The sequence below is a fragment of the Salminus brasiliensis genome, chromosome 10 (assembly GCF_030463535.1).
Source record: "Salminus brasiliensis chromosome 10, fSalBra1.hap2, whole genome shotgun sequence".
In the NCBI taxonomy this organism is placed as follows: domain Eukaryota; kingdom Metazoa; phylum Chordata; class Actinopteri; order Characiformes; family Bryconidae; genus Salminus; species Salminus brasiliensis.
Window position 1 is genome coordinate 28453326 of NC_132887.1, and position 72089 is coordinate 28525414.

A 72089-nucleotide genomic window follows, 5' to 3' on the forward strand; every position below is an offset into this window, starting at 1 on the left:
TACAGGTCAAATATCATACCTGCAGCAGCAACTCCAGTCACAGACTGAGAAGAAGCCAAGGAGCATTTCCTCACTTATTAATGAGGCTAACTGTCTCATCACATTAAATATGTAAATATTACCATTGTTATTATTATTATTATTATTATTATTAATAAATTATGACAACCACAATAATCATTTCCTCTATTTATTACAGATGTGATGTTTTCATGATGCAGTTGTTTTCAAAAATAATATAACAATAATAATAATAATAAATAATAATTGATAAGTTCCTGTCATGCCTGGTCAGACGTGGCAGTGAACACAAGGAAACACTTGCAGGGATGGCCGATGTAAGACTTTAATGTAAACTGGGCAAAAGTAAACAGAAACAATAAAGCAAAGCACAACCGGGGGTACAGCTATCCAAGGGCCTGACAGTTACAATTATTACTCTGTATTTACACAATTTATTTATATCATTTATTTTACTATTAATAATAACGGTTATATTTACAGTTTTACATATTTGAATATATTTATATTGCCATTATTGTTAATTAAGAATGAACAACAACAACAGTAATAATAATGATGTTCTTTATTCATTACTTGAAAGTCCTTGTACTGGTCCTTGGCGAATAAAGAATTCTGATGGAGCTGGTTAACAACGGTAACTAAGGGGAGGGGCAGGTCGACTGTGCCATCACTAGGTTCCAGTACTTTTTTCAGTGTGGAGAGCGTGAGAGACAGACGTCACCTCGTTAGTTAGACTGGAAATGGAGGAGAAGAAGGAGAAAGATGAGAGTGGAGCTCATTAACACAACACTACTGATCAACATGTGTAATTAAGATCATCATTAAGCTAATTATAATATACAGTGTTTACCATCAATACATTTATTGATCGTTAACAAGAGAGTGATTGTGACTCAGTAATGTTGCTGTAATATGTGTTTGTTGCTAAGGGGTTGCTAGGGCATATAGTTGGTACATTAGCTCATTCAAAATGTCTGGCTAATAGATCTCTGTCCACAAACTTTTGTCCAATTGATGCTTGGTCCAGAAGCTCCTCCATGCACAGACAGGACTGGCGAGCAGTGGAGATAAAGGACACCGCTCCCGTTCTCTCAGCTGTGTGTGGGAGAGCTGCCCATTGTGACATCATCTCTGAACATTCCGCCATTAATTTCTATGGGGAGAAAATGTAGGATCCTTTTAGGAGAACTGTCAGTCGGATCAGTTCTACGATGGGAGGGTTTTGGCCACAGTCATTTCTTTGGACGCTCCTGTTGCTCCATGGACGCTCCATGGTGACAATCACACTAATTAACATATTTATCATTTATTTACATAGTTAGAAATATATAGGTTATCATTTATAACTGCATTCCTAATTCCTAATTAAGTAATTAGTAAATGAGAGGAGGTTGTTAAACTGTGTGAACGTAATGTGAAGGGAATGTTAAGAGTGAAGAGCTCAGCAGGTGAGAAATGCATTAGACTGAGTTCAGTAGAACAGACTGGTGGAACCGTGTTAAGCAAGAGTCCTGCTGTAGCTGTAATCCTGAGCTCTGCTCTACACTTTGAGAAATGAGAGGAATCCTGCAGGAATAGTTACAATGCTGGTAGCTTGTCTTTGCTTTGTAAATATAATAACATTGGAGGAACATCAGAGGAACATTAGAGAGATGTTCAGGCAGGTTGAAGACAAGGTTGAGTCCAACATGCCAGCAGTGCTGCTTTCTTCAACAGCTGGAGCACTTTCCAGGTTGACAGCGCTACAGTTTCTAGGTCTTGTTCTGAACTGTGATGATGGTTAGATGTAGATCTGGACTGGCTTGTTTGCTACTTAACACACAACCCATGTGTTGGTAGAGTAACGCTGTAGATGCTGTGTATTAAATGGACTGTGTGAACTGTTCCCACAGCTCGTTCAGAAAACACCAGGGTCGGACAGGTCGACCCTGGTGTTTTCTGAACGAGCTGTGGGAACAGTTCACACTGTAAGGTAACGTCAAAAATGATAAACTTAAAAAATCAAGCACACCAAACGTATTTAAGTGTGTTGAGGAAAATACGATTTTTAAATTCTCAGTAATCAAGTAATAGTTTACTTAGTTTCAAGTTTATAATCAATTCCAGTAATCTACAGTGTCAAGAAAAACTATCTGAACAGAATTTGATGGTGTTCTGCATTAATTTCAAGTCAAACATATTGCCAAATATAATGTGCCTAAAATAATAACATAAAAAAACATGATCTTGCAGGTCTTGATTGAACACACTCATTCAACATTCCCATGGTAGTGGGAAAGTAAGTAAACCCTTGGAATTAATAGCTAGTTGAAATAGCTGTTGTGGAGTGTCAGAGAGCTCTTTCACAAACTTTAGCCATGCAGCAATGTTCTTTTTAGTAAGCAGTGGCTTCCTTCGTGGTGTCCTGCCATAGACACCCTGCTTGTTCAAGGTTTTACGGACTGTGGACTCATGAACACAGATGTTAGTCTGTACCAATAATGCCTTCAAATCTTGGGCTCTCACTCAGGGTTGTTTCTTAACCTCATTGATGAGTCTCCATTGTGCTTTTGGGGTCATTTTGACTGGGTGCCCACTTCTTGGCAGAGTAGCCACAGTTCCAAATTGTCTCCATTTGTAGATTGTGTGCCTCACTGTAGACTGGTGGATTTCTAAAGTCTTTGAAATCACTTTGTAACCTTTTCCAGCTTTATGTAAATCAACAATTTCTGATCGTAGATCCTCTGAAAGCTCTTTTTGGCGAGACATGTCTCACATACATATTCTTCTTGTGCAGAGCATACTCAAAATGTTTGAGTGTGTTTTATCAGTCAGAGTAGCTCTAGTCCACACCTCCAAACTCATTTTCTTATGAGGACTCCTTCAGTCACCTTTTTTGAGATCATTAACTCAAGGGTTCACAAACTTTCTCCACTAGCACTGAGGTTTTTATACTTGTTCTGAATGAAGACATAAATGATCAGAATATTTGTGTTATTATATTAGGCACATTATATTTGTTAATATGCTTGACTTGGATTAGGATCAGATCACATTTTATGACAAATTAAATGAATGCAGAAAACCATAAAATTCCAAAGAGTTTACATACTTTTCTAGCTACTGTAATCTCACACAGACTTCAGAATTCAAGTTCACTGAACTCATTTAATTGTGTTGCAGAAAACATTTTACTGTACTATAATATCTGTTGATTGAAGTTGACTTTACTTATTATTTCAATAATACAAACTCAGGCCAGTTAAAAAATGTAATTCTTATGTTGCAGCAAATCATGTTTTTAATCCTAAATATTTAAAACTGATGACACACACACACACACATACACAACCAAATGCTATATAAAATCACTCTACAAGAAAGGCCAGAGCAGACTCTACCTGCTGAGGAGATTGAGGTCCTTTGGAGTGCAGGGAGCTCTCCTGAGGACGTTCTTCGACTTCACAGTGGTGGCATCTGCCATCTTTTATGGAGTGGTCTGCTGGGGCAGTAGCATCTTGACGGCAGATAAGAAGAGACTGGACAAACTCATAAAGAGGGCCGGCTCTGTCCTGGGGTGCTTCTTAGACCCAGTGCAGGTGGTGTGAGACAGGAGGATGACAGCCAAGCTGGCATCCATGCTGGAGAACAGCTCCCACCCCATGCATGAGACTCTGGCAGCACTGGGCAGCTCCTTTAGCGACAGGCTGCTTCACCCCAAGTGTGTGAAGGAGCGGTATCGCAGGTCCTTCCTTCCTGCTGCCGTCAGACTGCACAACCAGCACTGCTCCCAGCGGACCACATACACACACACTTAACTACACACACATGTTCATGTTCAGGGAATACTATGTGCAATATCCCCCCCCCCCATGTGCAATTAAGAGTCTTTTGCTGTAAATAATATTGTTATTGCTTTTTTAATTCTTATTTATATTGTGTATATAGTGTAAATTATTTATCTAAATTTTTGTAGTGTCTTGCTATCCCTTTCTGCTGTTACACTGGGAATTTCCCCACTGCGGGACTAATAAAGGACTATCTTATCTTATCTTATCTTATAATCCAATGAATTAACCTTTGCACTATTGATTAAAGTATATTGTGGCAGATCCTCAATCATGTGGATATGACTTTACAAAATGAAAAAAGTACATGAAGCCACACTGAACAGTACATTGTAATACTGCTTCCTGCATTGTGATACTGCATTCCTGCATTTTATTTAGAACAGGCGGGCATGACTACCTGCACATCAAGTAAATGAGGTAGAATAACTAAAATAATAATCTGCGAATGGTCTACCAGCAGTGGTAAAAATCCCAGTCCCAGGAAATTCTCTGACAGGGACCGCCAGCATTTATCAAAGCTCGTGACTGAAAATCACTTTGCTTCCAGACAAGAATTGCTTTTTAAAGTCAACGCAGGCCCTTTAAAACCCACTTCTGGAAGAACACTCTGAAAGGACCTTTGCTCACTTGTGCTCAACAATGGTGAGAATTTCCTGTTGACTGGGATTTAACGACTGCTGGTAGACTCGTACGGCCATCCGCTTTCATACACCTGCAAATTTTACTTTATCCTTCACACTATGGCCTTCGGTACACCCATATGCAATCACTCTTTTTAGCCAATCATCCTGTTGCACACCCCCAGATATTTATAGCCCAATCATCCTAATGAAACTCAATCTGCAGAAACTTAAAATTACCACCATCTTAAACACACAAAGTATTTTTTTCATAAAGAAAACTTCAAAACAATCCAACTGCACTTAAAGTAAAGTTTATTTTACTTGTATCTTTAATCAGTGTTTAATATACTTCTTTACCTTTTTAACATAAATGTTAATATTGGCAGATTATTATTCATTTTCAAGAGCAATGTTTTTTATTAATTTATTAATTGGGCCATATTTTACATTCTCAACAGCTATAAACAATATTTTTGTGAGAAAGCAGGCCCATATTTACAGACATGTGGAAGCGGTTTAAGAGTCAGGACACTGACAGATCAGGCTCAACAGATCAGGAGAGAGTTTGTTTGTGAAAGACAGGACCCTTGCTGAGAAACTGGTTCCAAGCCCTGAAAAGACTTTTTGGATTCCAGAAAGAGAGACACATTAAATTCTGTTAGTAAGAATGACCAACTCTCGTATCACTCATCTCAACTCACACCAAGTAACAATACGATTTGAAATAACACCCCAGAATAAAATGGCAACTGTGATAAAAGCAAAGCCAGGCCACTACTAGCTTATGTTATTTAGCTGGCTACTTGGCCCTTTGTGGCCACTACTGTCAAAATAATTAATATTAAATTAACAAAACACAACGTCATATTCACATCAAATAATTTATGACATTTCGATACTTACTTCTGTCTTGAGCCAAACAATCCAAACGACATCTCCGGTTCAAATTCAAACCAGGGCAAACAAAACCGTCCTTCACTTGTTCTGATAAAACTTTGAATATTATTAGAATGCAAAATAAACAGCAATACATTGAAAAACACTATATAAGAACAGTTATTTTTTGCAAACACAAATAAAGTAAAAGAAACTGTGTATGATATTAGAATGCAAAACTTTTAGAATAACAGCAAATAAAGTAAAAACATTGGATGTTATTAGAACACAAATACAGTAAAAACAGTGTAAAATATATGAATGCAAAATAAACACAAATACAATGCCACTCTATTAGAATAACTGTAAAGAGAAATACATTAAATGCATTAAAACATTAAAAACACTATATTATTAGAATGCATTAGAATGAGTGTACTATTAAACTGCAAAATAACAAAACACTGAAAAAATGATGTATTAGAACAATTAAAACCACTCTAATGCAGGCAGCTTTCTGGAGATGTCAAGTCACCGCGCAGTGTGAGATGAGATCCAAAGTCTGCAAATAACACCATACATTAAATACCAGAGGACCCCGCATTTAGCGCCTTCAATTCCAGACCTTATACAGAGTTATTTGTCTCTCTTGTGCTATTTTAACATGTTTTCTACATGTATTCGCGACTGTCTACGTATGTGTGGCGCGTATCTGCCTGCGGCCAAAGTGCTTCCTCTTTTGCTTACCCCCAAACTGCGAGCTATATTCTGCAAACCCAGTTCCTCCATCTGACTCCAGTGTGTTAACCTGTCATATGAACTTATGTCTCTTTGTTAGTTTCATGCTCTTAATGCTTAATGCTTACTCTTACTGCTTAGTACTCACTATCTTAATGCTTAATGCTTTCTCTTAATGCTTAATGTTTAATATTTCATATTATTATATATATATATATATATATTATTATTATATTATTATTATTCATGTAGGGGCCAACAATATTCGTCTACTGCAGTCAGAAGTAAGTAAGCTTAACATTAAAGAGGTGGTTAAACTGGCCCAGATGATGTCCGATGCCGTAATTTGCTCTGGCCCCATCCCAATGAGTCACAGCCGACTCATATCGCTAAATCACTGGATGTCGAAGGGGTGTTCGGAAAATCATGTGGGCTTCATAGATAATTGGTTAAAGGGCAAGCCTAGTTTTTTAGGTAGGGATGGCGTCCACCCCACGCGGGAGGGTGCTGCCCTACTTTCGTGCAGCATAGCGCATAGTCTGCTAGTTAGTTGGCAGAGTAGTGTAAAGTTCCTAGTTAATTAATAAGTTAGTTCCTAGTTCCCAAAGTTAGTGTAGAGTTCCTAGTTGTGAATTCCGAGTTCTAAGTTCCGAGTTCTAAGTTCCGAATTTCGAGTGCCTAATTCCGAGTTCCAAATTTCGAGTTCCGAGTTCTAAATTCCGAGTTCTAAATTCCGAATTCCTGGTTCCAAATTCCGAGTTCCAAATTCTGAGTTCTACATTGCGAGTTCCGAGTTCTACATTGCGAGTTCCGAGTTCTACATTGCGAGTTCCGAATTCTGAATTCCGAGTTCAGAGTTTTAAATTCTAAGTTCCGAGTTCTGAATTCTAAGTTCCAAGTTCTGAATTCTAAGTTCCGAGGTCTGAATTCTAAGTTCCGAGTTCTGAATTCGGAGTTCTGAATTCGGAGTTCTGAATTCCAAGTTTCAAATTCCGAATTCCGAGTTCCGCGTTCTGAATTCTGAGTTCTAAATTTCGGAATTTAGAACTCAGAACTACGGAATTTAGAACTTGGAACTGTCTCTTTTTCAACAACAGCTACGTTCTTTTAGAAACATCTCCTACAGAAATGGTACTTTTATCTTCTGATGTGTATTTTTATTAAATTAGACTAATTATTGTAACTGTACATAATTTATATATATTCATATTTTAGTTTCAGGATACGAGGAATCGTTCCTCTGCAGGTCAGTACAGCCTCAGGAGGAAACTAGTACCTACTAGACGGCTGAGAGAGTACTTGGAGGAAGCGTCTGCAGCTAAAAGTAGAGCTTCTAAGCCCGAAGCTCCAGAGATTTCAATACAGGTGTTGAGCTCCAGGCTGGATCACACTTACAGCTGCATCTCCAAGTCTATCAGTACTCCTCAGCAGGTAATTCACACACCAGCACAACCTAGAACCCCTTCAACCATGATCCTCCCTCATTTAATAGACTCCTCTTTCAGATCAGAGGTAGTAAAGCTCCTCTGTAGATGTAGATTTATTTCCTAAAACAACCAGTTTAAGAAACAGATCAGGAACATTCATACATGACTCAACTGAAGAGGTTTTCAGAAATCAGGTTCTGAATCTTCTTATTGTGCTTTCTGCTCTTGATTTAGACTGTCGTCAGTCTACCCACTGCTCCTGAGTCAGTCCCAAAGACGAGCTGCTGGTCCATGGCCTTAATATGAGGGACTACCATAGTGTGGATCACTCAGGACATTACAGGTATGTGTTCTGTTACTAGGCAAGTTTCTGGTTGTAAAATCTCTAATCTGAAAATAAACAAAATCTTGTGGTTTTCAGTTTTTCTTTGATGCATTTTGATGATGATTGCAAGCAATGTGCAACATTTCAGTCAAATTAACTTTAATTGGAGCAAACCGATCATTTAATAATGAGCTACACTGAACACATTAGTCTTAGGACTCATTTGTACTTAATGACAATTTTGACTGAATATTAAATAAGTCTGCTCTCTGATTTTGATGCATTACTGTAGGGCTGTATATCACAACAATAACTATTATTGTGTTTTAGATCAAGGATGGAAAGACAGGCAATGAGTTGCAAGAAGCTGTGACTGCAGAACCATGTCTGGTAAGTCTCGCAGGATGCAGCTGTAAGACAGCGCTGACCCCAAAACTGGAAGAATGGTGTGTGCTTCAGAGGACAGTTAAGCATACAGACATTACTTACAAGCTTTCTTAGACATGGTATGGTATAAACATGTTAATTAATGCCCACAAGTTTAATCTTTTGTCTCTTTTATTAACTTAACTGTGTGTTCGTTAAGTGTGAGTTTTGTTTGTGTTTTTTTCCCCTCTTTTTCTCCCCAAATGAAATAGTGTTTTTATAATGTAATTCACCTTCATTTTATCCTACATTTCCCTTAAATATCCTAATGTTAAAATCTGACTATTTTCTGTGATGCAAAGTATTATATATACGCATATATACATATATTTGTTGTTGTTTTTTTACTAGAGGCAGTCATCTTGGAAGAAATCCTCATCTTCACAACTGGCTGTGACTCCATTCCTCCTCTGGGCTGCTCCCCTTGACCCTCTTGAGAGTTTAAAGAAAACTACATATCCACCCTACATAACGACTTTACATTAGCCATGGACTTCGGAATGCAATGGTGCAGGGTTTGGAAAAGCATGAATAGGTTTGTGTCCTCCAACACAATAGCTGCAAATTCTCAGTTATGTATTCTATCTTGGAGTTTCTATTTTTATGCTTTTCCTAAAATTAAAACTCACTGAAGAACTTACAACTGGTTAGTGATTTTCATGTTCAGAGCAGACTGAAAATTATTGTAACAAGAAAAACAAAAAAAAATCAAATGTTGGTGTGCTAGTATAAGAATGAGGATGGTAATGCATCTAAAATATTTTTCATTTTACAATGGATTATTAATACATTGAATTTTTAGATTTTCTATTTCTGATTGTTTTATTAGTATATTCAGAATTTCAAAATTGATATCAATAGTTAATTGTAATAATGACATTTTGAGGCATTATTTGGTACTTTGTTTTAGTCATAGCAGAATTGTTTTTTAAATGTTAAATAATATATTTTATATGGTTAATACATCTGAGGCATTTTTAAGTTTTCATTAGATTATTCATATGTTGTATGTTTCAACTAAAGGTTGTGAAATTAGCTGGTTGTTGATTGTATGTACTAATTCACAATCACAGCTGAATGTGTTATTGAGGTGTGGCTGACAGGGGGCGCGTGGTGGGCCCAAAAGACAGGCAGAAAAAAGGCTTACAAAAGAGTAAACTTAATCCACCCCGAAGAGGAATTTATTCATAACAGCAAGCTAATGAACTGAAGCTAGCACAATGGGGAACCAGCGGGACACTTTCAGTCAGCAAAAGGGCTAGACAGTGTGGCCATAGGACCTGGGAGACAGCCGCAGGTTGGCCCGGGCAGCTGGGGTCAGTGGAGGTCGGCTGTGAGGTAGCGATTGCGAAGGGAGCCAGAAAAAAATCCAGATAAAAAGGAACAGAGCTGGAGAGAGAAAACTTTCCAGCATTGAGCAAATGAGCATTGTGCTCATCCGACTGTTGAGAAGGCAGTAGTTTTAGGAGGTTGCTGCCGCAGCCGGGAATGGAGGACAGGTGCTGTCCTTAGCGGTTTGAAACCTTTGAGAGCTGAATGGAGCATTTTGCTTTATTTTCTGTGCACAGAAGCTTCAAATGTTGTAAATAAGTTCAATTAATAGTTCATACTGTGTATAAGTGCAGTTAATTGTGGTTGGAGTTGGTATTTGTGTTCATAGAGCATTAAAACTTGAAATGATGAGATTTATCATCTATTATAGGTTAGGTTTTTTTTTTACTGCTGTTCAAATGGGATCTTTCTACGTTGGATGGCGAGCCTCCCTGAACTCGGAACCAGAAAAGCCGTTCACAAACACTGTGGATGCTGATTTGTGAAGGTTTTAGTTTTGTTTTTGTTTTTTTGCAGGTTGCAAGTCCTCATCCCCAGTGCGGTAGGAGGAAGCTCTTACCTTTTCCACAGACTGAACCTCTTGCACTTACACACATCCAACTGCAGCCTGTGAAACACAAGGACATTGCTGAACTAACCACCGTGGGGCGGACCGGCTGGGCCTACCTAATAACATAATGTTCATATTCAAAAAATTAACATATTTATTTTATTAGTTAGTTGTGTTAATGGTACAAATCTATGGTCTTAACTGGAAAAGTTTAAATTGAATTTTGCTAGACTTTATACAATTATGAATAAATTGCCATAAAACAACTAAGATTAACTGCTTAATTGTTTAATATCAAATAAACATTACTTATTTAACATACTTACTGCTGATAATTATGACAAACAATGTATCTTTAAATGTATTTCTAATTTTTTTTTCTTTTATTTACATTTTATTTAATTTAGTAATGATAAACCTATTACTGTGAAAGCTAACAACTGAGGAAAGTAAATGTGGTCAGATAAAATGACTGAGCTCAACTAATTGTGATCAGGTAATTGGCTTAAAATGTTGTAGAAATTACAATGTGTATTGTACTGTAGCAGAAATTAGGAGTGCTATAGCAAACCAAGAATTATTTATTAATTACTAAATGTCTGAATCATTGATTTTATTAATGTATTCCTGAATTATATTGAGATTTACCTGAGATTTTCACCCAGGACTGTAGAATTTACTTCAATGATTGTATCAGTTTAGACTCCAAATGAATAAAGCTTACCTTCATTCATATTTCAGTTCAGAATTAAATTCAGTCTCAATTCTAAAGGCAGTTCTATCACCCAGGGACCCAATCTCTTTGTATACACTTACACAAGAGATGCCAGTTTATAATGAAAAAAGCATTTATTGAATAAACCTGTAATAAGAGAGAGAGGATTTCAAGTTCACAGCATTGGAGATAGATATGAGTTCAGTGTCAAAGTCAGCTTTATTGTAAAAACGGTGGTATGTACAGGACATACACAGGACTGAAATTGCGTTACTCCCAGACCCATGGTGCAACAAAATAAACATCAAACATTTAAACATAACACAAGGCATAAAAATGGTATTATGCTGGTTTTAGGAATGTAAGAGTTTAAGTGTTTGTATGGATAAATAGAGCTCCCTGACATTGATCTCAGAGGTAAAGTGGAATATGCAGCTGTGTACTTATAAAGTGTATGAATAAAGTATATGTACAGAGCTCCCTGAAATAACGTAAAAAGTGAAGTCTTACAGCACTCAAAAATCTGGAGATGGTCAGTGCAAATATAAACAGTGGTGCAAATTGGAGCTTATAGACTCTTAAAGTGACGTGTGCATAACCAGTTAGAGATCATGCAGAGTTCAGTATTGAGTTTGTGTGTTTTGTGTGCAGGATCCAAAGTTTATATATAGTTTATTGTATGTTAAAGGGGTGAAAAGGGAAGGAGAGGCAGGGCAGGAGGAGAGTTGAGCATCCTGACTGCCTGGAGGACCGAGATGTCCCCAAGTCTGCTGTTTCTAGCCTGGAAACTCTGCAGTCTCCTCCCTGATGGCAGCAGGCTGAAGAAGCTGTTTAGTGGGTGGGTAGGGCCCCCTGCTATGCAGAGGGCTTTCCGAGTGAGGCGTGTGCTGTGTAGGTCATGTAGGGAGGGGGAAGAGGTGCCGGCGATCTTCTCAGCTGCTCTCACAATGTGCTGGAGGATTTTGTGGCAGGACGCAGTGCAGGCGCCGTACCACACAGTGATGCAGTAAATATAAATATGCACACCCTTATACTAATACTTTGTTGCAGCACCTTTGGCTTTTATTACAGCACTCAGTCTTTTTAGGCTTTTTAGAGCCTATCAGCGTGGCACATCTTGATGTGGCAATATTTGCCCACTCTTCTTTGCAAAACTGCTCCAAATCTGACAGATTGCGAGGGCATCTCCTGTGCACAGCCCTCTTCAGATCACCCCACAGATGTTTGATGGGATTCAGGTCTGGACTCTGGCTGGGCCATTGTAAAGCCTTAATCTTATTCCAGTGAAGCCATTCTTTTGTTGATTTAGATGTGTGCTTTGGGGCATTGTCGTGCTGAAAGATGAAGTTCCTCTTCATCTTCAGCTTTCTAACAGAAGGCCGGAGGTTTTGTGCCAACACTAACTGTTATTTGGAACTGTTCATAAGTCCGTCCACCCTGACTAAGGCCCCAGTTCCAGCTGAAGAAAAACAGCCCCAAAAAATTATGCTGCCACCACCATGCTTCACTGCCAAATGCGCCAAATATACCTTTTAAAATTATGTCCAAAGAGTTCAACCTTGGTTTCATCAGACCATAACATATTTTCCCACATGCGTTTGGAAGATTTCAGATGTCTTTTTGCAAAATTAAGCCGGGCTTGGATGTTCTGCCACCCTACCCCATAGCCCAGACATATGAAGAAGACAGGAGATTGTTGTCACATGTACTGCACAGCCAGTACTTGCCAGAAATTCTTGCAGCTCCTTCAGTGTTGCTGTTAGCCTCTTAACAGCCTCCCTGACCAGTTTTCTTCTTGTCTTATCATGAAATTTGGACGGACTTCCTGTTCTTGGTAATGTCACTGTTGTGCCATGTTTTCTCCACTTGATGATGACAGTCTTCACTGTGTTCCATGGTATATTTAATGACTGGGAAATTCTTTTATAGCCTTCACCTGACTGATATCTTTGAATAATGGGATCCCTCTGATGCGCTGGCAGCTCTTTGCGGACTATGGCTTGTGCTGGAAGATGTGGCTACAAAAATGTCAGGACAAGCCAACTAGAACAGCTGAACTTTATTTGGGGTTGATCAGAGGCACTTTAATTGGTGACAGGTGTGTGCTGACTCCAATTGAACATGAGTTTGAATGTAATTGGTTAAATCTGAACACAGTTATAAAAGGGTGTGCACACTTATGCAACCACATTATCTTAGTTGTTTATTTTTACTTCACCTCCCTGAAAGATTTCTGTTTGTTTTTTATTTGCATTGTACAGGTTATAGGTCACATTAAAGGTGGAAAAAGTTGTGAAATGATTTGTCTTTAAACCTGTACAGACCAAAGGAGCCAACACCTCCAACTGAGCACAGCCTCTTTCTGACAGACCTGCAGAGTTTAAAGAGGTCAGAGAAGGTCAGATCAGTGAAGAGTGATACAGCTCTAACAATCACACCAAGCTCCAGTCAGAGGAGGGGGAGTTTTTTCAGGAGGAGTTTAGGGTAGTGAGAGCTGTTGAAGTTAGCTGGCTTTTCTTTATTGATAACTACCAATGTGGAGAACTGGTAGCGTTATGTTTACCTGAACTTCCATGCTGCTAAATATCAGGCGTTCACAAGTAGATCAGCAGCAGTTATAAACAGACCTGTCGCAGTAATTACGTTAGAAACTGATCGTATAATCAATGACTATGACCTCGATCATTTTGGACTACCAGACACACACACACACACACACACACACACACACACACACACACACACAGACCTTTCTGTTTATTAATAAAACTATTTTCGATCATCTATTATTCCATTACTTTTCCTAATGTTTTAGTTTTTGCTGTGGTATCGTTTCAGTATCGGTATTGAGATATTTAGGCAGGTATCTAAAGTCATAAGTTTGGTATCGTGACAACACTACTGTTTATCATGTAAATACAAAAATATAAATAAGTAAATGACCTCTTACTTCTTATACTGAGAGCAGAAACCTCTGATAAAAATGAATCTATCTGTCTATCTCTCTATCTATCTGTCTCTCTGTCTGTAACCCTGTTAAAATTAGGACCCTCTTTCTGAGCTCTTCTACAGAGGCTGTTCATTTGCCCCGCCCACCTTCTCTCCCCCTCTTCACTTCTTGCTCTCTTCAAGTGAGAGTGTGTGTTGTGTCCAGAGCTGATGCTGTGTTGCTATTTTTTTGTGAGCAGTTATTGAAGTTAAAAGCTGATTAAGGGTCCAAATGGGATATAAAATCCCCCATTCCTCGTTTTTTCAGTGTTCTTTAGTCCTGAGTTTGATAAACTCTCATCAATTTCTGTTCAGTTGTGAAGAGAAACACCGGTGAGTTCAGACAGTGCTGTTTAAGGAGGGATTATGAGTTAGTAAGTGTAGATTTCCAAGTGCTAAGATGTTTAAAGTGTTGATAAGGGAGTTAAAAGATTATTAAACAGCCGGAGTATAAATGTGTGAGACAGACCTCGGCTAGTTCGTTTCAGCTGCTAGGCTGTAGGCTAACAGGCAGAGGCTAGCGGGATTAGCATCTTGTTTAAGTGTAAATATACGATGTTAAGTGGTAAATCCTGCTGTTTACGGACTCAGAGACATGCTGAGATAAATATGCTTGTCGTACAGTCTTGCTGAACTTAGTGCTGTATCGTACAAGTTGTTTTGTTGACGGGAAAAGCGAGCGAATTTGTCCAAGATGGCGAGCCAACCCGAGACTACACTTCCCAGAGTACTGCGCGAGTGACGTCAGTAGCGGGAACACACACACACACACACACACACACACACACACACACACACACACACACACCTTAGTCTATCCGGGTAGTGAAGATTTAAACACACTTTTCTGACACTTTGAGACGATATTACTCCAGAAAGGAACATTGATTATAAGAAAAGGAAAAAAATGTTGGTTCACATTTCAGACTTAAAGGACTGTTATATTGTTGAAAGTTGAGTAAAATATCTCACGAATTCTTGACTCTGAAGTTTATTATTTTACTACCATTTAAATTTTTGTTGAGGGCCTTATGTGTATTGGGGTTTTGTTGTTAAATCTGAACTTATGCATTTTTCCAGTACCATTATTTTTTTTTATGGAGCCTCATTGAACTACAGTTTCCTCTTATAACTCATTTATACCTCCTACTCCATTTTTAGATGTTTTTTCTTTCCTATTAGCCACTCACAACTATTCACTCACACACATAAGAAGAAGGTCACATCATTTCTGTGAATAAATATATGATTGTATCTTTAACCCTGTACTCACTGGTCCGTCACATCTCTGTCCAAGCTCTCCTTAGAGTACCTAGTGAGATATCAACACTGGTCCAAACCCCTGAAGAATCCCAACCTATGGTTGATTTGTCCCTTAATAGAAATTCCTATTGTGGTGTAACGGTTGGTGTAGACACTGAGTTAGCTAACGTAGCTCCTGTGTTACATTTACGTGTGCTATGTATCTGTCCATCTACCTAACTAGACAGATTTGATCCAATTGAAGATATTGTAGGACAGTCAGGACATTTCTCTATGTTTTGTTTCAGAAACAGGTTTCTGTAAGAAAAGAGAAAAGCAGAAAATGCTGTTTATTGTTTAAATAGAAAAATGTAAAGAATGAATTATTGAATTAAATGACCCCTTGCCTCTTATACTAAGAGCAGAAAATTCAGAGAAATTCATTTATCCAACTATCTATCTATTTATCTAGCTAGCTAGCTATGTGTCTATCCACCCGTCATTGTTTTTATCCAGTTGGTGAAATTGCAGCGCCCTCATTCCCCCAGAATCACCAGGTAGTTAACATGTCACATAGTCACAAGTCTCTACTGTGTATGGGCTGGTGATGAGTCAGCCACCAGTGACAGATACCAGATAACAGTACCAGATAATGTGCTGCATGAGGCTTGTCTGTCCTGGTTGTTCTTTAAACAGCCCAGCTGGTATCCTTTCCTTCAGCTCCCTCAGCTTGTCCCTCATCTTGAGAACGTAGGACAGGATGTTTAGCTTTTCAGTCTTTCTCAAAAGCTTCCGGGTAGCATAGACCCAGATTACAAAAATATGGCAATTTCCTCCCCGGCCTCTTGGTAAAGGGCGTATTATATCCATGGCAATCCGTGAAAATGGCATGTCAATAACTCAGACTTATTAATGGCACACTGTCTGACTTTTTCTCAGATGCTGTTAACTGACACTCTGGACAGACATTACAAAATTCAGCTATATCTAGCAGCTGACTTGGCCAGTAAAATCAACTTGCAAATCTGCTGTGTGTTTTAGCCTGACCCAATTGACCTGGCCACGGGTCCGAATGACCCAGCTTTAAAACTTCATCTCAGACATTTGGGAACCACTAATAGCTTAACACCATTTTTGACCTAGAGCTTGTTGTCTTTCAGAATGAGTTGACTTTCCTGAGCTTCTTCTCTTTCCTTAGCACAGTCTAAAAACAAGGGTTTGAGTGTTTCATCCTGCCTTTGCAACGTCGCTATGTCACCAGGTAAGGCAAATGTTTCACTTATGGGTGTATCCAATTGTTCCACTATTTTTGTGCCTCTAATTTTTTCCTGTCCTTTTGTTTTCTTGCATTTTGGTTTGACAGCATATGGTAATTCTTTTAAAACTCCACTGTTTTGTTTGCAGTTTAAACCTTTCTAGCCTACAACCTTGTTACAGCCATAACCTCTGCAGTTCTCTGCTCAGGGTTTAAAAGATATACCAGAATCGTGATATTTCTACCTAAAACAACAGCATGAGCAGATTTTTGCATTATGTCTACCTTTAATATGTAGCTTTGGTTGTTGATGTTAACCGTGAAATTAGTTGTGGGGTATACCTGTTCATCTCTAAGTATACACCTGACCCCAAGTTTACCTGTACTCTCAAACTAGGATTCTGGAAGACACTGTGGTGTTATCATGATGTGACTAGCTCCAGTGTCAATAAGGGCTTTAAATGTTTTGTGTCCTATTTTTACAGGTATGGTTATCTCACTACTGTCCTGTTCCTGAAAGCTTATTTCGGGTCTTGGAATATATCAAAGATGATTTGTGCTGGTAACAAGCTTAGGACAATCTTAAATCTTTTGGCCAACCTTTAGCTAGCTTTGTTTTAACAGTTTGGCGATTATCTGTTGCCTGACTATCTTTGCTTCTTTTGCTAGTACTCCAGCGCCCCTGTGTGGTGATAAATTCACTAGCGGCTTAGGACCACAACTGACCCCGCCCCCAGATTTACTTGTCTGTGCGTATTGGTACACTCTGATGCTGGAATCACAGAGCAGGAACTCCTTCTCAGCTTGCCTTGCTGCCACGAAAGCTTCAGCTGCTTCCACTGCTTGTGTTATGGACGCCGGGCTGCATTCAGTTATCCAACGTCTGAGGTCTGGACTCACAATTCTAAGGTACTGTTTAAAAATTATGGTGTTCCAGATGTCCTCTTTCTTTTTTTTCCTCTAGGAGTGATCCACTTTTCAGACAGTGATTTCAATCTGTTATGCAGTTCACGATAGTTATCCATGGCAACAAACGCTGCTCTAGCTTTTCCCTCTAGCAGCGGGACTACATGTATTACCGAATTATCGCTTCTAGGCCATATTGCTACTTATGTTGGTAAAATTGTAGGACAGTCAGGGTGTTTCTCTTTATTCCATTTCAAACACAGGTTCCTGTAATGAAAAAAAGAATACCTACCTCTTATACTGAGAGCAGAAAACTCCATCTATCTAGCTATCTAGCTATCTATCTAACTATCTTTCTTTCTATCTTTCTATTTATCTAGGTAGCTAGCTATGTGTCTGTTAACCGGTCAATGTTTTTTATCCAGTTGGAGAAATTGTAAGACAGTCAGGGTGTTTGTCTTTCTTTAATTTCAAACACAGGTTCCTGTAATGAAAAAGAAATTAGATAATGCTGTTTATCATGTAAATAGAAACATATTAAGAATGTATTTAATTGAATTACCCTTTACCTCTTTTACTGAGGGCACAAAACTCTAAGATTCATCTATCTAACTATTTATCTGTCTATTTTTCTAGCTTGCTAGCTAGATAAATTGCTTTAGATAAATAGATAGATAAATTGCTTTAGATAAATAGACAGATAAATAGTTAGATAAATTAATTTCTCAGAGCTAGCTAGCTTTGTGTCAATTAACCCGTCAATTTTTTTATCCAGTTGGTGAAATTGTAGGACAGTCAGGGTGTTTGTCTTTGTTTCATTTTAAACACAGGTTCCTGTAATGAAAAAAATAGAAATCAGATAATGCTGTTTATCATGTAAATAGAAAAATATTAAGAATTATTTAAATTGAATTACCTCTTACCTCTTCTACTGAGAGCACAAAACTCTGAGAAATTCATCTATCTAACTATTTACCTGTCAATTTATCTAACTAGCTTGCTATGTGTCTATTAACCCGTGATTTTTATTTTTATCCATTTGGAGAATTTGTTGGACATTCAGGGTGTTTTTCTTTGTTTCATTTCAAACACAGGTTCCTCTAATGAAAAAATAGAAATCAGATAATGCTGTTTATTATGTAAATAGAAAAATATTGAGAATTTATTTAATTTAATTAGCCCTTACCTCTTATACTGAGAGCTGAAAACTCAGAGAAATGTATCTATCTAACTATTTATCTTTCTATTTATCTAGGTAGCTAGCTTTGTGTCTTTTAACCCGTCATTGTTTTTATCCAGTTGGTGAAATTGTAGGACAGTTAGGGTGTTTGTCTTTGTTTCATTTCAAACACAGGTTCCTGTAATGAAAAAATAGAAATCATATAATGCTGTTTATCATGTAAATAGAAAAATATTAAGAATTATTTAAATTGAATTACCTCTTACCTCTTCTACTGAGAGCACAAAACTCTGAGAAATTCATCTATCTAACTATTTATCTGTCTATTTATCTAGGTAGCTAGCTTTGTGTCTTTTAACCCGTCATTGTTTTTATCCAGTTGGTGAAATTGTAGGACAGTCAGGGTGTTTGTCTTTGTTTCATTTCAAACACAGGTTCCTGTAATGAAAAAATAGAAATCATATAATGCTGTTTATCATGTAAATAGAAAAATATTAAGAATTATTTAAATTGAATTACCTCTTACCTCTTCTACTGAGAGCACAAAACTCAGAGAAATTCATCTATCTAACTATTTATCTGTCAATTTATCTAACTAGCTTGCTATGTGTCTATTAACCCATGATTTTTATTTTTATCCATTTGGAGAATTTGTTGGATAGTCAGGGTGTTTGTCTTTGTTTCATTTCAAACACAGGTTCCTGTAATAAAAAAAATAGAAATCAGATAATGCTGTTTATCATGTAAATAGAAAAATATTGAGAATGTATTTAATTTAATTAGCCCTTACCTCTTATACTGAGAGCTGAAAACTCAGAGAAATGTATCTATCTAACTATTTATCTGTCTATTTATCTAGGTAGCTAGCTTTGTGTCTTTTAACCCGTCATTGTTTTTATCCAGTTGGTGAAATTGTAGGACAGTTAGGGTGTTTGTCTTTGTTTCATTTCAAACACAGGTTCCTGTAATGAAAAAAAGAAATCAGTTAATGCTGTTTATCATGTAAATAGAAAAATATTAAGAATTATTTAAATTGAATTACCTCTTACCTCTTCTACTGAGAGCACAAAACTCTGAGAAATTCATCTATCTAACTATTTATCTGTCAGTTTATCTAACTAGCTAGCTATGTGTCTATTAACCCGTGATTTTTTTTTTTTTATCCATCTGGAGAATTATTTGGACAGTCAGGGTGTTTTTCTTTGTTTCATTTCAAACACAGGTTCCTGTAATGAAAAAATAGAAATCATATAATGCTGTTTGTCATGTAAATAGAAAAATATTAAGAATTATTTAAATTTAATTAGCCCTTACCTCTTCTACTGAGAGCTGAAAACTCTGAGAAATTCATCTATGTAACTGTTTATCTGTCAATTTATCTAACTAGCTTGCTATGTGTCTATTAACCCGTGATTTTTTTCTTTTTATCCATTTGGAGAATTTGTTGGACAGTTAGGGTGTTTGTCTTTGTTTCATTTCAAACACAGGTTCCTGTAATGAAAAAAAGTAATCAGTTAATGCTTTTTATCATGTAAATAGAAAAATATTAAGAATTATTTAAATTGAATTACCTCTTACCTCTTCTACTGAGAGCACAAAACTCTGCGAAATTCATCTATGTAACTATTTATCTGTCAATTTATCTAACTAGCTAGCTATGTGTCTATTAACCCGTGATTATTTTTTTTTTTATCCATTTGGAGAATTTTTTGGACAGTCAGGGTGTTTTTCTTTGTTTCATTTCAAACACAGGTTCCTGTAATGAAAAAATAGAAATCAGTAAATGCTGTTAATCATGTAAATAGAAAAATATTAAGAATTATTTAAATTGAATTACCTCTTACCTCTTCTACTGAGAGCACAAAACTCTGAGAAATTAATCTATCTAACTATTTATCTGTCAATTTATCTAACTAGCTTGCTATGTGTCTATTAACCCGTGATTTTTTATTTTTATCCATTTGGAGAATTTGTTGGACAGTCAGGGTGTTTGTCTTTGTTTCATTTCAAACACAGGTTCCTGTAATGAAAAAATAGAAATCATATAATGCTGTTTATCATGTAAATAGAAAAATATTAAGAATTATTTAAATTTAATTAGCCCTTACCTCTTATACTGAGAGCTGAAAACTCAGAGAAATGTATCTATCTAACTATTTATCTGTTTATTTATCTAGGTAGCTAGCTTTGTGTCTTTTAACCCGTCATTGTTTTTATCCAGTTGGTGAAATTGTAGGACAGTTAGGGTGTTTGTCTTTGTTTCATTTCAAACACAGGTTCCTGTAATGAAAAAATAGAAATCAGATAATGCTGTTTATCATGTAAATAGAAAAATATTAAGAATTATTTAAATTGAATTACCTCTTACCTCTTCTACTGAGAGCACAAAACTCTGAGAAATTAATCTATCTAACTATTTATCTGTCAATTTATCTAACTAGCTTGCTATGTGTCTATTAACCCGTGATTTTTTATTTTTATCCATTTGGAGAATTTGTTGGACAGTCAGGGTGTTTGTCTTTGTTTCATTTCAAACACAGGTTCCTGTAATGAAAAAATAGAAATCATATAATGCTGTTTATCATGTAAATAGAAAAATATTAAGAATTATTTAAATTTAATTAGCCCTTACCTCTTATACTGAGAGCTGAAAACTCAGAGAAATGTATCTATCTAACTATTTATCTGTTTATTTATCTAGGTAGCTAGCTTTGTGTCTTTTAACCCGTCATTGTTTTTATCCAGTTGGTGAAATTGTAGGACAGTTAGGGTGTTTGTCTTTGTTTCATTTCAAACACAGGTTCCTGTAATGAAAAAAAAGAAATCAGATAATGCTGTTTATCATGTAAATAGAAAAATATTAAGAATTATTTAAATTGAATTACCTCTTACCTCTTCTACTGAGAGCACAAAACTCTGAGAAATTCATCTATCTAACTATTTACCTGTCAATTTATCTAACTAGCTTGCTATGTGTCTATTAACCCGTGATTTTTATTTTTATCCATTTGGAGAATTTGTTGGACATTCAGGGTGTTTTTCTTTGTTTCATTTCAAACACAGGTTCCTCTAATGAAAAAATAGAAATCAGATAATGCTGTTTATTATGTAAATAGAAAAATATTGAGAATTTATTTAATTTAATTAGCCCTTACCTCTTATACTGAGAGCTGAAAACTCAGAGAAATGTATCTATCTAACTATTTATCTGTCTATTTATCTAGGTAGCTAGCTTTGTGTCTTTTAACCCGTCATTGTTTTTATCCAGTTGGTGAAATTGTAGGACAGTTAGGGTGTTTGTCTTTGTTTCATTTCAAACACAGGTTCCTGTAATGAAAAAATAGAAATCATATAATGCTGTTTATCATGTAAATAGAAAAATATTAAGAATTATTTAAATTGAATTACCTCTTACCTCTTCTACTGAGAGCACAAAACTCTGAGAAATTCATCTATCTAACTATTTATCTGTCTATTTATCTAGGTAGCTAGCTTTGTGTCTTTTAACCCGTCATTGTTTTTATCCAGTTGGTGAAATTGTAGGACAGTCAGGGTGTTTGTCTTTGTTTCATTTCAAACACAGGTTCCTGTAATGAAAAAATAGAAATCATATAATGCTGTTTATCATGTAAATAGAAAAATATTAAGAATTATTTAAATTGAATTACCTCTTACCTCTTCTACTGAGAGCACAAAACTCAGAGAAATTCATCTATCTAACTATTTATCTGTCAATTTATCTAACTAGCTTGCTATGTGTCTATTAACCCGTGATTTTTTATTTTTATCCATTTGGAGAATTTGTTGGACAGTCAGGGTGTTTGTCTTTGTTTCATTTCAAACACAGGTTCCTGTAATGAAAAAATAGAAATCATATAATGCTGTTTATCATGTAAATAGAAAAATATTAAGAATTATTTAAATTTAATTAGCCCTTACCTCTTATACTGAGAGCTGAAAACTCAGAGAAATGTATCTATCTAACTATTTATCTGTTTATTTATCTAGGTAGCTAGCTTTGTGTCTTTTAACCCGTCATTGTTTTTATCCAGTTGGTGAAATTGTAGGACAGTTAGGGTGTTTGTCTTTGTTTCATTTCAAACACAGGTTCCTGTAATGAAAAAATAGAAATCAGATAATGCTGTTTATCATGTAAATAGAAAAATATTAAGAATTATTTAAATTGAATTACCTCTTACCTCTTCTACTGAGAGCACAAAACTCTGAGAAATTAATCTATCTAACTATTTATCTGTCAATTTATCTAACTAGCTTGCTATGTGTCTATTAACCCGTGATTTTTTATTTTTATCCATTTGGAGAATTTGTTGGACAGTCAGGGTGTTTTTCTTTGTTTCATTTCAAACACAGGTTCCTGTAATGAAAAAATAGAAATCATATAATGCTGTTTGTCATGTAAATAGAAAAATATTAAGAATTATTTAAATTTAATTAGCCCTTACCTCTTCTACTGAGAGCTGAAAACTCTGAGAAATTCATCTATGTAACTGTTTATCTGTCAATTTATCTAACTAGCTTGCTATGTGTCTATTAACCCGTGATTTTTTTCTTTTTATCCATTTGGAGAATTTGTTGGACAGTTAGGGTGTTTGTCTTTGTTTCATTTCAAACACAGGTTCCTGTAATGAAAAAAAGTAATCAGTTAATGCTTTTTATCATGTAAATAGAAAAATATTAAGAATTATTTAAATTGAATTACCTCTTACCTCTTCTACTGAGAGCACAAAACTCTGCGAAATTCATCTATGTAACTATTTATCTGTCAATTTATCTAACTAGCTTGCTATGTGTCTATTAACCCGTGATTTTTTATTTTTATCCATTTGGAGAATTTGTTGGACAGTCAGGGTGTTTGTCTTTGTTTCATTTCAAACACAGGTTCCTGTAATGAAAAAATAGAAATCATATAATGCTGTTTATCATGTAAATAGAAAAATATTAAGAATTATTTAAATTTAATTAGCCCTTACCTCTTATACTGAGAGCTGAAAACTCAGAGAAATGTATCTATCTAACTATTTATCTGTTTATTTATCTAGGTAGCTAGCTTTGTGTCTTTTAACCCGTCATTGTTTTTATCCAGTTGGTGAAATTGTAGGACAGTTAGGGTGTTTGTCTTTGTTTCATTTCAAACACAGGTTCCTGTAATGAAAAAATAGAAATCAGATAATGCTGTTTATCATGTAAATAGAAAAATATTAAGAATTATTTAAATTGAATTACCTCTTACCTCTTCTACTGAGAGCACAAAACTCTGAGAAATTAATCTATCTAACTATTTATCTGTCAATTTATCTAACTAGCTTGCTATGTGTCTATTAACCCGTGATTTTTTATTTTTATCCATTTGGAGAATTTGTTGGACAGTCAGGGTGTTTGTCTTTGTTTCATTTCAAACACAGGTTCCTGTAATGAAAAAATAGAAATCATATAATGCTGTTTATCATGTAAATAGAAAAATATTAAGAATTATTTAAATTGAATTACCTCTTACCTCTTCTACTGAGAGCACAAAACTCAGAGAAATTCATCTATCTAACTATTTATCTGTCAATTTATCTAACTAGCTTGCTATGTGTCTATTAACCCGTGATTTTTTATTTTTATCCATTTGGAGAATTTGTTGGACAGTCAGGGTGTTTGTCTTTGTTTCATTTCAAACACAGGTTCCTGTAATGAAAAAATAGAAATCATATAATGCTGTTTATCATGTAAATAGAAAAATATTAAGAATTATTTAAATTTAATTAGCCCTTACCTCTTATACTGAGAGCTGAAAACTCAGAGAAATGTATCTATCTAACTATTTATCTGTTTATTTATCTAGGTAGCTAGCTTTGTGTCTTTTAACCCGTCATTGTTTTTATCCAGTTGGTGAAATTGTAGGACAGTTAGGGTGTTTGTCTTTGTTTCATTTCAAACACAGGTTCCTGTAATGAAAAAATAGAAATCAGATAATGCTGTTTATCATGTAAATAGAAAAATATTAAGAATTATTTAAATTGAATTACCTCTTACCTCTTCTACTGAGAGCACAAAACTCTGAGAAATTAATCTATCTAACTATTTATCTGTCAATTTATCTAACTAGCTTGCTATGTGTCTATTAACCCGTGATTTTTTATTTTTATCCATTTGGAGAATTTGTTGGACAGTCAGGGTGTTTTTCTTTGTTTCATTTCAAACACAGGTTCCTGTAATGAAAAAATAGAAATCATATAATGCTGTTTGTCATGTAAATAGAAAAATATTAAGAATTATTTAAATTTAATTAGCCCTTACCTCTTCTACTGAGAGCTGAAAACTCTGAGAAATTCATCTATGTAACTGTTTATCTGTCAATTTATCTAACTAGCTTGCTATGTGTCTATTAACCCGTGATTTTTTTCTTTTTATCCATTTGGAGAATTTGTTGGACAGTTAGGGTGTTTGTCTTTGTTTCATTTCAAACACAGGTTCCTGTAATGAAAAAAAGTAATCAGTTAATGCTTTTTATCATGTAAATAGAAAAATATTAAGAATTATTTAAATTGAATTACCTCTTACCTCTTCTACTGAGAGCACAAAACTCTGCGAAATTCATCTATGTAACTATTTATCTGTCAATTTATCTAACTAGCTTGCTATGTGTCTATTAACCCGTGATTTTTTATTTTTATCCATTTGGAGAATTTGTTGGACAGTCAGGGTGTTTGTCTTTGTTTCATTTCAAACACAGGTTCCTGTAATGAAAAAATAGAAATCATATAATGCTGTTTATCATGTAAATAGAAAAATATTAAGAATTATTTAAATTTAATTAGCCCTTACCTCTTATACTGAGAGCTGAAAACTCAGAGAAATGTATCTATCTAACTATTTATCTGTTTATTTATCTAGGTAGCTAGCTTTGTGTCTTTTAACCCGTCATTGTTTTTATCCAGTTGGTGAAATTGTAGGACAGTTAGGGTGTTTGTCTTTGTTTCATTTCAAACACAGGTTCCTGTAATGAAAAAATAGAAATCAGATAATGCTGTTTATCATGTAAATAGAAAAATATTAAGAATTATTTAAATTGAATTACCTCTTACCTCTTCTACTGAGAGCACAAAACTCTGAGAAATTAATCTATCTAACTATTTATCTGTCAATTTATCTAACTAGCTTGCTATGTGTCTATTAACCCGTGATTTTTTATTTTTATCCATTTGGAGAATTTGTTGGACAGTCAGGGTGTTTGTCTTTGTTTCATTTCAAACACAGGTTCCTGTAATGAAAAAATAGAAATCATATAATGCTGTTTATCATGTAAATAGAAAAATATTAAGAATTATTTAAATTTAATTAGCCCTTACCTCTTATACTGAGAGCTGAAAACTCAGAGAAATGTATCTATCTAACTATTTATCTGTCTATTTATCTAGGTAGCTAGCTTTGTGTCTTTTAACCCGTCATTGTTTTTATCCAGTTGGTGAAATTGTAGGACAGTTAGGGTGTTTGTCTTTGTTTCATTTCAAACACAGGTTCCTGTAATGAAAAAAAGAAATCAGTTAATGCTGTTTATCATGTAAATAGAAAAATATTAAGAATTATTTAAATTGAATTACCTCTTACCTCTTCTACTGAGAGCACAAAACTCTGAGAAATTCATCTATCTAACTATTTATCTGTCAGTTTATCTAACTAGCTAGCTATGTGTCTATTAACCCGTGATTTTTTTTTTTTTATCCATCTGGAGAATTATTTGGACAGTCAGGGTGTTTTTCTTTGTTTCATTTCAAACACAGGTTCCTGTAATGAAAAAATAGAAATCATATAATGCTGTTTGTCATGTAAATAGAAAAATATTAAGAATTATTTAAATTTAATTAGCCCTTACCTCTTCTACTGAGAGCTGAAAACTCTGAGAAATTCATCTATGTAACTGTTTATCTGTCAATTTATCTAACTAGCTTGCTATGTGTCTATTAACCCGTGATTTTTTTCTTTTTATCCATTTGGAGAATTTGTTGGACAGTTAGGGTGTTTGTCTTTGTTTCATTTCAAACACAGGTTCCTGTAATGAAAAAAAGTAATCAGTTAATGCTTTTTATCATGTAAATAGAAAAATATTAAGAATTATTTAAATTGAATTACCTCTTACCTCTTCTACTGAGAGCACAAAACTCTGCGAAATTCATCTATGTAACTATTTATCTGTCAATTTATCTAACTAGCTTGCTATGTGTCTATTAACCCGTGATTTTTTATTTTTATCCATTTGGAGAATTTGTTGGACAGTCAGGGTGTTTGTCTTTGTTTCATTTCAAACACAGGTTCCTGTAATGAAAAAATAGAAATCATATAATGCTGTTTATCATGTAAATAGAAAAATATTAAGAATTATTTAAATTTAATTAGCCCTTACCTCTTATACTGAGAGCTGAAAACTCAGAGAAATGTATCTATCTAACTATTTATCTGTTTATTTATCTAGGTAGCTAGCTTTGTGTCTTTTAACCCGTCATTGTTTTTATCCAGTTGGTGAAATTGTAGGACAGTTAGGGTGTTTGTCTTTGTTTCATTTCAAACACAGGTTCCTGTAATGAAAAAATAGAAATCAGATAATGCTGTTTATCATGTAAATAGAAAAATATTAAGAATTATTTAAATTGAATTACCTCTTACCTCTTCTACTGAGAGCACAAAACTCTGAGAAATTAATCTATCTAACTATTTATCTGTCAATTTATCTAACTAGCTTGCTATGTGTCTATTAACCCGTGATTTTTTATTTTTATCCATTTGGAGAATTTGTTGGACAGTCAGGGTGTTTGTCTTTGTTTCATTTCAAACACAGGTTCCTGTAATGAAAAAATAGAAATCATATAATGCTGTTTATCATGTAAATAGAAAAATATTAAGAATTATTTAAATTTAATTAGCCCTTACCTCTTATACTGAGAGCTGAAAACTCAGAGAAATGTATCTATCTAACTATTTATCTGTTTATTTATCTAGGTAGCTAGCTTTGTGTCTTTTAACCCGTCATTGTTTTTATCCAGTTGGTGAAATTGTAGGACAGTTAGGGTGTTTGTCTTTGTTTCATTTCAAACACAGGTTCCTGTAATGAAAAAATAGAAATCAGATAATGCTGTTTATCATGTAAATAGAAAAATATTGAGAATGTATTTAATTTAATTAGCCCTTACCTCTTATACTGAGAGCTGAAAACTCAGAGAAATGTATCTATCTAACTATTTATCTGTCTATTTATCTAGGTAGCTAGCTTTGTGTCTTTTAACCCGTCATTGTTTTTATCCAGTTGGTGAAATTGTAGGACAGTTAGGGTGTTTGTCTTTGTTTCATTTCAAACACAGGTTCCTGTAATGAAAAAAAGAAATCAGTTAATGCTGTTTATCATGTAAATAGAAAAATATTAAGAATTATTTAAATTGAATTACCTCTTACCTCTTCTACTGAGAGCACAAAACTCTGAGAAATTCATCTATCTAACTATTTATCTGTCAGTTTATCTAACTAGCTAGCTATGTGTCTATTAACCCGTGATTTTTTTTTTTTTATCCATCTGGAGAATTATTTGGACAGTCAGGGTGTTTTTCTTTGTTTCATTTCAAACACAGGTTCCTGTAATGAAAAAATAGAAATCATATAATGCTGTTTGTCATGTAAATAGAAAAATATTAAGAATTATTTAAATTTAATTAGCCCTTACCTCTTCTACTGAGAGCTGAAAACTCTGAGAAATTCATCTATGTAACTGTTTATCTGTCAATTTATCTAACTAGCTTGCTATGTGTCTATTAACCCGTGATTTTTTTCTTTTTATCCATTTGGAGAATTTGTTGGACAGTTAGGGTGTTTGTCTTTGTTTCATTTCAAACACAGGTTCCTGTAATGAAAAAAAGTAATCAGTTAATGCTTTTTATCATGTAAATAGAAAAATATTAAGAATTATTTAAATTGAATTACCTCTTACCTCTTCTACTGAGAGCACAAAACTCTGCGAAATTCATCTATGTAACTATTTATCTGTCAATTTATCTAACTAGCTTGCTATGTGTCTATTAACCCGTGATTTTTTATTTTTATCCATTTGGAGAATTTGTTGGACAGTCAGGGTGTTTGTCTTTGTTTCATTTCAAACACAGGTTCCTGTAATGAAAAAATAGAAATCATATAATGCTGTTTATCATGTAAATAGAAAAATATTAAGAATTATTTAAATTTAATTAGCCCTTACCTCTTATACTGAGAGCTGAAAACTCAGAGAAATGTATCTATCTAACTATTTATCTGTTTATTTATCTAGGTAGCTAGCTTTGTGTCTTTTAACCCGTCATTGTTTTTATCCAGTTGGTGAAATTGTAGGACAGTTAGGGTGTTTGTCTTTGTTTCATTTCAAACACAGGTTCCTGTAATGAAAAAATAGAAATCAGATAATGCTGTTTATCATGTAAATAGAAAAATATTAAGAATTATTTAAATTGAATTACCTCTTACCTCTTCTACTGAGAGCACAAAACTCTGAGAAATTAATCTATCTAACTATTTATCTGTCAATTTATCTAACTAGCTTGCTATGTGTCTATTAACCCGTGATTTTTTATTTTTATCCATTTGGAGAATTTGTTGGACAGTCAGGGTGTTTGTCTTTGTTTCATTTCAAACACAGGTTCCTGTAATGAAAAAATAGAAATCATATAATGCTGTTTATCATGTAAATAGAAAAATATTAAGAATTATTTAAATTTAATTAGCCCTTACCTCTTATACTGAGAGCTGAAAACTCAGAGAAATGTATCTATCTAACTATTTATCTGTTTATTTATCTAGGTAGCTAGCTTTGTGTCTTTTAACCCGTCATTGTTTTTATCCAGTTGGTGAAATTGTAGGACAGTTAGGGTGTTTGTCTTTGTTTCATTTCAAACACAGGTTCCTGTAATGAAAAAATAGAAATCAGATAATGCTGTTTATCATGTAAATAGAAAAATATTAAGAATTATTTAAATTGAATTACCTCTTACCTCTTCTACTGAGAGCACAAAACTCTGAGAAATTCATCTATCTAACTATTTACCTGTCAATTTATCTAACTAGCTTGCTATGTGTCTATTAACCCGTGATTTTTATTTTTATCCATTTGGAGAATTTGTTGGACATTCAGGGTGTTTTTCTTTGTTTCATTTCAAACACAGGTTCCTCTAATGAAAAAATAGAAATCAGATAATGCTGTTTATTATGTAAATAGAAAAATATTGAGAATTTATTTAATTTAATTAGCCCTTACCTCTTATACTGAGAGCTGAAAACTCAGAGAAATGTATCTATCTAACTATTTATCTGTCTATTTATCTAGGTAGCTAGCTTTGTGTCTTTTAACCCGTCATTGTTTTTATCCAGTTGGTGAAATTGTAGGACAGTTAGGGTGTTTGTCTTTGTTTCATTTCAAACACAGGTTCCTGTAATGAAAAAATAGAAATCATATAATGCTGTTTATCATGTAAATAGAAAAATATTAAGAATTATTTAAATTGAATTACCTCTTACCTCTTCTACTGAGAGCACAAAACTCTGAGAAATTCATCTATCTAACTATTTATCTGTCTATTTATCTAGGTAGCTAGCTTTGTGTCTTTTAACCCGTCATTGTTTTTATCCAGTTGGTGAAATTGTAGGACAGTCAGGGTGTTTGTCTTTGTTTCATTTCAAACACAGGTTCCTGTAATGAAAAAATAGAAATCATATAATGCTGTTTATCATGTAAATAGAAAAATATTAAGAATTATTTAAATTGAATTACCTCTTACCTCTTCTACTGAGAGCACAAAACTCAGAGAAATTCATCTATCTAACTATTTATCTGTCAATTTATCTAACTAGCTTGCTATGTGTCTATTAACCCATGATTTTTATTTTTATCCATTTGGAGAATTTGTTGGATAGTCAGGGTGTTTGTCTTTGTTTCATTTCAAACACAGGTTCCTGTAATGAAAAAAATAGAAATCAGATAATGCTGTTTATCATGTAAATAGAAAAATATTGAGAATGTATTTAATTTAATTAGCCCTTACCTCTTATACTGAGAGCTGAAAACTCAGAGAAATGTATCTGTCTAACTATTTATCTGTCTATTTATCTAGGTAGCTAGCTTTGTGTCTTTTAACCCGTCATTGTTTTTATCCAGTTGGTGAAATTGTAGGACAGTTAGGGTGTTTGTCTTTGTTTCATTTCAAACACAGGTTCCTGTAATGAAAAAAAGAAATCAGTTAATGCTGTTTATCATGTAAATAGAAAAATATTAAGAATTATTTAAATTGAATTACCTCTTACCTCTTCTACTGAGAGCACAAAACTCTGAGAAATTCATCTATCTAACTATTTATCTGTCAGTTTATCTAACTAGCTAGCTATGTGTCTATTAACCCGTGATTTTTTTTTTTTTATCCATCTGGAGAATTATTTGGACAGTCAGGGTGTTTTTCTTTGTTTCATTTCAAACACAGGTTCCTGTAATGAAAAAATAGAAATCATATAATGCTGTTTGTCATGTAAATAGAAAAATATTAAGAATTATTTAAATTTAATTAGCCCTTACCTCTTCTACTGAGAGCTGAAAACTCTGAGAAATTCATCTATGTAACTGTTTATCTGTCAATTTATCTAACTAGCTTGCTATGTGTCTATTAACCCGTGATTTTTTTCTTTTTATCCATTTGGAGAATTTGTTGGACAGTTAGGGTGTTTGTCTTTGTTTCATTTCAAACACAGGTTCCTGTAATGAAAAAAAGTAATCAGTTAATGCTTTTTATCATGTAAATAGAAAAATATTAAGAATTATTTAAATTGAATTACCTCTTACCTCTTCTACTGAGAGCACAAAACTCTGCGAAATTCATCTATGTAACTATTTATCTGTCAATTTATCTAACTAGCTAGCTATGTGTCTATTAACCCGTGATTATTTTTTTTTTTATCCATTTGGAGAATTTTTTGGACAGTCAGGGTGTTTTTCTTTGTTTCATTTCAAACACAGGTTCCTGTAATGAAAAAATAGAAATCAGTAAATGCTGTTAATCATGTAAATAGAAAAATATTAAGAATTATTTAAATTGAATTACCTCTTACCTCTTCTACTGAGAGCACAAAACTCTGAGAAATTAATCTATCTAACTATTTATCTGTCAATTTATCTAACTAGCTTGCTATGTGTCTATTAACCCGTGATTTTTTATTTTTATCCATTTGGAGAATTTGTTGGACAGTCAGGGTGTTTGTCTTTGTTTCATTTCAAACACAGGTTCCTGTAATGAAAAAATAGAAATCATATAATGCTGTTTATCATGTAAATAGAAAAATATTAAGAATTATTTAAATTTAATTAGCCCTTACCTCTTATACTGAGAGCTGAAAACTCAGAGAAATGTATCTATCTAACTATTTATCTGTTTATTTATCTAGGTAGCTAGCTTTGTGTCTTTTAACCCGTCATTGTTTTTATCCAGTTGGTGAAATTGTAGGACAGTTAGGGTGTTTGTCTTTGTTTCATTTCAAACACAGGTTCCTGTAATGAAAAAATAGAAATCAGATAATGCTGTTTATCATGTAAATAGAAAAATATTAAGAATTATTTTAATTAAATGTCAACCTACGAACAGAAAAGTCTGAGAAATTCATCTGTCTAACTTTTTATCTGTCTATTTATCTATCTAGCTAGCTATGTGTCTGTTAATCCGTCATTTTTTTTTATCCATTTGGAGAATTTTTAAGACAGTTAGATAAATGACTGTATTGAATGAATTGTAGAACAGTCAGGATGTTTCTCTCTTTTTATTTCAAGCATCTTTAGCTGTCTCTCTCTCTCTCTCTCTTTATCTTTCTATATACATTTTAGTCTTTATGTTTGCCTACTTCTTCTGTCTGTCTTTTGTCTATCTTTATTTTCTTTGTAACTGTTTCTTACTTATCCATTTTTCTACCTGTCTAATCCTACATAGATCAATAGATTAAATTCTTTACCACTAGCAAACCTTAATTACTGAGTCTGTCCACCATCCCAAAAACATCATCCGCTTCTGAACATTACAACTTTTACCCAGTTAAAATTAAGACTCAGTTCAGCAACCTCAAGGCTAAAGCACACTGCCACTGCGGGCAGGAATAATGAAAAGACTTTTTGTCCTACATTTGCTGTCCTGATGTGTGGAGAGGGTGCTGGTTACATGTCTGCAGCTGGAGGATCAGAGGAGCGACTGGGAGTTTAATGGAATGATTGATAATAGAACATTATTACATCATAAAGACACAGTTCTAAAGTTCCAGCAGCAGCTGTTTCTCTGACTTTTGAAAGATGCATTTGTGAACTGGTGCTCACCTGAGTTTACTCATGTATACACACCTGCACCAACACCTGAACACATTAAAATCACTCCTGTCATCAACAGGGTTCTTTCAGTAATCCAAAATCTGTCTTTAAATATGGGCCTAATAGTAATTTACTGTTACTATATATTACATTTCATGATTTTATATGTTATGCCAATATATCTATCTATATATCTATCTGCCTGTATATATCTATCTTTATTGTTTTTAATTGATAAGTGAAATAATCAGCCTGGTCTCATGGGATATACGTACCCCTGACCACTTTTTAGGTTAAAGATATAGGGGAACTGGGTCCTTTCTACTGATTAAGGGTGATTTATCTAGCTAGTAGGTAACAGCTTGCTAGGTGGCTAGGCTAATGCAACCTCTAACATAGCATCAGGTACACAGCGAGCTGTAGTTGTGGCCATTCTCTTATAGTTTGGTGGTTAAATCAGAGGTTCTTCTAACATATACCATACCAAAAGCTTATGCGAAGATAAGGGAACGGGAGATGCTGTCTGCTCATTCATTAGCGTAGAGTGAGGTGTCAGCTGAGCTCGTACATTAGCTAGCTAGCGCTAGGTGGCTAATGAGGTGCGTTTGCTAGATAAAGCAGCTGGTGTTTTTCTGTGGTTGTCACAATGTGCTGGCTAGAGATCTTGTATGCTGTACTAACTGATTTCATACTGTATCTAATTATGTGTAATTATGATCTTTCTCTTTTTTACAGCTTTGAACATCTATTCATCATTTATTCTTATTATCTTTCTCTGCCTCTTGCAGGTACCAGGTCGACACGTGGACAGGTGAGTTAATGGTAGAGTTTATGTTAGCTGGTTTTCTGGTTAGTTTTTATACTCCCTCAGTTAACAAATGTAAGCACAGTACAAAAACACACACCATGTGACCTTAGAATTTTACATGAAACAGTATTTTACATGATGGGTTTTGTGAAAATGGGCTAATTTGATTATTTGAGGTTAATCATCTGAATGTTAGAACTATCTGAGCTGGTTTCCCAGACTTGCATTAAACCTAGTCCTTGACTAAAAGAGAACTTCAGTGAAGATCACCACTGGAAAAAAGCTAGTTAGTGTCTGGGATTATGATCAATCCATGTCTGGGTAATCAGCCCTTTCTGATCTAAATCACCATGTGTGAAATAATGTGTAATGTGTTGAAATTATTGCACCATTGATTTATTGCACATATTTCAATTAATTGCATTACCTGCAGACTTATCTCTGGCGAACGAGCTAAACACCTTTTATGCTCGCTTTGATGCTGCAGCCGGCAACGTTAACTACAGTAACACCGGCACAGCTGATATAGAGGAGCACGTCAGAGAACAAAGAGCCTTCACCATCACAGAGAGAGATGTACGGCGGGTGTTCAGAAGAGTGAATACCAGGAAGGCTGCGGGACCCGATGGCATCTGTGGTCGAGTCCTAAAAGCCTGTGCAGATCAGCTAGCCCCGGTATTCACGGACATCTTCAATCTCTCACTGACGCAGGGGATTGTTCCATCGTGCTTCAAACAGTCCATCATCGTTCCTGTCCCGAAGAAAGCTGGTGACCCTGGACCCGTTTCAGTTTGCATACCGTCCAAACCGTTCCACAGATGATGCCATCGCTCACCTTCTCCACACATCGATGCCACATCTGGATGCTGGGAGGGGTAATTATGTTAAAATGCTGTTTGTGGACTACAGTTCAGCATTTAACACTATTATTCCCTCAAGACTCACCACAAAGCTGGAAGATCTAGGTCTCCACCCATCCATCTGTGACTGGATCTCCAACTTCCTGACTAACAGACCACAAGCTGTTCGGGTAGGCAAGCATGTCTCACCCACCCTCACCCTCAGTACCGGAGCCCCTCAGGGCTGTGTCCTTAGCCCTCTGCTGTACTCGCTGTACACCTCAGACTGCAAAGCCACTTCCAGCTCCACCAACATCATTAAGTTTGCTGACGACACAGTTGTGGTGGGCCTGATCTCAGGAAATAACGAGATGGCCTACCTGGAAGAGATTAGAACCCTGGAGAACTGGTGCCAGGATAATAATCTCCAGCTAAATGCCAGCAAAACGAAGGAGCTGATTGTGGACTTTAGCAGGAAACAGCAGAGGAGCTACCAACCTGTCCACATCAGTGGAACGGCGGTGGATAGGGTAGGAAGCTTCAAATACCTTGGAGTGACCATCTCTCACGACCTGTCATGGAGTTGCCACATCAACACCATAACGAAGAAGGCTCGTCAGCGCCTATACCACCTGAGACGACTGAGGGACTTCAGACTGCCCTCCAAGGTACTACGATCCTTCTACTCCTGCACCATCGAGAGCATCCTCACGGGGAACATCACAGTCTGGTTTGGGAACAGCACCAAGCAGGACAGGCAAGCGCTACGACGAGTGAGACGTTCAGCAGAGCGAATCACTAGGATGGAGTTTCCTGACCTGCAGTCCATCTACAAGAAGCGGTGTTGGACCAAGGCCAAGAAGATTGTGAAGGACCCCAGTCATCCCAACAATGGACTGTTCTCTCTGTTGCCCTCGGGGAAACGCTTAAGAACCCTGAAGGCTAACACAGAGAGAATGAGGAGGAGCTTCTTTCCACAAGCCATCCGTGCCTTGAATGGGGACGGGGACTTAGGACACTAAATCAAAGTATCTACATACACAAACTGGACCCTCACTCACTACAATACACAACCATGGCTCACGGAAAACACACTACGGACAATAATGAAAATATTTCTTTTTAACTCACACATACACTCACATACAGATAAATATGTACATATGTATATGTATGTATGTGTATATATGTATGTATATATGTATATATATATACACACACACACAGACACGCACTATTTCATCTCTGTATATATATTTGTATATTTGTATTTTTTTTTGCTTATTTCTATATTTTCATATTTTTATATTTTATTCTTTAACTTAAATGTAACTTATTCTATTTTTATTTTCTTCATTTTTATTCTATTTTTCTTTTACACTTTTGCACTTTACTTCATTAAGTAAAGGTTTAGTTAAGTTTAAATGTAGATTTTTATTGTATAGCTTGATGTGGGCAGACTGTCAAAAAAGCATTTCACTGCAAGTTATACTGTGTATGACTATGTATGTGACAAATAAAATTTGATTTGATTTGATTTTGATTTGTTATTATTGCACATATGAACAGTATAATTTGAGTATTTTTCTGATGAACCACAGTGTCACACATTGAGGGAGGAGTTAGAGTTTGATGGTCACAGGTAGGAATGACCTGTGGTGCTCTGTGGTGCATTATGGTGATGAGTTGCACTGAATGTGCTCCTGTGGGTGGGAGCCATTATCCGTAATGGCATGCAGCTTATACAGCATCCTCCCCTCTGACACTGCCTCAGTGAGTCCACTTCCACACCCACATCATCACTGGCCTTTTGGATCAGTTTGTTCAGTCTGTTGGTGTCTGCCACTCAAAGCCTGTCCCAGCATGCACTTGCACTTGCCACCACAGGCTCATAGAAGATCCTGAGCATAGTCTGGCAGTTATTGAAGGACCTTAGAAAATAGAGACGACTTTGGTCCTTCCTGTAGAGAGCGTCAGTGTTCTTAGCCCAGTGTAGTTAGTTGTCAATTTAAACTAGATATTTGTAGTTCTCCACAGTATCCACATTGACCCACCTGATGGATGGCAATTTGCTTAAAGGTCTGAACATGTATTGGGGAGATATTTGCCAATCCTCCATTTTTGCAAGAAGAACTGGCCTCAAAAACAAACGGAAAGTTCTTCTGCACTGATAAAATGTGTGGTTATTGGCCCTATCTGCAGAAGCCGACTCAGACATTCCCAGAAATACAAAACTTGACTTAGACTTTTCTGCATGCAAAGGGGCGTTCTACAAAATGTGAGGTAATTGTGTATTGTCGAACACACATTTAAGTATTTTACCATATTGGAGGTGTTTAAAAACTTCAAATTTGTATTCTTGACATCTGATATAAATGCTGTAGGTGCAGCAGTGTGGAAGAAACCAAACAGGGGTAGGCACTACCATATTTAACAGCTTTTTGTCACGAGTGGCTCTAACTACAAAATACCTGACATTTTTACCCCCTTTTTTGCCCACTTGCACTTAACTGTGCTTTCAACCTCACAGAGTGACCATATTCCAGAGTCAGGAGGAAGTGACTGAACGCCCGACTCCTCTGATTAACTGTCACAGTGCTTCTGCTTTTCTTCCTCCACAATGTAAAACCAGTAAGGCTGGGAGTAAGGCTGGGAAGTGAACCTTTACTTACAGTGCTCATGTATTGTGCTTTTTTACCCTACTTTTCATTGATCATATTTGTTGACTAAGCCCTGGTGAAACGGCACATTTATCAGTTCCTTCATCATTACAGCTCAAGTGGATATGATCACATTGCATGTCAGGAGGGGGGATCATCTTGCTGTTTTTTTACAAGTATATCTTAACACCTGCCCTTTTAACTGATAGTGACCATGGCAAACAAACTTATTTACAAAATTATTTGTATAATTGCTTTCTCATTGCATGAGTGATGTGACTTTCTCTGTCAAAATGTTGGAATACTTATTAGTCACCATAAAACTAAAAAAGAGCAAACTATAGATAGATTCTCAGATTTTCTTGGCAAAACATTTATGGGTGTCGTCTTTTAATTTTACATCCCATTGTTTAGTCATTTACTGTTTTGTCTTTATCTCAATATGTTAGATTTACTTTTAATGTCAACCACCTTAACCTGACAAATATTCTTTACAGCTCCACAAGACCCCAGATCAGATGATCCAGTGGGGTTGCAACATGTGATTGAAGGCCTATTCTTGGGCATGCAACAGAAAAGGGGGGAATCTATATCGAGTAACTGGTAAGTAGCCATGTTCAGGTTGCCTCCCAGACATCATGAACTTGTGGAATTGATTTTTAAATGTGAAATCTGTGACAATATCATTAAGTTGTAGGTAATTTAGGTAATTTTCAGTTCAAATACATTTCTACATGGAGCAAAGTGCCCCTTCCACATCGTACACTTAAACCCTTACATAATCTTTATACTGTGTTTATACTCTAGTGAGCATGTTCAATAAAACCACCTCATTGTTTCTGCACGTTTTCCATTTGATCAGTTCCACTGACCATATAGGTCTTGTTGTACAGTTACATACTGTAATCCATCTTTTTCCCTGTGTACTTTGCCAGCACACCTTTACCTTTTTCTTTAGTATTCAGGACCTCCACAAGACTATCATTTCCAGATGTTGTAGTGAAGAAACTAGCATGAGCAAGTCCGATTTGTAATGTAAGCCAAGAGTGATGGTTGGTCACAGGACGCTGTTGGCTGGATATTTGTGATTGGTGGACTATTCTCAGTGACTCTGAGCTGTTTAAAAACTCCAGCAGCACTGCTGTGTGTCTGACTCACTCGCACTGGTGCAACACACACTAACACGCCACCACCCTGTCAGTGTTACTGCAGTGCTGAGAATAATCCACCACCCAGATAGTACCAGTTTATTGCACTGGTGTGACTGAATCAGACACAGAAGGGCTGTTGGAGTTTTCACTGTTCACTCTGTAGACAAACCGAGCTTGTCATTCTACTTTGGAGACGTTTGCTTGTAATTGTACACACCTACCAACTTGGTAGGAGTGTCTAATCGAGTGGACAGTGAGTGGACACAACGTTTAAAAACTCTAGCAGCACTGCTGTTTCTGATGTAAGCTACGATTACTTTTGTTTTCGCTGACGTTATGACTTGGGATTCTGGTATGTTAAATTTGACATGAACCATTTTCGTGACTCTTCTTTTGAACTCATTAAACTCAGACTTTCAAAGGAAAGACGTATATGTGCTTTTCATTTGTTTCAGACCTTAGAAATGTGCAGATTCTGACCATGAAGATCATTAGACCTGACATTTTTACCCCCTTTTTTGCCCACTTGCACTAAACTGTGCTTTCAACCTCACAGAGTGACCATGTTCCAGAGTCAGGAGAAAGTGACTGAACGCCCGACTCCTCTGATTAACTGTCACAGTGCTTCTGCTTTTCTTCCTCCACAATGTAAAACCAGTCACGCATTGCCTGTGTAGTCAGGACAGAAAGCTGCAGCACTAACATCAGATGTCAAATTATTAACGCTCACACTGCAGGAGAACTGGAAATGACGTGTGGAGTGAGAGAGAGAAGCAGGAGCTCTGATGCTGTGTGCATCGCCTTTCAGTTCAATTACACTCCCCTGCCAACCAATTGAGTTCAACTGGTGATATCCATGATTTGAGTTGATGACAAGTAAGTGCCAGCTAGTTGGCTGTTCAAGTTTGTTCCATTTGAGAATTAACTCCATGTTAAAGAATAAAGAGAGAAAAAAAGTCGTTCAAGCTGCAGTAAAGTTCTTGTTCTGTGCGGAAAATGGCTTCCGCCTGAGGACATAGTAGTGCACTTCTCATGTTCGCCAAACATATAGGGAAGCTCTATATGCAACCGTGTGCATATTCTCTAGAACGTAATGTCCCTTAAATACTGTTCCTGCTAGAACTGAATGTTAATACTCTTTATTTATTAAGTGATCATTTCTTATCTGATTTAGCAGTTTAGAATATTTGTTCGAATATGATTTGATGTTTTTTTTTATTTGTTATTTCAGACTGTGAGCAATGCTGAATGTCAAGTTGTACTGCGAAGTACTATTGGAATACAATACAGTTTAATAAGAAGAAATTATGTTCCTTCGTCTTTATTCCTGTGTCTTTACCGATGCACCATCCTGTTTACTGTGAAACCCAATACGAGCTAGCTCTACCTATATCCTCTGAAACACTTAGACATGAAGAAGAACGTTTTTTACAAGGTGATGCAGCTGGAGAGACTTATCGAGGAAGAGGCTCTACTTGTGGAAGAAATGAGACAACAGTGGAGCCATCTTACAAGAACCTGCAGGGCTTTGAGGGACCAGGCTGGTGTACTATCAGATGGCCTGGCCACACAAAGTGAGAACCTAAGTGAAATGAAAATACCCCCCAAAAAGCAGATCAGAATCATTTTCAGTTAGAATTGGTTTTAAACTAATGTAGATGATGATAAAAAGCATACAGTGATTATAAATCCAGTATGAAGATGGAATTCCAGACTCTTATGAAAGAACCATGAAACTACAGGGGCCAATTTCCTGCACAGGGATTAAGCTTAGTCTTGGACGATTTTTGGGTGTTCAATTGTGGGACAAGTTGGAATGGGAAGTGAACATGGACAAGCTGTACAAGAAGGGCCAAAGCCAGCGCTACTTTTTGAAGGCTGAGGTTCTTTGGTGTGACAACCTAGCTGCTATGAAATTTCTACAAATCTGTGGTGCCAAGTATAATTTTTCTGTGCCATTATGTGCTGGGCAGCAGTACTACAACAAAAGACCCAAACAGACTGAACAAGATAATTAGACTGACCGCCTCAGTCCTGGGGGCTAAACTGGACACAGTGGAGATGGTGCTGGAGAGGGTAATGGGATGTTGGCAAAGGTGTCCGTGATCATGAAGAACTCTCAACCAGTCCACAAAACACTACAGGGACAGAGAGCACACAATGGGCAGCAGACCTCGCTGCAGGAAAAACACTTTGACAGGTCATTTCTTCCTACAGCCATCAGATTGTACAAATCTACACTCCAATCCATCAAATGAATCTGTTACTCTGCATCATTGTACATCTGTATATCACCTGCACTGCATTTCCATCACTGCCTGTTCTGCTCTAGTCATCTTTTGCACAACACTGTGTTACAGCAGTTCTGCATTCAGTACTTAGTACTATGCAGTAATACTGCAACTGTAAACGACCTCATCCGTGGATTACTGTTACTATCACACAGTAACAGTAACTGTGGCAATAACTGTAACTTCAATACCTATATATGAGGGTTAGGGTCCTCTATAACAGAAATATGCTACAAAACCATTCAGGGAAACTGAATATCTCTGTACCAGTCCTTGGTGTGGTAACGTCAGACAAAGCTGTAGACCACTAGAATAACCAGCTGTACTGAGTACTCCTCCTCTTCCCTGCCCGCTTTTCCAACTAAAGTATAAAACATAGCCAAAGTGAAAGCGTGTAGTTGTGCAGTTGTGAGGACAACCCACTTGGAGGCCAGTAGATTCGACTTTTTTCCAAACTCAATCACCTTACACCACTTCACACTAAACATGCACAGTTCAACAACATTAGAGACTGAGTGCATGTGCGCATAATGGAGATATCTGTCAGGGGGTCCAGCAATGTGTGGGTGTCTCATGTAAAATGCATTTTGCAGCATGTAATGTCTGGATAAATGAGTGTAATTAGTTCTATTAAAACATTAACAGCCCCCATCATCTAGCTCGCTGCCTCTTCTGTTTTACATTTATTATAGTCGTATTTTATTTAATTTATTACAATGGTCAGTGGCTTGTCTAGGCTGAGGTCTAAGCTAGACATAGGTTTTAATTTAAACTAATAAGATTATTTTGAATCTCTTCTGTCACATACGTGTTATTTGTGTAAAAATGACTGACATGAGCACTACGAAGGACTGTCAATTCATGGATGCAAACGTATGGATGCAATTACTGCACAGAACCTGGCCCCAGTTTGAACATAAGACAGCTCTCATTTGAACTAAATTTGTCCATATTTCTGTGTAATAGAAGGGCAGGATGTCATGCTTTGTATGTTTTTTACAGACAGTGATATGACCCCTACCGAGTGAAGGATTTCAGTGGTATTTATTTCATGGCATTATTTCCATTATTACATTCATGTCATGACATTTTCTATCTCTGTATTCTCTCCATTGTCTCATGCCAGGTTTATTAGCATTCCAATGGTTGTGAGCAGCCAGGCCTTCCATGTCTGCAGAAGAAGGCATATACCTTGATGCCTTTCAAGCTTAGGACCAGTGAAGATGTCTGTTTCTTCCAAACGGATTCCTTCTCTCTATATAGGAGTGCACTTTTCTATTCAAGTGAATGGCTTCTGTGCCCTTAATAGTGAGTGAATTAGAGGCTGAATATTAAAGACATTGTATTAGACTCTTGAGTACAGAAAACATGAACTCCATAGAGAGGGAGAGTGTCCTTTTCTTCACATTACTTTATAAATTGTAAGGTGAATAAAGGCCACTGAAATAAGTTGGATAGAATTGGGTAGATATGAGAAATAGGTGCTGGGCATTTCTCGCCACCTATTACAGGGACTCCATCTGCCACAGTGGAGCTGCTGTACTCCGCTGTCACACAGAGTCTGGAGGACACAGAAGTACTTTTTTATTATTAAGTACCCTAAGAAGCTAAAATGTATCTTCAAACTATGGTACAACTGTGTCCCCTTTCTAAAAGTTACCAACGTGTGCTTTTAGAGGCATCACCCCAGTGACGAGCCATTCTGGACTAGTCTAGATTCTGGAGCGTAGTCTGACTAAAGTGTACCTAAAAGATCCACAAATGGTCACAATGTCTTTCTATGCTGTTTATTTAGTAGCAAACATACTCAACTTTAGCATTAAATGAAAGAGCATCAGAAACAGAAATTCATCTCAACAGGAGGTTTATGGAGGTGAAAAAAAATCATATTTCATCCCAACATGGCAAAATTTATGCCATACTCAAAAAATCCATGTTCCGTTTATACTCCAGAGAAGATCAGCCTTATTAAAAAGAAATACACCCACCAAAAAGCAGAAGCAACAGTTTACCACACAGAACCCACACAGCGTCTATGTTTACTAAGTACGTGACTTTTCAAAACAATGGAATCACTTCAGTATGCAGATGGCCTGTTACACCAACATCATCAAGAGAATACTTACATAATTTAGTGTAATATTAGATACACACTGATTTAAGAGTCTTCTGTAGGTCTGCTGGTGAAAAGGAAAGTGGTGTGCTTACACTTTTGCTGAGCATCTTCTGAAGATAACCTAGGAGTCCTTTAGAGGAACACTTCCAGCACTGTTTCAGATGAAGCAGTGATAATGTACACCATCACATCACCATCACAGTGATGAAGGCAGTAGTGGACAGTAAAGAACCTAGAACAGTCAAAAATATCTTATAATAGACTATAAAAAACACAACTATTCATATGAAGTTGGTTCATCACATCACATTTGATGGCTCTGCTGTTTATCCCCATTACATTATTCCACTTACTCCAAAGAATCTTCCAAGAGCTTTTCAATAGTCATTCCCTCAGCTAGTTCTCCATGCTGCCAATGCAAAGGCTTTCATAAGGTCCTTCACGATCATCTAATCAGGTTTTTCAGGCAACACCTTATTGTGGGCCACGTACCATATTACGAATGGCACCTGCCAATGAAAGACAGATACGCTAAATATGTCACTAAATATACGTTGGCAACACTGGGTGGGTGGCTCCTAACAGGGCTGTTGGGTATTTTGGGTGCCCTGGTTTGCGTGCTCTCCGCGGACCAGCTGGATGTGTTTAGGCATGAGGGTGATTCTTTTGATGTGGATAGCGCACAGGTTTGGGTCTTCAGACTGACCTACCCAATAGTGTTCAAAAGCCTCATGGAGGGCCATGGGAGAAGAGATCTAGAGGTGGAGATTGGCCCTTGAAGCCCTGGATGTTCTTGTGCACTGAGGAGAACAGCTTGAAGCTGGAAGGACAGTTTGCAGATTAGCAGCTCTGTGGATTTCTGGTAGCAATTCTGGCAAGGATGGTCCTTTATCTCCTCCTGGATGGAAGTGTGTGGCTGGGGTGAAAAGTGTCCCTGATGATTCTGTGAACCTAAATAGGGAATTGTCAAACCTACTGCTGAATAGACATGACTTATCATGCATTGTTTGGTAGAAGTGCTGCTGTGTGGTAAGACTTCTATCTGTGGCTCACAGCACGCTGACTCTTGGGGGTATCTTTCCCAGTGCACTGTACTGATTATGTTACAGCGCCACCACGCCACTACTGACACAATTGCAGTTAGAAAAGCCTGAAATTTCAGTATGTTTTTTAACTGTTTAGCACATTGTAACAGCATGTGATAATACTGATAACTATATCAAGCATTATTGTTACTATAATTGTGACATTCAATTTTCATACCGTTTCAGCTTTAGTTTTGGGTGATCGGTGCACTTATGTGTAAATACACTCATATTGGTGTCTTTAGCTGCGATACAAAGTCAAGGCTGCGGTCGAGGTAGGCTGCATTTTTGTAATCAGGTCTAATCAGTTCTATTGAGCTGTTCTCCAGAAAGAAGCTGGAGTCTTGCCTCAGCACTGTGAATGACACTTTGGGTCTGTTTACTCCTGCCATAAAGAGCCGTAAATCCCAGAAACATGAAACAAGTTACAGCAGCTTCAAGAAAAATGACATTCACTGGCCTGATGGTGGCGTTACAGCAAAGCATTAAGCATTTTTATTCAATAGCATCTGGTCTGTAGCATCTGTGTCCTACACACAAAATTCTTTTTTTTTTTTTTTTTTTTTTTTTGGGGGGGGGGCGTAATTTCTTGACCCTTCCTACTTCAAGAATTATTTTTTACCAATCCTCACATATCTGGTAGCAAAATACCTGCAATATTTATAATTAATAATAATAATAATGAATAATGTCAACTTGTACCTTTTGAACACTTAAGCCCATTTTAACAAAATCTGTTCAGCACATTATTTTGAGGGGTATATCAAGTTTGGTGGACATTTGTCACAAGAAAGCGAGGACAATAGTACATAACTCTCAGAAACCATTCATCCAGTCAACCTACAATTTTACATGCTGCATCTTTAGCCTATTCTATAATAGTCTGACCAGAGGACTTGATATGTCAATTATTGTGGTTGGTATTAGCCAATCACATTCAAGCATACATTTGACATGCTAAACATTCACCAATCAGGGTGCAACTTAAGGGGATTTATCAATGTAGGCATATTCTATTAACCAGTGAAGTTGACAGAAATGCCTTACAATAATGCTGTCATATGCTGTTTCCTATATGTTACATTTGCAGATACACCGAACATTTTCAGTTCGATTCCAATACATAAACTTATTGATCGATACACAGTACCGATCCGATACCATTGTTAAATAAATAAACCGTATACCTCACCATGTGGGAGAGATTTAAAGCATCAGGATTGATGTAAACATTATCTCACTAACTTTGTAAAATAGTTATAAATGTATTAAATTGCTAATTATTTGTCACTAAAATAAGAAGCAATTGTGCAGGACCTAGGCACAGCATTCACCTTACAATGTATTCATTTATTTATAAGTATTTATAAGAGACAGTCACACATGTCAGATTTAGTTCTTTTCAAAGGATACAAAAGTCTTCATATGAGATATGACTATTAACAGAATGTTTTTTTTTTTTGTTGTTGAAAATGCAATAATTTTGATGATTGGTTATGTGTATTGATTTGTAATTATCATTATCATTGGGCCTGTTGTGGTTGGAACTTTAAGCCACTTGCCTATTGTCTATTTTCTATATTGGCATAAAGAAAATCCAAAAACTTAGGCCTACTTGAAGCCATAGCTGACACTCCTGTGACTCCAGTGTTTTTTTCATGGTAATTCCTACTCCATCCACTATGTGGCAGTATATTGGAAGTAGGCCAGGTTACAAGCCAAAAGGGAGGGAACTAGGAAGCAGCAAGGTGGTTTAGATGTGGCTCAGTTCAGGCCTCACTGTAATGAAGATCCTTACTGGTGGAACTATAGGTTCTAACACTCACTGTAAGTTTGCTATCATTTAATTCTTTCTATATTCAGTCAAGCTTTGTGTATGTTTTTATTTATGAGGTTTTGTGCTGTTCTGCTTTTGCAGAAAGCTTCACTTTTGTCTTGTTTTCTGTTTGTTTGTTTCTCTTTTTGCAGTCCTTACAACTAACTTGCTCTTCTTATGGACATTGGGATAAACTTTACACACAGAAGACAAATGTATCACTCCTGAATTGACTCTCAGCAACTCAAACCAGGGATTTCCATGGTTCAGACTTTCCTTTCACAAGGAAACACCCAGGATTATAAACTGTTATCAGAAAGAAGGATGTCTGAAATACAAACCACTTTGTGAGAGCTTGGCACAGCATTCACCTTACAATTTATTAATTTATTTATAAGTATTTATAGGAGACAGTCACACATGCCAGATTTAGTTCTTTTCAAAGGATACAAAAGTCTTCATATGAGATATGACTATTAACAGAATGTTTTTTTTTGTTGTTGAAAATGCAATAATTTTGATGATTGGTTATGTGTATTGATTTGTAATTATCATTATCATTGGGCCTGTTGTGGTTGGAACTTTAAGCCACTTGCCTATTGTCTATTTTCTATATTGGCATAAAGAAAATCCAAAAACTTAGGCCTACTTGAAGCCATAGCTGACACTCCTGTGACTCCAGTGTTTTTTTTCATGGTAATTCCTACTCCATCCACTATGTGGCAGTATATTGGAAGTAGGCCAGGTTACAAGCCAAAAGGGAGGGAACTAGGAAGCAGCAAGGTGGTTTAGATGTGGCTCAGTTCAGGCCTCACTGTAATGAAGATCCTTACTGGTGGAACTATAGGTTCTAACACTCACTGTAAGTTTGCTATCATTTAATTCTTTCTATATTCAGTCAAGCTTTGTGTATGTTTTTATTCATGAGGTTTTGTGCTGTTCTGCTTTTGCAGAAAGCTTCACTTTTGTCTTGTTTTCTGTTTGTTTGTTTGTTTCTCTTTTTGCAGTCCTTACAACTAACTTGCTCTTCCTATGGACATTGGGATAAACTTTACACACAGAAGACAAATGTATCACTCCTGAATTGACTCTCAGCAACTCAAACCAGGGATTTCCATGGTTCAGACTTTCCTTTCACAAGGAAACACCCAGGATTATAAAATGTTATCAGAAAGAAGGATGTCTGAAATACAAACCACTTTGTGAGAGCTTGGCACAGCATTCACCTTACAATTTATTAATTTATTTATAAGTATTTATAGGAGACAGTCACACATGCCAGATTTAGTTCTTTTCAAAGGATACAAAAGTCTTCATATGAGATGACTATTAACAGAATGTTTTTTTTTTGTTGAAAATGCAATAATTTTGAGGATTGGTTATGTGTATTGATTTGTATTTATCATTGGGGCTGTTGTGCTGGTTCTTTAGGTATCATTGGGCCTATTGTGGGTGGAACTTTAAGCCACTTGCCTATTGTCTATTTTCTATATTGGCATAAAAAAATCCTAAAATTTAGGCCTACTTGAAGCCATAGCTGACACTTGTGTGGCTTCAATGTTGTGACTGTTTTTTTTTCATGGTAATTCCTACTCCATCCACTATGTGGATGAAGGATGAAGGATGTCTGAAATACAAATCCCCTTTGTGAGAGCTTTCCAACTCCTATGATTTGGATTGGTTCTATGGACTTCAAGTAAGTACCGTTAATAAGAGGGTGAGTACAGACAAAATTTTACCCACCTTCAAGCACTAGTGAGCAGTCCACAAGAAATCTGCAGGCTCTCTTAAGTGCTTTTTTTGTAAATTGTGATCTTGCTATTCTAAGGGTAGTAGTATATTTCAGATGTGTCTCTACACTACAGCTGATTTTGGACTTATATGCTTTATGGATGTTTAACTGGAACAATATTACATTAAAAATGGTTAAAATAGGCATATTGTACGACAGTGTCACATTAGTAATTTATTCATTATGAAAATGCGCTACATGCATGTTTAGAACCTCTAAAGTGCTAAAAAATATCTGTTCGTTGAAGAAGTTAAGGTTTGTCATTGATTGTCATTTCTTCTCTGTTCTTCAGTAGGGTTTGTTTGTCTTTATAAGTAACACCAGCAGCTCTTTATCTCTGAGAGTTTTTGGTTTCCGCACAGCACCTGTTGCAGGAATTCTGGCTATAAATATAAATATAATGAGTGTAGTTTCTATTCTCCATCGTTTTTTTTTTTGTTTTTAAGTAATGTTTGAGGTTTTAGGACATTGTTTGTGAGTGAGAGGAGGGGCAAAGTGAATATCTAATGATCCAATATCAAACTAAGTTGATTGAGCTTTCCAAACTCAAGGTTCTCAAACTCAAATGTGCTTGGATGTACAAACAAGTGACTGTGTTTTTTTAGCTCATTAGTAAGACAGTCCGATTCATTTTTGTGAAGTTTCATTTACTAGTGTTTGCAAATGCAGCTTCTCCTAGTCTGAGAAATATGTGGAAATTGTACCACCAGTTAAAGTGATTAAATTGGGTATGACGCCCGGTCCTCTATCACAGAGAAAGGCTTCACCTCTGCTGCCTGGAATCTGTTGTGCTCTCCGGAAACATCGAGAAGGTGCTACACCAATACCTTACCCAGTCACACCAGTCAGGTAAGTAATGGTTTACTTTATTCAAATCTTTATTCAGTCAGATGATTTTTAATTGCTGGACCAGGAATAATGGAAAAATCAGCTGATCTAACATTAAGTCTAAATAAAAATAGTTTATTTCTACTGTCTTTTTGACATAAAAGGAGAACTTCTGTTTTGTTACTGTTAAGAAGAAAGAAGTTATGTGACATCCAGAGTTTTCTATCCTTTACACGTCCTCCATTTTCTTTAATCTAAATTTATCAACATGTTGGGCTGATATATAGAGCTGTGTCATCTGCAATGGCAATGGAAATTATTGCCATGTCTGCTTATAACTGCCCAGTGGTAACATGTATAATGTAAATAATAGCAGTCCTAAAATAGAGTATTGTGGAACTCCATATCTTACTTTTGTGTAATTTGGTGATAAATCTTTTATCTTTATAAACTGATAGTGTTCAGTTAGATATGATTTGAACCACGGTAGGGCTGTTCCTGTGATTCCAACCATTTTCTCTAATCTTTCTAGTAGAATAGTGTGAACTATTGTATCAAAGGCTGCACTGCGGTCTAGTAGGGCTAATAAAGAATACGTAGCCTTGATCAGAGGCAAGAAAGAGATCTTTGTAATCTTCACTAGGGCTGTCTCTGTGCTACGATGGGGTCTGAATCCTGATAGGAATTTCTTATTCATGGATGGACTAGGAGATTTGGTTTCTTGATTAAAGGTTTCATGCCTGCTAATTTAAGGGTTTTGGGTACATGCCCTAAGCTAAGGGATGCATTTACTATTGTTAAAATTCTGAGTATTTCTTTTAGTATTTTAGAGGGAATTGGGTCAAGTGTACAGGTTGTGCAATTTGCTGAGGAAATCATTTTTTCTAATTTTGGCTGTGGAAATTGGTAGAAGGCTTCCAGCCTTTATTCTACAACTAAGTTATGTTCTAAAGCAGCTACACCAGGCAATTTTGATTTAAGGTCAAATGTTTGATTTAATAAGGAGTGTTGGATTTGTTGTTTAATGCTTTCTACTTTATTATTAAAATAGTCCATAAAAACATTACTGGTTAAAGAAGCTGGAATCTGGGGTTGAGTATCTGCCTGGCATTTAGTAAGTTTAGAGATCTCACTAAAAATACTCTGGGATTGTTTTTGTAATTATCGATCAGTGAGGCGAAATACACTGAAAGAGATTTAATGAGTCCCTTTCTATATTGACTAAGGCTGTCCTTCCAGGCAGAGTGGAGTCTACGAGTTTGATCACTGTACCACTGTGTGAGTGGAGCCACTTTGTCTAAGGTTAATTGAAGGGTATTTTAAAGTCCATTTGTTAATCTATATAGCTATGTTTAATCTGACGGAGTGTAAGCTAAGGTCGATAGGTCTGGGAGGTTTTCAGTAAACTGTACAGCGGTCATTGGGTTATTGCATGCTTTAGATAGTGGCAAGGGGCCAAATTAACTTTTTGTCTAAGATGTAGCTCATAGGAGATTAGATAATGGTCTGATGTTACTAAGCTTTGCGGTAGAATATTTAGATTATCAATGCTAACACCCTGGGTCAGAACTAAATCTAGGGTATGATTACAATAATGTGTGGGTCCAGTTACAGTTATCGATGCAAGATCGATGCAAGGGCCTTTGTTAATGGATTGTCTGCTTTTTCAAAATGAATATTAAAATCTCCTACTATTATAACTTTGTTGTTGCACACTGCCAAGTCTGCAGCAAAATCACTCAATTCTTTTAAAAAGAATTACATCTCTTTCTGTCTATCCCAGTCTTTACTTGCCTATCTGCTTGCTACTCCTAGTCATTTCTTTTTTGTAATTTAACACAGTAAACAAAAGCTCATGTGGTACAGATATACATACTGATACACATTGTACCAACACCAATCCTTCAATAATAATTATAAAGTGAATACAGACGTCTCTTAGTTTTAGTCTTATAATCATGCTGTTAGTTAGAAGTGAGATGACCCATGAAATAATCCCAAATTCCCAGTTCCACAGGCCCTTTGCACCTCATTCTAGCTAACATAATCTCATATAATGTGGTCTCACTCATTAGGATTCCCCACTCTTGGAGTGTAGGACATGTGGGTGATTTCCAGTGTCTTAATATAACTCTGATGGCTGAGGTTATCCCCTGCATCAAAACTGAATATACGCCTTTTGTTAGAGTTGGGGTTTCTGTTTTATCTCCCAAGAGACATAAGTAGGGAGACACTGGCAGGGCTACTCCCGCCCATGTGTCCAACAATTCCAACACACTGTGCCAAAATGGTTTAACTATGTGGCATTCCCATATGAAATGCACCTCCAACATAAACTACTATGTGTTAGTCCTATTTTAAAGAGCCTCCAATGTGTCCAGTAATACCAGTGCAGAATTTTACATTGTATAAATTTCCCTTTAACTAATTTTGCCATTTTGTGCTATGATCTGACTCCATGTATCCCTATTCATTTCACACTTAATATGTCTCTGCCAAATTATTCTTAATTGATCACATACACTGCTAATTAAAGAAATTGAGTTTTTATAAAATATTGATGCCTTAACAGACTTATCTAGATAGTTAGTCATTGGGTTGGCTGGTCTTCTTCTAATTACGCAATGTCTAATTTGTAAATATTTCCAGAAATCACCTTTTTCGTGTAGCATTTACTGTTGAACAAGTTCAGTAAATTACATAAATGTCCCCTCTTTATAGAGATCATTCACAGTGTGTATACCCTTGTCTACACCCTTTCCAAAACACTTTCTGCTTTCCAATCTTCACCTCTGGGTTGAACCAGAATGATGCATAATGTTGTTTGTAGTGGGAAATCCTGTGCAATTTATGAACCTTTTACCAGACCTCTTGAGAGTGCATAGTGACTGGGTTTACTCCTTTGATGGCAGGGTTCGCTCTTATGGCCACCGCTATGGGTTCCAGCGCAATTGTAAATAAGAGCAGTGGCATACAGCAACCCTAAAGCATCAGTTTTGACAAATATTATTTGTTTCCATTTAGCAAAACCTCAACAGGTCCGAGCGTAAGGAGTCCCACTCGACCCTATCGAAGGCCTTCTGAGCATCAAGCGATACAGTGGCCACTGGCATTTCGCATTGACTAGGAGGCATTTAACCACATTAGGTGCATGAGCCTTCTCAAATTATCAGTGGAAGACCTACCCTTTATAAAGCCTACTTGGTCTGAATGTATAATGTGTGGTAAGATTGTTTCCAATCTGAAGGTCAGTACCTTAGCCAGTATCTTACTATATACAATAATGAGGCTGATTGGTCTAAAGTTAGCCGGATCCATATGATCTCTTCCTTTCTTAAGTATCAGAGTGAGGAGTGTTTTTCAATAGATGTTGGAAGTGAAAAGCCTCTTTAAAAAAGCCTCCTGAAACACATTTGCCAGTATTAGAGTAATTATATCTATATATTCTTTATAGTACTCCACCGGAAACCCATTCGTTCCTGGTGATTTCCCTGTCTTCATGCCAGTTTTAACCTCTTCTTGGGTTATTGGTGCATCAAGAATAGATGCGTGATCTAAACAGGTTCTCATAGAATTCTTTAAAGACATCATTATTACCTTTAGAAATGATGTGGACAGAGTATTGTTCTTTTAACTGTCTGGCCAAAAGTCTACCAGTTTTTTTCTCCTGACTCATAAAATTGTGTCTGAATGTTTTTTGTTTTTTTTTTATTGATAATGTCCTGAATTCGAAACTTACAGTTACAAATATTTTTAAATAAGCTTTCAGAGTAATGTCTGGCCAACTCTTTTTCCATGCTATTTAGTTCTGCTGCCAATGTTTTAATTTTCTAATTGAGCTATTTTGCCCTTTTCGAAGTCTGTCTCCTTTTACCCCAATGCACGCTATTGATGCCTCCAAAACCATTGCTACGCTGTCTGTGCTACCCAAATTAAAACAATAAAGAGTCCTCTGTAAGCTCTTTCGAAAATAACTCCTCCTGTAGTAGAGATGTGTTCATTCTCCATCTACCTCTTCTAAGCCTGTCTGAATGTATATTCACACAAAGCTCAACAGGTGCATGGTCCGACAGGGAAATAGCATTGATAGTGCTTTCAATGATAGTATTGGTTAGACTCTGGGAGATCAAAATCAAGGTCAAGTCTTGGGTAGGAATTATGGCAGTGGTAGTAAGATGTGCATTCCTGGTTTCTAGGATTGAATCAGGTCATTGTCCACCATCAGCATGTGAATGGCAGCTCTATCCTTCGGCGTTGAGGTACCTGATATTTACTTTTATCTATTATCCCATTTAAGACCTAATTGAAGTCCTGCCGAAAGCATTTGTCCTTGGGCATTTCCTAATTTATTAACTCCATGAAAGAAAGATGGATCCTCCATGTTAGGAGCATAGATATTACATAATGTTATCCCCCCCCATTTATTTTGGCTTCTATATAAATAACTCTGCTGAGAGAATATACGGATAGTAATGGTAAAGTTCAACCTTCTATGGACCAAAATAAGAACTCCATAAGAACCATTAATATTCCAGGAAACTACCTTAACATAAGCACTATTTGCCATTCATATGATAAGATAACAAAACTGAAATAAAAGAGTGGCATAGCAATCGTTCCATGCCATCTGACCTTCCTAATTTCAAAATATAGGCTACTGCTTTTGTACCGGTGAACATTATTAGGATACCTGTAATTCTAAATAGAACCAACATAGCCAAACAGGCCAACAAAAATCTTTTCTCCACAGCAGAGGAGAGAACATGAACAGAAAAATGTCTCCAGTAGCCAGCTGAGGATTCTCTTCTTGTTAAATTCATGTCCACAAAACTAACAACAAAGAGAAAAAAGGGAGAAAAAAAAGAAGAGAACTTAACTTAGGTCAGTGGAATGTCTGAGACGTCTACTAGGTTATAGCCTAAACAGCTACACAAAGCTATCCAGACCAATCATACCTCTCAGTCTCCTTGTGCTAGTGGATGTTTTATAGTTTATTCTCCATCAGTAACTTGCTTCTCGATGAACTTGACAGCTTCTGTTGTGACGTCAAACTTTGTTTCTCCTCTTCCACGCAAACTGGAGCGCTGCAGGAAAGACTAAAGGAAACCTCACCTTCTTGTCACGCAGCAGCTGTTTTGCCAATCAGAAAGTTTTCCTCCTCTCAACCAGCTTCTTCGACATGTATGGAAACAAGGAAATGTTGCTTCCACTCCACACTACACCTCCTTTCTCCCTCGCAGCTTTTAAGACATTGATCCTCTCTGCGTTCAACCGCGAGAGATAATCTCTGAGGCTGGTCTTCATGCGGACGAGATCAGGGAGAGCAGTGTGCTCTTTCAATTAGTTAGGATTTAAGTTAATGGGGCTTAGGACAACTTCTAACAAGCAGCCATACTGCTTGTCAATCTCACTCCCTCCTAGTCATTTCTTTTATATTCTTTAATATTAGCTTTGGCTTGTTTATCATAGTTTTAATCCTTGTGCTGTCTGCTATGTGTCTTACTTTACAGTAATTTGCTTTACTAACTAACTTCTGTGTTTACTTTTGAGGAATATGGTGGCCATGGAGAGGTACTGGGAGCATCTGCGTGACCAGGGCTAGCCCAAGACTTTATGGGGCCCTAAGCAGATTTTCATTTGGGGCCCCCATACCACTACCTTAGTACCAGATGCTTCATCATTCCGTATTCTGCACTGTGTGTGTGTATCGTACCCATTAGCATGATTTGTAATTAGCTTACATCGTACACAAAATGTTCTAATTAATTTGCACTTTTAAATACAGAGTAATGTATACATGTTCAGTAACATTAGCAGACAAGACACTGCATTTACAGTAAACAAATTAATTATGTTTTTTCTTATTTATTTATTTTTTTCTTAACAGACGTAGAAAAGTGTGAGAAAGGCACCTATTATAGACAGGTCCCCTAACTCTGACCACCTCTGCATATTGCGCAATTCCCTTTCTCCCTGGGCCAGAAAAAAGAAAAACAAAAAGAAAGTGGAAGGCCTAAGGTGGGAGCTGATGTTAATTTTTTTTTTCTTTGAGCGATTTGCTGAGAGAGATATTGTTCAACGCTGAAGCAACTGGGTCTTTATCAACTTTGTCTATGGCTCTGCATGCTCCAGCAGAGAGGGCAACTACTCCAGACGGTGTTCTCATTGTTGGAGATTTTATTGTAAGACCCTATTACATATCGGGCCCAAAGAGTAATGCTGCGGTACCTGTGGCCTGGAAGACCTCTAGTACACTAAATTCCAGACACCGTTTGGAAGAAAACAGACACCAGGATCGAGGAAGCAAGCCATTCAGCTGACTCTTCACGCTCCACTGCTGACTGCAGGTTTGACGTTCTGTCCTCTACCACCGAGAAAGGCTACACCTGTGCTGCCTGAGATCTGTCAGGTAAGTGATGATTTACTATATTCAAACCATTTGTTCTTCCCTTTCTCTGCTTGTATTAAAAAAGTAATATTAGTATCACTTGCTCACATTTAAAACAAACCCTGCAATATTGAGCATATATTGAGAACAGAAAATTGGTTTTAACAATCTTAGGGGGAAAGAAAGGAAACATATGTATCAATTCTTACCAGTACCAGTAACTTCCACAAATAAATGTAAATTTAGACTGTTAAACCAGTAATATTTTTATAATATAATTTTAATAATAATATAGAAAACATTTGACAACAAATCCAACACTCCTTATTAAAGCAAACATGGCTGTCACCTGGTGTAGCTGATTTAGAACATGAGTTAAAATATTAGTTGTAGAACAAAGGCTGGAAGTCTTCTACTCACTTCCACAGCCAGAACTAACAAAAAACTATTTCCTCAGTAAATTTTACAACCTGTACACTTGACCCGATTCCCTTTAAAATACTGACAGAATTACTCCCAATTATAATCGGACCTCTTTTAACAAAAGTAAATTCATCCCTTACCTAAGGCCATGTACCCAAATCCCTTTAATTTGCAGTTATAAAACCTTTAATTAAGAAACTAAATCTTGGTCCTGGTGTACTATCAATTACAGACCCATCTCAAGCCTGACATTTCTGTCCAAGATATTAGAAAATGCTGTGGCTCAACAACTCTGCTTATACCGGAGTAAAAATGAAATGTATGAGAAATTCCAATCTGGATTCAGACAGCCCAAGTGAAGATTACAAACGATCTCTTTCTTGCCTCTGATCAAGGCTACGTAGCCCTACTCGCCCTCAGTTTAGCCTTTGAAACTATAGATAACACTATTCTCTTTGAAAGATTAGAGAACATGGTTGGAATCACAGAAACAGCCCTATTGTGGTTCAAATCATATCTAAACAAACCCTATCAGTCCGTATTTCTAAATTACACAGATGTCCGGTATGGTGTTCCACAATGCTCTATTTAAGGGCATTTATTATTTACATTATAGATGTTACCACAGGGCGGTTATAAGCAGACAGGATGTTAACTTATATAGAGCAGTGTCATCTGCATCTGTATCAGCCAAACCTGATAGTAACTCTAGATTAAAGAAAATTGAGGACTGTGTGAAGGATGTACTCTGGATGCCACATGACTTCGTTCTCCTTAACAGTAACAAAACAGAGGTTTTCTTTTTAGGTCCAAAAGACACTAGAAGTAAACTTAGACTAAATGTTAGACTTGGCTGTTCTTTTTTGCATTATTCTGGGTCCAGCAGCTACAAATCTTGGTGTCTTATTTGATTCCGATCTATCATTTGAGCAACATATAACTAAATAACTAGGACAGCCTACATTGCCAAACTAAGACATTCCTTCTCTACAGGATGCAGAAAAGCTAGTACACACTTAACCTCACGGTTAGATTATTGCAACACACTTTTGTCAGGCTGTTCCAGCAGGTACCTCAATAAACTTTGTCGTGGTTCTTGTACTTCTTCGGAGGAGGACTTCTTTTGACTCGTGACCACCGTCTTTCAGTTGTAACAATGAAACATTTTATTCCAATCAAAAGTACAATATGGAGGGAGTCTGCCAATTCTGGGTGCCCCTCTTCTCTCTCTCCCAGACAAAGGAATACCTTATGTTTTATACCCTACTATACGTCATATGTTGTTGGACTGTTGTCATATGCAGGATGTCTGCATTTCATCCATGAGGAACCATCATTAGCCCCCACCATTACTTACATGGTCTATGTGCTGCAGACACAGCTGGACCCCTTAAGATCTCTTTTACGTTATGTTTGTTCAGCTCATGTACAGTTTCTCACATAAGGTCTGGGAACGGATCCCACTCTCCTTTCCAAGTCTACCCCATGGGCCTCACTATATTCAGTTTCTATACATGTATTGACTTTCTTTTTTTGTGTTACAGGTTCTCAAGAAGTCCATCAACCTCTTTTTCTCCCTGAAGGTGTATCCTTCTAACAATTATATTTCCATCTGCAACTGTGTCCGGTTCGCTGTCCAACATTCTGCAACTCTGTAACCGGTAAGTGACCATTAAGTTTCTATACATGTATTGCCTTTTTGTTGTCTTACAGGCTTTTCAGACAGTATGACCCCCTCCCTCCCTGATGGTGGATCTGTCCTTCAAGGGTCTGTGCATCTGCAACTGTGTGTGACTCGCTACTATCTGTCTGCAAGTGTGTAACAGGTAGGTAATCATTCAGTTTCTATACATGTATTGCCTTTCTTTTTTGTGTTACAGGTTCTCAAAAAGTCCATCAACCTCTTCTTTTCCCTGAATGTGTATCCTTCTCACAAATATATTTTCATCTACAACTGTGTCCGGTTCGCTGTCCATCATTCTGCAACTCTGTAAGTGATCGTTCAGTTTCTATACATGAATTGCCGTTTTGTTGTCTTACAGGCTTTCAGGACCAATGGCTCCCCCCTTCCTGATGGTGTATACAGCCAATAAGGGTCTGTCCATTGCAACTGTGTGTGTGGCTCGCTATCAATCTGTCTGCAGGTGTGTAACAGGTAGGTGATCATTCAGTTTCTATACATGTATTGACTTTCTTTTTTTGTCTTACAGGTTTTTTTGAGAGTATGACCCCCCCCCCCATAGTGGATCTGTCCTTCAAGGGTCTGTGCATCTGCAACTGTGTGTGACTCGCTTCTATCTGTCTGCACGTGTGCAACAGTTTGGTGATTATTCAGTTTCTATACATGTATTGACTTTCTTTTTTTTGTCTTACAGGTACTCAAGAAGTCCATCAACCTTTTCTTCTCCCTGAAGGTGTATCCTCCTAACAAATATATTTTTATCTGCAACTGTGTGGGTTTCGCTGTCCATCATTCTGCAACTCTGTAACAGGTAAGTGATCATTCAGTTTCTATAGATGAATTGTCTTTTTGTTGTCTTACAGGCTTTCAAGACCAGTGGCTCCCCCCTTCTTGATTGTGCATACAGCCAACAAGGGTCTGTCCATTGCAACTGTGTGTGTGGCTGGCTATCAATCTGTCTGCAAGTGTGTAACAGGTAGGTGATCATTCAGTTTCTATACATGTATTGACTTTCTTTTTTTGTCTTACAAGTTTTTTTGACAATATGACCCCCCCCCCCCGATGGTGGATCTGTTCTTCAAGGGTCTGTGCATCTGCAACTGTGTGTGACTCGCTTCTATCTGTCTGCACGTGTGTAACAGGTAGGTAATCATTCAGTTTCTATACATGTATTGACTTTCTTTTTTTGTCTTACAGGTTTTTTTGACAGTAAGACCCCCCCCCCCCGATGGTGGATCTGTCCTTCAAGGGTCTGTGCATCTGCAACTGTGTGTGACTCGCTACTTTCTGTCTGCAAGTGTGTAACAGGTAGGTGATTTTTTTAGTTTTTATACATGTATTGCCTTTTTGTTGTCTTACAGGCATTCAGGACCAATGGCTCCCCCCTTCCTAATGGTGCATACAGCGAACAAGGGTCTGTCCATTGCAACTTTGTGTGTTGCTCGCTATCTATCTGTCTGCAAGTGTGTAAAAGGTAGGTAATCATTTAGTTTCTATACATGTATTGACATTCTTTTTTTGTCTTGCAGGCTTTTCCAGACCGCATGAACCCCTCCCTCCCTGATGGTGGATCTGTCCTTCAAGGGTCTGTCCTTTGCAACTTTATGTGTCTCGCTATCAATCTGCCTGCGAGTGTGTAACAGTTAGGTGATCATTCATTTCTATACATGTATTGACTTTCTTTTTTTTGTCTTACAGGTTTTTCGGACAGTATGACCCCCCCCCCCCCCCGATGGTGGATCTGTCCTTCAAGGGTCTGTGCATCTGCAACTGTGTGTGACTTGCTACTTTCTGTCTGCACATGTGTAACAGGTTGGTGATCATTCAGTTTGTATACATGTATTGACTTTCTTATTTTTTCCTACAGGTTCTCAAGAAGTCCATCAACCTCTTCTTCTCCCTGAAGGTGTATTCTTCTAACAAATATATTTTCATCTGCAACTGTGTGTGGTTCGCTGTCCATCATTCTGCAACTCTGTAACAGGTAAGTCATCATTCAGTTTCTATACATGTATTGCCTTTTTTTGTCTTACATGCTTTCAGGACCAATGGCTCCCCGCTTCCTGATGGTGCATACAGCCAAGAAGGGTCTGTCCATTGCAACTGTGTGTGTGGCTTGCTATCTATCTGTCTGCAGGTGTGTAACAGGTAGATGATCATTCAGTTTCTATACATGTATTGACTTTCTTTTCTTGTCTTGCAGGTTTTTCCGGACCGCATGAACCCCTTCCTCCCTGATGGTGAATCTGTCCTTCAAGGGTCTGTGCGTCTGCAACTGTGTGTGACTCGCTACTATCTGTCTGCAAGTGTGTAACAGGTAGGTAATCATTCAGTTTCTATACATGTATTAACTTTCTTTTTTGTGTTACAGGTACTCAAGAAGTCCATCAACCTCTTCTTCTCCCTGAAGGTGTATCCTTCTAACAAATATATTTTCATCTGCAACTGTGTGTGGTTCGCTGTCCATCATTCTGCAACTCTGTAACAGGTAAGTGATCATTGAGTTTCTATACATGTATTGCCTTTTTGTTGTCTTACAGGCTTTCAGGACCAATGGCTCCCCCCTTCCCGATGGTGCATACATCCAACAAGGGTCTGTCCATTGCAACTGTGTGTGTCTCGCTATCTATCTGTCTGCAAGTGTGTAACAGGTAGGTAATCATTCAGTTTCTATACATGTATTAACTTTCTTTTTTGTGTTACAGGTACTCAAGAAGTCCATCAACCACTTTTTCTCCCTGAAGGTGTATCCTTCTAACAAATATATTTCCATCTGCAACTGTGTCCGGATCGCTGTCCAACATTCTGCAACTCTGTAACAGGTAAGTGATCATTCAGTTTCTATACATGTATTGCCTTTTTGTTGTCTTACAGGTTTTTAGGGCCAATGGCTCCCCTCTTCCTGATGGTGCATACAGCCAACAAGGGTCTGTCCATTGCAACTGTGTGTGTGGCTCGCTATCAATCTTCAAGTGTGTAACAGATAGGTGATCATTCAGTTTCTATACATGTATTGACTTTCTTTTTTGTGTTACAGGTTCTCAAGAAGTCCATCAACCTCTTCTTCTCCCTGAAGGTGTATCCTTCTAACAAATATATTTTCATCTGCAACTGTGTGTGGTTCGCTGTCCATCATTCTGCAACTCTGTAACAGGTAAGTGATCATTGAGTTTCTATACATGTATTGCCTTTTTGTTGTCTTACAGGCTTTCAGGACCAATGGCTCCCCCCTTCCCGATGGTGCATACATCCAACAAGGGTCTGTCCATTGCAACTGTGTGTGTCTCGCTTTCTATCTGTCTGCAAGTGTGTAACAGGTAGGAAATCATTCAGTTTCTATACATGTATTGACTTTCTTTTTTGTGTTACAGGTTCTCAAGAAGTCCATCAACCTCTTCTTCTCCCTGAAGGTGTATCCTTCTAACAAATATATTTTCATCTGCAACTGTGTGTGCTTCGCAGTCCATCATTCTGCAACTCTGTAACAGGTAAGTGATCATTCAGTTTCTATACACGTATTGTCTTTTTGTTGTCTTACAGGCTTTCAGGACCAATGGCTCCCCCCTTCCCGATGGTGCATACAGCCAACAAGGGTCTGTCCATTGCAACTGTGTGTGTCTCGCTATCTATCTGTCTGCAAGTGTGTAACAGGTAGGCAATCTTTCAGTTCCTATACATGTATTGACTTTCTTTTCTTGTCTTGCAGGTTTTTCCGGACCGCATGAACCCCTCCCTCCCTGATGGTGAATCTGTCCTTCAAGGGTCTGTGCATCTGCAACTGTGTGTGACTCGCTAAGATCTGTCTGCAAGTGTGTAACAGGTAGGTAATCATTCAGTTTGTATACATGTATTGACTTTCTTTTTTGTGTTACAGGTACTGAAGACGTCCATCAACCTCTTCTTCTCCCTGAAGGTGTATCCTTCTAACAAATATATTTTCATCTGCAACTGTGTGTGGTTCGCTGTCCATCATTCTGCAACTTTGTAACAGGTAAGTGATCATTCAGTTTCTATACATGTATTGCCTTTTTTTTGTCTTACAGGCTTTCAAGACCAATGGCTCCCCTCTTCCTGATGGTGCATACAGCGAACAAGGGTCTGTCCATTGAAACTGTGTGTGTGGCTCGCTATCTATTTGTCTGCAAGTGTGTAACAGGTAGTTAATCATTTAGTTTCTATACATGTATAAACTTTCTTTTTTTGTCTTGCAGGATTTTATGGACCGCATGAACCCCTCCCTCCCTGATGGTGAATCTGTCTTTCAAGGGTCTGTGCATCTGCAACTGTGTGTGGTTCGCTGTCCATCATTCTGCAACTCTGTAACAGGTAAATGATCATTCAGTTTCTATACATGTATTGCCTTTTTGTTGTCTTACAGGCTTTTAGGACCAATAGCTCCCCCCTTCCCGATGGTGCATACATCCAACAAGAGTCTGTCCATTGCAACTGTGTGTGTCTCGCTATCTATCTGTCTGCAAGTGTGTAACAGGTAGGAAATCATTCAGTTTCTATACATGTATTGACTTTCTTTTTTGTGTTACAGGTTCTCAAGAAGTCCATCAACCTCTTCTTCTCCCTGAAGGTGTATCCTTCTAACAAATATATTTTCATCTGCAACTGTGTGTGGTTCGCAGTCCATCATTCTGCAACTCTGTAACTGGTAAGTGATCATTCAGTTTCTATATACGTATTGTCTTTTTGTTGTCTTACAGGCTTTCAGGACCAATGGCTCCCCCCTTCCCGATGGTGCATACAGCCAACAAGGGTCTGTCCATTGCAACTGTGTGTGTCTCGCTATCTATCTGTCTGCAAGTGTGTAACAGGTAGGTAATCTTTCAGTTCCTATACATGTATTGACTTTCTTTTCTTGTCTTGCAGGTTTTTCCAGACCGCATGAACCCCTCCCTCCCTGATGGTGAATCTGTCCTTCAAGGGTCTGTGCATCTGCAACTGTGTGTGACTCGCTAAGATCTGTCTGCAAGTGTGTAACAGGTAGGTAATCATTCAGTTTCTATACATGTATTAACTTTCTTTTTTGTGTTACAGGTACTCAAGAAGTCCATCAACCACTTTTTCTCCCTGAAGGTGTATCCTTCTAACAAATATATTTCCATCTGCAACTGTGTCCGGTTCGCTGTCCAACATTCTGCAACTCTGTAACAGGTAAGTGATCATTCAGTTTCTATACATGTATTGCCTTTTTGTTGTCTTACAGGTTTTTAGGGCCAATGGCTCCCCTCTTCCTGATGGTGCATACAGCCAACAAGGGTCTGTCCATTGCAACTGTGTGTGTGGCTCGCTATCAATCTTTAAGTCTGTAACAGATAGGTGATCATTCAGTTTCTATACATGTATTGACTTTCTTTTTTGTGTTACAGGTTCTCAAGAAGTCCATCAACCTCTTCTTCTCCCTGAAGGTGTATCCTTCTAACAAATATATTTTCATCTGCAACTGTGTGTGGTTCGCTGTCCATCATTCTGCAACTCTGTAAGTGATCATTCAGTTTCTATACATATATTGCCTTTTTGATGTATTACAGGCTTACAGGACCAATGGCTCGACCCCTTACTGATGATTCATACAGCCAACAAGGGTCTGTCCACTGCAAATGTGTGTGGCTCGCTATCAATCTTTCTGCAAATGTGTAACAGGTAGGTGATCATTCAGTTTCTGTACATGTATTGACTTTTCTTTTTTTGTCTTACAGGCTTTCAGGACCAATGGCTCCCCCCTTCCTGAAGGTGCATACCGCCAACAAGAGTCTGTCCATTGCAACTGTGTGTGTGGCTTGCTATCTATCTGTCTGCAAGTGTGTAACAAGTAGGTGATCATTCAGTTTCTATACATGTATTGACTTTCTTTTTTTGTCTTACAGGTTTTTCGGACAGTATGACTCCCTCCCTCCCTGATGGAGGATCTGTCCTTCAAGGGTCTGTGCTTCTGCAACTGTGTGTGACTTGCTACTTTCTGTCTGCACATGTGTAACAGGTTGGTGATCATTCAGTTTGTATACATGTATTGACTTTCTTTTTTTTTCCTACAGGTTCTCAAGAAGTCCATCAACCTCTTCTTCTCCCTGAAGGTGTATCCTTCTAACAAATATATTTTCATCTGCAACTGTGTGTGGTTCGCTGTCCATCATTCTGCAACTCTGTAACAGGTAAGTCATCATTCAGTTTCTATACATGTATTGCCTTTTTTTGTCTTACAGGCTTTCAGGACCAATGGCTCCCCCCTTCCTGATGGTGCATACAGCCAACAAGGGTCTGTCTATTGGAACTGTTTGTGTGGCTCGCTATCTATCTGTCTGCAAGTGTGTAACAGGTAGGTGATCATTCAGTTTCCATACATGTATTGCCTTTTTGTTGTCTTACAGGCTTTCAGGACCAATGGCTCCCCCCCTTCCTGATGGTGCATACAGCCAACAAGGGTCTTTCCATTGCAACAGTGTGTGGCTCACTATAAATCTGTTTGCAAGTGTGTAACAGGTGGGTAATCATTTAGTTTTTATACATGTATTGACTTTCTTTTTTTGTCTTGCTGGTTTTTCCGGACCGCATGAACCCCTCCCTCCCTGTTGGTGAATCTGTCCTTCAAGGGTCTGTGCATCTGCAACTGTGTGTGACTTGCTACTTTCTGTCTGCACATGTGTAACAGGTTGGTGATCATTCAGTTTGAATACATGTATTGACTTTCTTTTTTGTGTTACAGGTACTCAAGAAGTCCATCAACCTCTTCTTCTCCCTGAAGGTGTATTCTTCTAACAAATATATTTTCATCTGCAACTGTGTGTGGTTCACTGTCCATCATTCTGCAACTCTGTAACAGGTTAGTGATCATTGAGTTTCTATACATGTATTGCCTTTTTGTTGTCTTAGAGGCATTCAGGACCAATGGCTCCCCCCTTCCTTATGGTGCATACATCGAACAAGGGTCTGTCCATTGCAACTTTGTGTTGCTCGCTATCCATCTATCTGCAAGTGTGTAACAGGTAGGTAATCATTTAGTTTCTATACATGTAATGACTTTCTTTTTTTGTCTTACAGGTTTTTCGGATTGCACGACCACCTCCCTCCCTTCCTGATGGTGCATACAGCCAACAAGGGTCTGTCCATTGCAACTGTGTGTGTGGATCGCTACTATCTGTCTGCAAGTGTGTAACAGGTAGGTGATCATTCAGTTTCTATACATGTATTGTCTTTCTTTTTTGTGTTACAGGTTCTCAAGAAGTCCATCAACCTCTTCTTTTCCCTGAATGTGTATCCTTCTAACAAATATATTTTCATCTGCAACTGTGTAAAGTTCACTGTCCATCACTCTGCAACTCTGTAAGTGATCATTCAGTTTCTGTACATGAATTGCCTTTTTGTTGTCTTACAGGCTTTTAGGACCAATGGCTCCCCCCTTCCCGATGGTGCATACATCCAACAAGAGTCTGTCCATTGCAACTGTGTGTGTGGCTCGCTATCAATCTTCAAGTGTGTAACAGATAGGTGATCATTCAGTTTCTATACATGTATTGACTTTCTTTTTTGTGTTACAGGTTCTCAAGAAGTCCATCAACCTTTTCTTCTCCCTGAAGGTGTATCCTTCTAACAAATATATTTTCATCTGCAACTGTGTGTGGTTCGCTGTCCATCATTCTGCAACTCTGTAACAGGTAAGTGATCATTGAGTTTCTATACATGTATTGCCTTTTTGTTGTCTTACAGGCTTTCAGGACCAATGGCTCCCCCCTTCCCGATGGTGCATACATCCAACAAGGGTCTGTCCATTGCAACTGTGTGTGTCTCGCTATCTATCTGTCTGCAAGTGTGTAACAGGTAGGAAATCATTCAGTTTCTATACATGTATTGACTTTCTTTTTTGTGTTACAGGTTCTCAAGAAGTCCATCAACCTCTTCTTCTCCCTGAAGGTGTATCCTTCTAACAAATATATTTTCATCTGCAACTGTGTGTGCTTCGCAGTCCATCATTCTGCAACTCTGTAACAGGTAAGTGATCATTCAGTTTCTATACACGTATTGTCTTTTTGTTGTCTTACAGGCTTTCAGGAACAATGGCTCCCCCCTTCCCGATGGTGCATACAGCCAACAAGGGTCTGTCCATTGCAACTGTGTGTGTCTCGCTATCTATCTGTCTGCAAGTGTGTAACAGGTAGGTAATCTTTCAGTTCCTATACATGTACTGACTTTCTTTTCTTGTCTTGCAGGTTTTTCTGGACCGCATGAACCCCTCCCTCCCTGATGGTGAATCTGTCCTTCAAGGGTCTGTGCATCTGCAACTGTGTGTGACTCGCTAAGATCTGTCTGCAAGTGTGTAACAGGTAGGTAATCATTCAGTTTGTATACATGTATTGACTTTCTTTTTTGTGTTACAGGTACTGAAGACGTCCATCAACCTCTTCTTCTCCCTGAAGGTGTATCCTTCTAACAAATATATTTTCATCTGCAACTGTGTGTGGTTCGCTGTCCATCATTCTGCAACTTTGTAACAGGTAAGTGATCATTCAGTTTCTATACATGTATTGCCTTTTTTTTGTCTTACAGGCTTTCAAGACCAATGGCTCCCCTCTTCCTGATGGTGCATACAGCGAACAAGGGTCTGTCCATTGAAACTGTGTGTGTGGCTCGCTATCTATTTGTCTGCAAGTGTGTAACAGGTAGTTAATCATTTAGTTTCTATACATGTATAAACTTTCTTTTTTTGTCTTGCAGGATTTTATGGACCGCATGAACCCCTCCCTCCCTGATGGTGAATCTGTCTTTCAAGGGTCTGTGCATCTGCAACTGTGTGTGGTTCGCTGTCCATCATTCTGCAACTCTGTAACAGGTAAATGATCATTCAGTTTCTATACATGTATTGCCTTTTTGTTGTCTTACAGGCTTTTAGGACCAATGGCTCCCCCCTTCCCGATGGTGCATACATCCAACAAGAGTCTGTCCATTGCAACTGTGTGTGTCTCGCTATCTATCTGTCTGCAAGTGTGTAACAGGTAGGAAATCATTCAGTTTCTATACATGTATTGACTTTCTTTTTTGTGTTACAGGTTCTCAAGAAGTCCATCAACCTCTTCTTCTCCCTGAAGGTGTATCCTTCTAACAAATATATTTTCATCTGCAACTGTGTGTGGTTCGCAGTCCATCATTCTGCAACTCTGTAACTGGTAAGTGATCATTCAGTTTCTATATACGTATTGTCTTTTTGTTGTCTTACAGGCTTTCAGGACCAATGGCTCCCCCCTTCCCGATGGTGCATACAGCCAACAAGGGTCTGTCCATTGCAACTGTGTGTGTCTCGCTATCTATCTGTCTGCAAGTGTGTAACAGGTAGGTAATCTTTCAGTTCCTATACATGTATTGACTTTCTTTTCTTGTCTTGCAGGTTTTTCCGGACCGCATGAACCCCTCCCTCCCTGATGGTGAATCTGTCCTTCAAGGGTCTGTGCATCTGCAACTGTGTGTGACTCGCTAAGATCTGTCTGCAAGTGTGTAACAGGTAGGTAATCATTCAGTTTGTATACATGTATTGACTTTCTTTTTTGTGTTACAGGTACTGAAGACGTCCATCAACCTCTTCTTGTCCCTGAAGGTGTATCCTTCTAACAAATATATTTTCATCTGCAACTGTGTGTGGTTCGCTGTCCATCATTCTGCAACTTTGTAACAGGTAAGTGATCATTCAGTTTCTATACATGTATTGCCTTTTTTTTGTCTTACAGGCTTTCAGGACCAATGGCTCCCCCCTTCCCGATGGTGCATACATCCAACAAGGGTCTGTCCATTGCAACTGTGTGTGTCTCGCTATCTATCTGTCTGCAAGTGTGTAACAGGTAGGTGATCATTCAGTTTCTGTACATGTATTGACTTTTCTTTTTTTGTCTTACAGGCTTTCAGGACCAATGGCTCCCCCCTTCCTGAAGGTGCATACCGCCAACAAGAGTCTGTCCATTGCAACTGTGTGTGTGGCTTGCTATCTGTCTGCAAGTGTGTAACAAGTAGGTGATCATTCAGTTTCTATACATGTATTGACTTTCTTTTTTTGTCTTACAGGTTTTTCCGGACCGCATGACCCCCTCCCTCTCTGATGGTGAATCTGTCCTTCAAGGGTCTGTGCTTCTGCAACTGTGTGTGACTTGCTACTTTCTGTCTGCACATGTGTAACAGGTTGGTGATCATTCAGTTTGTATACATGTATTGACTTTCTTTTTTTTTCCTACAGGTTCTCAAGAAGTCCATCAACCTCTTCTTCTCCCTGAAGGTGTATCCTTCTAAGAAATATATTTTCATCTGCAACTCTGTGTGGTTCGCTGTCCATCAGTCTGCAACTCTGTAACAGGTAAGTCATCATTCAGTTTCTATACATGTATTGCCTTTTTTTTGTCTTACAGGCTTTCAGGACCAATGGCTCCCTGCTTCCTGATGGTGCATACAGCCAACAAGGGTCTGTCCATTGCAACTGTGTGTGTCTCGCTATCTATCTGTCTGCAAGTGTGTAACAGGTAGGTAATTATTCAGTTCCTATACATGTATTGACTTTCTTTTCTTGTCTTGCAGGTTTTTCCGGACCGCATGAACCCCTTCCTCCCTGATGGTGAATCTGTCCTTCAAGGGTCTGTGCATCTGCAACTGTGTGTGACTCGCTACTATCTGTCTGCAAGTGTGTAACAGGTAGGTAATCATTCAGTTTCTATACATGTATTAACTTTCTTTTTTGTGTTACAGGTACTCAAGAAGTCCATCAACCACTTTTTCTCCCTGAAGGTGTATCCTTCTAACAAATATATTTCCATCTGCAACTGTGTCCGGTTCGCTGTCCAACATTCTGCAACTCTGTAACAGGTAAGTGATCATTCAGTTTCTATACATGTATTGCCTTTTTGTTGTCTTACAGGTTTTTAGGGCCAATGGCTCCCCTCTTCCTGATGGTGCATACAGCCAACAAGGGTCTGTCCATTGCAACTGTGTGTGTGGCTCGCTATCAATCTTTAAGTGTGTAACAGATAGGTGATCATTCAGTTTCTATACATGTATTGACTTTCTTTTTTGTGTTACAGGTTCTCAAGAAGTCCATCAACCTCTTCTTCTCCCTGAAGGTGTATCCTTCTAACAAATATATTTTCATCTGCAACTGTGTGTGGTTCGCTGTCCATCATTCTGCAACTCTGTAACAGGTAAGTGATCATTGAGTTTCTATACATGTATTGCCTTTTTGTTGTCTTACAGGCTTTCAGGACCAATGCCTCCCCCCTTCCCGATGGTGCATACATCCAACAAGGGTCTGTCCATTGCAACTGTGTGTGTCTCGCTATCTATCTGTCTGCAAGTGTGTAACAGGTAGGTAATCATTCAGTTTCTATACATGTATTAACTTTCTTTTTTGTGTTACAGGTACTCAAGAAGTCCATCAACCACTTTTTCTCCCTGAAGGTGTATCCTTCTAACAAATATATTTCCATCTGCAACTGTGTCCGGTTCGCTGTCCAACATTCTGCAACTCTGTAACAGGTAAGTGATCATTCAGTTTCTATACATGTATTGCCTTTTTGTTGTCTTACAGGTTTTTAGGGCCAATGGCTCCCCTCTTCCTGATGGTGCATACAGCCAACAAGGGTCTGTCCATTGCAACTGTGTGTGTGGCTCGCTATCAATCTTCAAGTGTGTAACAGATAGGTGATCATTCAGTTTCTATACATGTATTGACTTTCTTTTTTGTGTTACAGGTTCTCAAGAAGTCCATCAACCTCTTCTTCTCCCTGAAGGTGTATCCTTCTAACAAATATATTTTCATCTGCAACTGTGTGTGGTTCGCAGTCCATCATTCTGCAACTCTGTAACTGGTAAGTGATCATTCAGTTTCTATATACGTATTGTCTTTTTGTTGTCTTACAGGCTTTCAGGACCAATGGCTCCCCCCTTCCCGATGGTGCATACAGCCAACAAGGGTCTGTCCATTGCAACTGTGTGTGTCTCGCTATCTATCTGTCTGCAAGTGTGTAACAGGTAGGTAATCTTTCAGTTCCTATACATGTATTGACTTTCTTTTCTTGTCTTGCAGGTTTTTCCGGACCGCATGAACCCCTCCCTCCCTGATGGTGAATCTGTCCTTCAAGGGTCTGTGCATCTGCAACTGTGTGTGACTCGCTAAGATCTGTCTGCAAGTGTGTAACAGGTAGGTAATCATTCAGTTTGTATACATGTATTGATTTTCTTTTTTGTGTTACAGGTACTGAAGACGTCCATCAACCTCTTCTTGTCCCTGAAGGTGTATCCTTCTAACAAATATATTTTCATCTGCAACTGTGTGTGGTTCGCTGTCCATCATTCTGCAACTTTGTAACAGGTAAGTGATCATTCAGTTTCTATACATGTATTGCCTTTTTTTTGTCTTACAGGCTTTCAAGACCAATGGCTCCCCTCTTCCTGATGGTGCATACAGCGAACAAGGGTCTGTCCATTGAAACTGTGTGTGTGGCTCGCTATCTATTTGTCTGCAAGTGTGTAACAGGTAGTTAATCATTTAGTTTCTATACATGTATAAACTTTCTTTTTTTGTCTTGCAGGATTTTATGGACCGCATGAACCCCTCCCTCCCTGATGGTGAATCTGTCTTTCAAGGGTCTGTGCATCTGCAACTGAGTGTGGTTCGCTGTCCATCATTCTGCAACTCTGTAACAGGTAAATGATCATTCAGTTTCTATACATGTATTGCCTTTTTGTTGTCTTACAGGCTTTCAGGACCAATGGCTCCCCCCTTCCCGATGGTGCATACATCCAACAAGGGTCTGTCCATTGCAACTGTGTGTGTCTCGCTATCTATCTGTCTGCAAGTGTGTAACAGGTAGGTGATCATTCAGTTTCTGTACATGTATTGACTTTTCTTTTTTTGTCTTACAGGCTTTCAGGACCAATGGCTCCCCCCTTCCTGAAGGTGCATACCGCCAACAAGAGTCTGTCCATTGCAACTGTGTGTGTGGCTTGCTATCTGTCTGCAAGTGTGTAACAAGTAGGTGATCATTCAGTTTCTATACATGTATTGACTTTCTTTTTTTGTCTTACAGGTTTTTCCGGACCGCATGACCCCCTCCCTCTCTGATGGTGAATCTGTCCTTCAAGGGTCTGTGCTTCTGCAACTGTGTGTGACTTGCTACTTTCTGTCTGCACATGTGTAACAGGTTGGTGATCATTCAGTTTGTATACATGTATTGACTTTCTTTTTTTTTCCTACAGGTTCTCAAGAAGTCCATCAACCTCTTCTTCTCCCTGAAGGTGTATCCTTCTAAGAAATATATTTTCATCTGCAACTCTGTGTGGTTCGCTGTCCATCAGTCTGCAACTCTGTAACAGGTAAGTCATCATTCAGTTTCTATACATGTATTGCCTTTTTTTTGTCTTACAGGCTTTCAGGACCAATGGCTCCCTGCTTCCTAATGGTGCATACAGCCAACAAGGGTCTGTCCATTGCAACTGTGTGTGTCTCGCTATCTATCTGTCTGCAAGTGTGTAACAGGTAGGTAATTATTCAGTTCCTATACATGTATTGACTTTCTTTTCTTGTCTTGCAGGTTTTTCCGGACCGCATGAACCCCTTCCTCCCTGATGGTGAATCTGTCCTTCAAGGGTCTGTGCATCTGCAACTGTGTGTGACTCGCTACTATCTGTCTGCAAGTGTGTAACAGGTAGGTAATCATTCAGTTTCTATACATGTATTAACTTTCTTTTTTGTGTTACAGGTACTCAAGAAGTCCATCAACCACTTTTTCTCCCTGAAGGTGTATCCTTCTAACAAATATATTTCCATCTGCAACTGTGTCCGGTTCGCTGTCCAACATTCTGCAACTCTGTAACAGGTAAGTGATCATTCAGTTTCTATACATGTATTGCCTTTTTGTTGTCTTACAGGTTTTTAGGGCCAATGGCTCCCCTCTTCCTGATGGTGCATACAGCCAACAAGGGTCTGTCCATTGCAACTGTGTGTGTGGCTCGCTATCAATCTTTAAGTGTGTAACAGATAGGTGATCATTCAGTTTCTATACATGTATTGACTTTCTTTTTTGTGTTACAGGTTCTCAAGAAGTCCATCAACCTCTTCTTCTCCCTGAAGGTGTATCCTTCTAACAAATATATTTTCATCTGCAACTGTGTGTGGTTCGCTGTCCATCATTCTGCAACTCTGTAACAGGTAAGTGATCATTGAGTTTCTATACATGTATTGCCTTTTTGTTGTCTTACAGGCTTTCAGGACCAATGGCTCCCCCCTTCCCGATGGTGCATACATCCAACAAGGGTCTGTCCATTGCAACTGTGTGTGTCTCGCTATCTATCTGTCTGCAAGTGTGTAACAGGTAGGTAATCATTCAGTTTCTATACATGTATTAACTTTCTTTTTTGTGTTACAGGTACTCAAGAAGTCCATCAACCACTTTTTCTCCCTGAAGGTGTATCCTTCTAACAAATATATTTCCATCTGCAACTGTGTCCGGTTCGCTGTCCAACATTCTGCAACTCTGTAACAGGTAAGTGATCATTCAGTTTCTATACATGTATTGCCTTTTTGTTGTCTTACAGGTTTTTAGGGCCAATGGCTCCCCTCTTCCTGATGGTGCATACAGCCAACAAGGGTCTGTCCATTGCAACTGTGTGTGTGGCTCGCTATCAATCTTTAAGTGTGTAACAGATAGGTGATCATTCAGTTTCTATACATGTATTGACTTTCTTTTTTGTGTTACAGGTTCTCAAGAAGTCCATCAACCTCTTCTTCTCCCTGAAGGTGTATCCTTCTAACAAATATATTTTCATCTGCAACTGTGTGTGGTTCGCTGTCCATCATTCTGCAACTCTGTAACAGGTAAGTGATCATTGAGTTTCTATACATGTATTGCCTTTTTGTTGTCTTACAGGCTTTCAGGACCAATGGCTCCCCCCTTCCCGATGGTGCATACATCCAACAAGGGTCTGTCCATTGCAACTGTGTGTGTCTCGCTATCTATCTGTCTGCAAGTGTGTAACAGGTAGGTAATCATTCAGTTTCTATACATGTATTAACTTTCTTTTTTGTGTTACAGGTACTCAAGAAGTCCATCAACCACTTTTTCTCCCTGAAGGTGTATCCTTCTAACAAATATATTTCCATCTGCAACTGTGTCCGGTTCGCTGTCCAACATTCTGCAACTCTGTAACAGGTAAGTGATCATTCAGTTTCTATACATGTATTGCCTTTTTGTTGTCTTACAGGTTTTTAGGGCCAATGGCTCCCCTCTTCCTGATGGTGCATACAGCCAACAAGGGTCTGTCCATTGCAACTGTGTGTGTGGCTCGCTATCAATCTTCAAGTGTGTAACAGATAGGTGATCATTCAGTTTCTATACATGTATTGACTTTCTTTTCTTGTCTTGCAGGTTTTTCCGGA